Source organism: Elaeis guineensis, chromosome 1 (assembly GCF_000442705.2).
Source record: "Elaeis guineensis isolate ETL-2024a chromosome 1, EG11, whole genome shotgun sequence".
NCBI classification, from domain to species: Eukaryota; Viridiplantae; Streptophyta; class Magnoliopsida; order Arecales; family Arecaceae; genus Elaeis; species Elaeis guineensis.
Genome location: NC_025993.2, coordinates 7594313 through 7666401, shown reverse-complemented (window position 1 = coordinate 7666401; position 72089 = coordinate 7594313). Strand labels below are relative to the sequence as shown.

Genomic DNA, 72089 nt, shown 5'->3' with positions numbered 1-72089 from the left:
TCTGGCAAGTCACGACAATGGCCGCTACCCCACTCCACTCTCTGTAACAGATTCCATGCGGTCCCACTACTCTCTGGTAAGTCACGACAACAGACACCACTCCACTCTCCATAACAAACTCCATGTGGCCCTGAACGGCCCCCTGACGTCACTCCACTCTCCGAAACAAACTCCGTGTGGCCCCAAATGGCCCACTACCAGGTGGTTACAGACGTCGCTGTCAATCAGTTACGCTCTCCGTCTATAAAAAGGGACCCCCAGATACGTTCTTCTCTAAGCTAAAAACTCTATCTCGAAACTCTACTAAAATTTCATTTGAGTACTCTATTTCTGTTGAGGCAGAGTACTGACTTGAGTGTCGAAGGATCTTGTCGGAGCACCCCCAACTCTGATTTAGACTTCTCTTGCAGGTCCCAACGACGGACGCGATCTTCTCAACTCCAGCTTCTCCGACGTCGACAGAATTCTGCACCAACAGGTTTGAAAAATTTTATCAAGTGTGTCAAAAATTGAAGTTTCAGTAAGTTGGAGAAGTTTTTGAAGGCTTTTTAGAGTGTCCAATTTGATTTGAATCCACTTGAGAGCGTTTAGAAGTATTTTGGTAAGTTTCGGACCTTAAATGCATGAAAAATTAGGTTGGAACAAAATGGGACCATCCATCTTGGTCATCTCCTTTCGTTGGGTAGCCGGCATGCTTCATTTTGGCTCATGGCATGTAGTGGAACGATCCATCTGGGATGACCCATGTGATTGGAACAACCTACCTGGGACGATTCCTGAGACCCTGAGACCAAAATAGAAAGCTGAACTTTCTGTCGATCTATTGAGATGCCCCATGGGGCATCCCACTGGTCTATTGGGATGCCCCATGGGACGTCCCAATGCCAGTGGGACGCCCCATGGGATGTTCCATTCTGGGCGAGCTGCATAACGGCTAGTTTTTAATTTATTTTTTGTGCATTTAATACACATTAAACACTCTCCAATAGCTCAAAACCAACTCTAAGATATTCTCAAAGGTAGATAGTGATTATAAAAGCTCTCTTGAAGAGGGAAATCAAAAGTTTTGCTAGCATTCAAAGCTCACATTCATGAAAAGCTCATTCAGCCCTAAAAGAGAGAAAAGAAGTATTCAATCACTTCACCAATCACTCTCCAACAGCAATTAAATGTCGAATTCATTGAGGATGTTCAGCAAAAGCTTCTTTCCCTGGAGTATTATATTTATTTTACATTCATTGTATCTATTTAAGGAGATTGTGTGCTGAATTTTTTGTACTCTATTTTTCTAAAATTATATTTGGATTTTTGAGTTTTTGGAGGTTCTAAAACTTGTTTGGGTTGATCCGAAACCTGAATCGGATTGTTGAGGGTTGGCTTATATCTAAAAAATAAATATTTTTGTTTGGATAGCAAGGGTCGGAGTGTCCAACGTGTTGTAACTTTGAATCTGTTTAGTGGATTGAATTTTCAAGTAGGAACTTAGGAAGTGGATGTAAGTGCAAGGTTGGCACCGAATCATTATAAATTCTTATATTTACTGTGCTTATTTCTCTTTACTTATTCTTTATGTCATTTACTTGCATTCTTTCTTTTGTGTTTGAATTTATTTTTATTGAATATCAATCCACTTCACTCGATCTCTTTAGCACATTGTTTTAGTGTACTAATCTTTTAAAATTTCAAAAAGGCCCAATTCATCCTCCTCTTGGATTTCATTTTTGGGCAACAAGTGATATCAGAGTCCGATATTCTAGTTCTTGCTTGATTTAACTATCAAGAGCTAAAGATCTATAGCAGCCCAATTTGGCACATCTCTAACCGAGGGACAATCCACAAACCGATCTTCACTTTTTAATGGATCAAACTACACCTATTGGAAAGCTCAGATGAGAATTTTCATACAAATACTTGACTATAACATGTAGAGTGTCATAGTAAATAGACCACACACATCCACTAAATTAATTGATGGCGTGTCTCTCCCTAAGTTGGAAGGTGAATGGGATGAAATTGATAAGAAAATAGCTCAGCTCAATGCTAAAGCCATGAATGTTTTATATTATACTTTGGATGCTAATAAATTTAATAACATTTTCACATGTAATTCAGCTAAAAAAATTTGGGATAGGTTAGAAGTCACACACGATGGCACAAACCAAGTAAAAGAATCTAAGATCAATATGCTTGTGCACAATTACGAACTATTTAAAATGAAACATGAAGAATCAATAACTCAAATGTTCACTCATTTCACTGACATCATAAATGGTTTAAAAAATTTTGGCAAAGTTATTCTAATAGTGATCTTGTGAGAAAAGTGCTCATGTCCTTACTAAGATTATGGGAGGCAAAAGTCACTGCAATCTAAGAGGCCAAGGATTTGAATACTCTACCATTAGAAGAGCTGTTTGGATCTCTCATGACTCACGAACTGACCATGAAGTAACACGCTGAAGAGAAAATCAGAAGAAAGAGGATCATAGCCCTCAAGTCAATAGTTCAGAAAGAAGAAGACACAGAAAAATCAGACAATAGCCAAGAAGATGAGAACTTGGCCCTGATCACCAGAAAGTTTAGATGCTTCATGAGAAGAAAAAGACAAGGGATAAGGAAAAGACCACTAGTCAAAGGTGAGCCGAGCAAAGAAAAGGAATAGCCCATCATTTGCTATGAATACAAAAAGTCGGGCCATGTCAGATCAGAATGCCCCCAGCTCAAGAAAGGCCAAAAGAAGTTCAAGAAGAAAAAGGTCATGATGGCTATATGGAGTGACAGTGATGACTTCATTACTGACGAAGAATCTCATGAAGAAGCCAACCTGTGCCTTATGGCATATGAAACTGAGGTATCATCCGAAACTCAACCTGAATTTACTTATGATGAACTATTAGAAGCTTTTCATAAACTTTTAAATGACCTAAAAAAATTAGGTACTAAAAATAAAAATCTAAAATCAAGAAATCATGTATTAACTAAGGAAAATGAAAAAATTGATAAAAAAAATAAAGAATTAGAACTAAAGAATCAGTCTCTAATAAAAGAAAAGGATAAACTTTCTAGTCAAAATGAAACTCTTGTAAAAGAAAATCAAAATCTAAAGGAAGAGGTAACCAAGTTGAAACCTATAGTTGATAGATTTACATTAAGTTCAAATAAACTTCAAATGATTATTGATAGTCAAAAAGCTGTATATGATAAAGTCGGACTTGACTATAATACTCTAAAAAAATAAAAATTTTTAAAAAATATTTTTGTCAATGCATCAAAATTGTCAAATATCTCTTATTTTAAATGTGACAAGGTAAGGCATAAAGCTTATACATGTTTATCAAATAAATTTGATGATAGAAATGTTAAAAAAATATGAGTTCCAAAAGGAACCATTATGACTAACCCCAAAGGATCCAAGTTAGCTTGAGTACCTAAGGTTAAAATTTGATTTCATATGTATAGGTATGTCTTGCATCCTAAGCAACAAAACAAAAGTAGTATCTTGATAGTGGATGCTCAAGACACATGACTGGTGATGAATCTTAATTCATCACATTGGAAGTTAAAAATGGAGGGATAGTCACCTTTGGAGATAATGACAAAGGAAAGATCATCAGTATTGGTAATATTGGTATCACTCCCCCCACTTACATTGAAAATATTTTATTTGTAGATAATCTTAAGTATAATATTTTAAGTATTAGTCAATTATATGATAAAGGTTATAAAGTAGTTTTTGAATCATCTATGTGCATTATAACTAGTCCTTTTGATAATAGCACTAGATTCATTGGGCATAGACGTGGCAATATTTACATGATTGATTTGGATAATCTTTTTATGCAAAATATGCAATGTCTTACGATTATGAATGCAAAAATCAATGAGACTAGTTGGCTTTGGCACCGTAGGCTTGCACATATTAGTATGCACTTACTTTCTAAAATCATTAAAAAGGATTTAGTTGTTGGTTTGCCAAAAATTAATTTTGATAAAGACAAAATTTGTAATGCATGTCAATTAGGTAAACAAACAAGAGTTTTCTTTAAATTTATAAATATTGTTTCAACTTCTAAACCGTTAGAACTCTTGCATATGAATTTATTTGGTCCTACAAGGACAACTAGTCTAGGAGAAAACAGATATGGTTTTATAATCATTGATGATTTTTTGTGTTTTACTTGAGTTTTATTTTTAGCTTCCAAGGATGAAGCATTTTCAGTATTTTTCAAGTTTTATCGAAAGGTTTTAAATAAAAAAAGTTTGTCAATTATTTCTATTCGAAGTGACCATAGCACTGAATTTGAAAATAAAGATTTTGAAAAATTTTATGACGAAAAAGATATAGATCATAATTTTTCAGCACCTAGAATACCTCAATAAAATGAAGTTGTTGAAAGAAAAAATAGAACCCTAGAAAAGATGGTCCGTACCATGCTATGTGAAAGCAAGCTCCCAAAGTACCTTTAGGCAGAAGCAATTAACACAGCATGTTATATTTTAAATCATGCTTTAATAAGACCGATTTTAAAGAAAACACCTTATGATTATGGAAGGGTAGAAAACTTAATATAGATTACTTTCATATTTTTGGTTGCCGATATTTTGTTTTGAATAATGGCAAAGATAGCTTAGGTAAATTTGATACTAAATTTGATGAAACTATCTTTCTTGGCTACTCCACTTCTAACAAAGTCTTTAGAGTATTTAATAAAAGAACACTAGTAATAGAAGAGTCAATTCATGTTGTCTTTGATGAAACTAATAATCTTCCATCAAGAAAGAGAGAGGGTGCTGATGATGCAGGTATCATAGAAGATGGAATGAAAGATCTCATCCTCAATGATTTAAATGAACAAAATAAAGATCAGATGGATGAAAAATAATAGGATGAAAGAATCAATGATCAGAATATTCAAAAACAACCTCCAGACATAGGTAATCTCTCAAAAGAATGGAGGTATGTCCATAATCACCCTGAAGAATTAATAATTGATGATCCGGTACAAGGAGTAAGAACTAGATCCTCACTCAGAGATGTTTGCAATTATGTAGCTTTTATTTCACATCTAGAACCTAAAATAATAGATGAAGCTGAAAAAGATCATAATTGGATAATGGCCATGCAAGAAGAGTTAAATCAATTTAAAAAAAAATAATGTATGGACACTAGTTGCTTGACCTAAAAATTATCCTATAATAGAAACTAAATAAGTATATAGAAATAAATTAGATGAAGATGAAAATGTAATAAGAAATAAAGTAAGATAATTGCTAAAGGATATAATCAACAAGAAGGAATTGATTTTGATGAAATATTTGCTCTTGTTGCAAAATTAGAAACCATAAGAATGCTACTTGCTTTTGCTTGCTTTATAAATTTTAAATTATTTCAAATAGATGTCAAGAGTGGATATATTGTTGAAGAAGTATATGTAGAACAATCTTCTGATTTTGAAAATCATAAACTTTCAGATCATGTATTTAGGTTAAACAAAGCTTTATATGGATTAAAACTAGCTCCTAAAGCTTGGTATGAAAGATTAAGTAAGTTTTTATTATTTTTAAGAGAAAAGATTGATACTACTTTTTTTATAAAAAGAAAGAACAAAAAAATTTTTGTTATACAAATATATGTCGATGACATTATATTTAGGTCTACTAATAAAGATCTGTGCCAAGAGTTTGTCAAGCTCATGCAGGGAGAGTTCGAGATGAGCATGATAGGAGAACTCAATTTCTTCCTCAGACTCCAGATTAAATAAATGAACGAAGGGATCTCCATCATCCAAAATAAGTACACAAGAGAATTATTAAAAAAATTTAGAATGGAGAGCTCAAAAATTGTAAGTACACATATGACCCCTTCCTATAAATTAGAAAAAGATGTGCATGATAAAAATATTAATTCAAAGCTCTATAGAGACATGATAGGCTCTTTATTATATCTAACTGCTAGTAGATCTGATATAATGTTCAGTGTATGCATGTGTGCTAGATATCAATCAAATCCTAAGAAATCTCACTTAAATACTGTTAAAAAGATCTTTAGATACTTAAAAGGAACACAAAATCTAGGTCTTTGATTTTCAAAATAATCTTCTATGGACTTAATAGGTTACTCAGATGCAGACTTTGCTGGATGCAAACTTGATAGAAAAAGTACTAGTAGAACTTGTCAATTTCTAAGAGTAAACTTAATCTCCTGATTTAGTAAGAAATAAAATTCAATAGCTTTGTCTACGGTCGAGGCCGAATACATTGCAACTGAAAGTTGCTATGCTCAAATCCTATGGATTAAGCAACAGCTCATAGATTTTGATATTGAACTTAAAAACATCTCCATAAAATATAATAATACTAGTACCATCAATTTGATCAAAAATTTAATTCAACACTCTAGGTCAAAATATATTGAAATTAGATATTATTTCATAAGAGAACATATTCAAAATAATGATATAATACTTGAATATATAAACACTAAAAATTAATTAGCTGATATTTTTACCAAAGTAATTAATGAAAGTAAATTTTATGAAATTAGAAGAGAATCGGGCATCTTAGACCCTTCTGCTTGAATTTCAATCATAATTTTACTTTCAAAATTTATTTAAATTTTTTTGACTTCATTATCTTAATTTTGGAAGTCATCTATCATTTTTTGAGAATTTTTTAAGATAATTAAAAATCATCAATACTATTCAGATACCTTCTCTAATTTTTTTCATTAAAATATTCGATCAAAAATTATATCAAAATTTATCTAGACTCCCAATGACCCTCTCAACTCGATATGATCAATTTTAATTTTTTTAGTTTGAATTTTTTTTAAAATAATTTTTTCATCACCTGATGCAATCTTGGATGGGGCATCCCATTCATGCGGGTAGGCTCTCTTTAAGTGACCCGACTCAAACCCAATTCGATTAAAAAGGGATTCCGAGATGTCTCAAATCCAAAGACTCTTCTTCTCCCTCTCGTCCCAACTTAGGAACCTAATCCTAGATCTCTCAAAAATCTCAAAATCTCTCAAAATCGAGATCTACTCTCTCCAAATTTACTGCTCTCACGGCTCATTTTTTTGATTTTCCCAAATTCCAAGCCCTAACCCTCAAATCCATGAGAAACTTTTCAAACATCGTCTTCTCCACTTAGTTTCACTTCAATCTGCATCCTTCTTCACCCTCTTGACCATTATCCACCCTCTTCTTGGGACATGGCCTCCAAAATGAGAATGCCACAGAGAAGAAAGTCGGTAAGATCCATGAAAGCAGAAGAAAGGAGGAAGAAGGCAGCACGTGAGCCGACCCAAGCATCCCTTCCAGTAACTCCAAGTAAGATTTCATTATCTGCAAGGAAGGTTGCTTTGGGTAGAAATGTAAACTTCAAATTTTTGAAACATGATGGTTTTTCAATTGGAGATAAACTAGTAAAGCAAGGGTGAAAATCTTTTCTAAGTTTGTCTAAACCAGTTTATATTGATTTGGTGAAAGAGTTCTACTCAAATTTGATTTTCACTGAGGATGTTTTGAGGTCTACTGTAAAGGGAGTCCAAATTATCTTAAATGCACCTAGACTAAGTAGACTGCTTCAGATACTTTGTGAGGGTAGTTGTTTAGATGAATTGCCTAAGAAGGAGATTGGACTTAGGACCATACTAGGGAGAGATGATGTGGAAGAGCTCTTGAAGATTGAGGCCAAAGATCTTAGTGTGAAGATGAGGCTGGTCCACCACATGGTGTCTAAAATTTTTTTTCCCAAAGGAGGAAGATATGATCTGATGATGGGGAGAGACATTTGTCTGATGCACTATGTAGTTTCAGAAACTCCCCTGAACCTTCCCTTCCTGATGATAAATGCCATGAGAGAAGCCTTGAATAGGTCCAAGACTCTCTTTCCCTATGGTATGGCCCTTATTGTTATTTTTAGAGAGTCAGGAGTCAGTTTTGAGGGAGAGATTGTTTGTAGACTGTCATATACTGACACCTACAACAACCACTCTCTTAGGCGCATGGATTTTGTGAGAATTGATGGCCGGTGGGCCAATGGTCGACCTACAGCAGTTGAGGAGGAGGATGATGAGGAGGAGGAGCATGCTGAGGGGGAGGGTCCATCTTCTCTTGTGCCCAGACCGAATCCAGTTGTTCACTATATTTTAGAGTCTGAGGCAGAATCCTCAATTAGAGTACCCCCATTGAGCTGTACCATGTCTATTTTTAGCTTGGGAGATGTTGATATGGGACAGCTAGCTGAAAGAGTGGTAGAGATTTTATCTGTTCAGCTGCAGCAATTTCAGGATCAGCTTCTTCAGCAGTCTCATCAGTTCCAGCAGTAGGCATAGCAGCAGCCACAGCAGTTTCATCCAGCTCCACCGAGTGCCTTTTCTGATCCTTCCTTGGACTCTTCTATTATGCCACACATTTTCTCTTTGATGGAGCTCTTGTCTGACTTGAGTACTAGACTGGAGGGTATGGAGATCTCCCTTCTCAGATTCAGTGGCAGAATTTTTGATATAGAGAGGGAGATTAGACGGATTGTAGTCTTTCTCTGCTAGAGTGGGCACATCGACTTCTTCTACACCGCAGATGGATGACTTGGCTCGAGAGATAGAAAGATTCCACAGTCAGCTTCGTTCCTCTCTTGAGCTGCTTCGGACAGACATCAGAGACTTCAGAAACTTCGTATCTGCTGATCTAAATAGGCTCTGACTTACCGTGAGGGATATCCTGTCCCAATTAGATGGTATTAGGACTCAACTTCAGTCTAGGTCCTCTACATCTATTGAGCCTGCGTTCATATAGCCCATTACTTTTCGTCCTCCTGCTTCTTATCTCAGACCAGACCCTTCGGTCAAGGATGTGACTGATCCTATGTTATCTATCTTGATTCCATGCTCGATGTTTAGTTTCTCTGACTTTATCATTTGTATTAGATTACTTAGTTATATTTTGTAGATTAGATGTATGAGAGCTTTATGCTCATTATGACTTTTGTAACCTCTCTTTTGGTGTAAATGAATGAGGTTGTTTCCATTTGACTCATTTCTCTTTGGATAAATGAATGTTTATTATCATGTTTTTTTGGATGAAGGAATGTCTATTATCATTTTTTTTTTGATGGATGAATGGATACTCTATTTTCTTGATACTTGACCTAACACCATGAAAATCTTATTTTTTTTGATGATATCAAAAAGGAAGAGAAATAATGGTAAATGATGAAAGTGGTGTATTTGTTATAAAAAGGGGAAGAAATAATGGTAAATAAAAAATAATAATGGTAAAGAGGGAGAAATAATGGTAAATGATGAAAATGGTGTAGTTGTTAAAATCTTTTGCTCTTTTCAAATTTTTTTTTAAAAACAAGTTTTTTACTCTGATGCAGTACTCTATACTGATTCATCCATTTTTTAAACTCTGATACATTATTTTTTATCTTTATTTTGATAATATTTAAAAAATTACTTTGATCAATCTATTTTTTTCTTAAATGCTCTACTAATTTTATTTTTGCACTGATACCAAATTGATTCAATACATCCATTTTTGATTTTTGCTCAATTTATCTCATTCTTGCCTTAATATCAAAATAAGAAAAAGAGAAAGAAATATTTTCTTTCATATCTATTACTTCGATACTAGAATCAAAGAAGAAAAGAATAAAATTTTTTTATGAATTATCTTTGCTTCAATAAGAAAATTTTTTAAATAGAACACTCTTTATATAAGAAAGGGGGAGATTTATTTTCAAATGATCAAAATAATCTAATTCATACAAGAAAGGAGAGGATTTTGATCGAATAAGAATAATTCTTAGAAATTCTCTAATTTCTTCACAAATGATTTCAGCTAAATGAATTAAATCATTAAAGTTTGCTGAAAATATATATATCATGATCTTCTATGTTGAATCTTTGGCATAACTCTTCTAGTGCTTCACAAACTCAAATTCTTTGAGCTTGAAAGATATTTTTTATATATACTCAAATATTTTGTCATCATCAAAAAGGGAGAGATTGTTGCTCCAAGAATTGATTTTGATGGTCACAAACCATTTAAGGAGACTACTAATGTATTTTCTATCTTTGAAAATTATTTTTGTGATGTTTCAAGTAATCTAAGAGATTGAGTTTGAAAAACTTTATCAAGTGTGCTAAAAGTTGAAGTTTCAGTAAGTTGGAGAAGTTTTTGAAGGCTTTTGAGAGTGTCCAAATTGATTTGAATCCACTTGAGAGCGTTTAAAAGTATTCTGATAAGTTTTGGACCTTAAATGCATAAAAAATTAGATTGAAATAAAATAGGACGACACATCTGGGTCATCCCCTTTCATTGGGTAGTCGGCACGCTTTATTTTGACTCATGACATGCAGTGGGACGACCCATCTGAGACTCTCATATGATCGGGATGATCCATCTGAGACGACCCCTGAGACTCTGAGACCAAAACAGAAAGCTGAACTTTCTGTCTGACCTATTGGGATGCCCCAGGGACGTCCCATGACAGTGGGACGCCCTATGGGATGTTTCATTCTGGTCGAGCTACGTAACGACTAGTTTTCAATCCATTTTTGATGCATTTAATACGCATTAAATGCTCTCCAATGGCTCAAAACGAACTCTAAGACATTCTCAATGGTAGATAGTGATTATAAAAGCTCTCTTGAAGAGGAAAATCAAAAGTTTTGCTAGTATTCAAAGCTCGCATCCGTGAAAAGCTCATTCAGCCCTAAAAGAGAGAAAAGAAGCATTCAATCACTTCACCAACCACTCTCCAGCAGCAATCAAGTGTGAAATTCATTGAGGGTATTCAGCAAAAGCTTCTTTCCCTTGAGTATTGTATTTATTGTATCTATTTAAGGAGATTGTGTACTGAATTTTTTATATTCTGTTTTTCTAAAATTGTATTTGAATTTTTGAGTTTTGGAAGGTTCCAAAACTTGTTTGGGTTGATCCGAATTCTAAATCGGATTGTTGAGGATTGACTTATACTCAAAAAATAAGTGTTCTTGCTTGGATAGCAAGGGTCGGAGTGTCCGACGTGTTGTAATTTTGAATTCATGTAGTTGATTAAATTTTTAAGTAAAAATTTGAGGAGTGGATGTAGGTGCAAGGTTGGCACTGAACCACTATAAATTCTTATGTTTGCTGTGCTTACTTCTTTTTACTTATTCTTTGTGCCATTTACTTGCATTCTTTCTTTTGTGTTTGAATTTATTTTTATTGAATATTAACCCACTTCACTCGATCTTTTTAGCATATTGTTTTAGTGCACTAATTTTTTAAAATTTCAAAAAGGCCCAATTCACCCCCCCTTGGGCTCCATTTCTGGGCAACAGTAATAACAACCCGCCAACTCTTTGTTCCCAAATGACAAAGCGACAGATATCTTCTCCCTACGATAGACAACATAATTCTAAAAAATTTGATATATAAGTGAATCTTATGCCTGTAGCAAGTGAAGGTTCCCACTGGATAGGAAATACTTCATTATCCCCGAAAACTAGAAATCATAATGTGCGACATGGTGGGTAGGGAGAACTTTGTGCATAAGACCTTTGAAAAGAAATTCACTAATAAAAACGAGCACCCAAAGAACAAAGTCTGCTGTAATAAGCTCCAGCAAGCAGTTAGAAGGGCCATAATACCGTTCCATTAGTCTAAAAACCATGATTGAGTAGGAAGTATTATAAACCTCCATAAAGATGCATGAAAACATTGATTCAGAACCATAAGCCCCTAGTAATATCCAGAACTGTGTACAGATCCATACAAATGGATGCATATGCTGCTGAAATGTGCTGAAGATAGAAACTGTGTTGGTGATAAAAAAAAATAGATGTGAATGCATTAGTGAAAGCAATAACATATATAGGCACATGTACAGTAAAAGTCGTGAAGCTATAGGAAAGTTCATAGCAAAGATTGCTGAACCTGTATGGGTGACATTAAGAGGCAGATAAGCCAAGTGAGATATAAGGGAGAACCAAAAGAAATAATCAGGCCATCCAACAACTAAAGTCAACTACGCAGAAAATATTGGTATCAGGTCCATATTTAGAGGCATGCTTAATGTATTGAACTCAGCCTGGGAGAAGCTATCAGTAGGGGTGAAACGAATGCACCCTTCTAAATAGACCCCACATGTATGACAAACTAAAGAAGGAAGAATAAAAGCATCGCTAACAGAGATGAGCCCCATGACATCATTGTTCAATGAATAGACAGCAGTAGAAGCAAGGGACAATCCTGTTAATTGTAGCAGGAGGCTCACATGCATAATCCTTAGGACATCGGAGAGGAGAAGATGCACAAGTCTCATGCACCACAAGATGAGTAGATAAGTGCATACTTGAGTAGTCAGCACGCGCAAAGGGGATTTGATGAGGCAATAGGACAAACAGAGAAGATACCTCGATGGAAGTGAACTGCCAAGCATGAGGACAGGATCCTTACAGTAAGCCATGTCTTGAAAAAGATAAGTGGCAAGTATCAGTAGCCAAAAGATGGGCTAGATCGGACGGTAAAAAATTGAAGCTATTAAGAAAGAAATCTCCTGCCAATGCATGAACTGCCAACCAGTCAGCAACCTGATTCGTTTCTCAAAAAATATGTGAGATTGTGACATTTGAGAAGGAAGAGAGCCACAATTTGATGTCTTGAAGTCAAGGTGAACCGCGCAACTTTATATTGGCCATATGGTTGATTCAGGAGATGACAACCAAAGAATCATCCTGCAACTAAACAGCATGAGGCTGAAAAGAAGAGAAAAGAATATACAATTTAAGCCATGCCCCAATGAGCTCTATTTAAGGTACTGAGAAAATAGATAAAGATTTGCCACCAGCATACAAAAGAGTCCCTTCATAGATTTGGATAATAAAGGCTGCAACTGTTTTAGAGCCGTGAACTGCCCCAACAAAATTAACTACCACTACCCCAAAGGGTGGAAGTAACCATGAAATAAGGTGGGTGGTCAAAGACTGCTGCAAAAGCAGCAAAGGTTTACCCCAGTACTTTGATTGGGTAAGGGTAGTCGAAGAAAGAGTAGGGAAGAATTGGTCCTAGGAGAAAACTGTGCATTGGCGCAGCAAGCAATTCGCGGTTGGCTGAGAGTTTTGAAAGACTCGGCTATTGCGAGCATCCCAGATGAGATGAGCCATGTAAGCAGTGATAACTCTAGCTATCATCTCTATCTTGGCATTTTTTAGAAAAGTATGCAGGTTCTCTAGAGAAGATGGCTTAAAGGTAGTAAGAGAATGAGCCAAAGTTAACCAGCAATCTTGGGCAAATATGCAAGTAACAATAGCATACTTAGAATCCTCTAGATCATTAGAGCATAAATCACAAGTAGCAAGAGAGTCCGAAATAATGCCTCTTGATATAAGGAGATGCTTAGAAGGTAAGCTCCACCAAGCAAGCTTCCAACAAAAGGATTTAACATGCATAGGGACAGCCAACTACCAAATCCACTTAAATGAGTGAACTTGCGAGGCATAATGATGAGGATAGAGGGCCAAAGAAATATCTTTAGAAGAAATACATGATGAATGGGATGGTGCCCAGCAAACCTGATCAGCCCAATCTCCTTTTGGAAGGGGCAAAGATAGTATAAGGGCTAGCATATCGGCACTAAAGAAATCTGAAAGAGCATTGGCATCCCAATTGCGGTCAGGAGTGATAAAACGAGCCATAGTATGGTGCTGAAGATCCATGCAAGCATCTGAATAGGAAGGCCAGTGAGATAAAGGGATAGAGGAGAGTCGAGGGTCGGTCCAAACATTAATAGATTGTCCGTTAGAAACTTGCCACACGAATTGATATTGAATCTTCTATCCAAGAAGATAAATCTTGCGCCAGATAGGAGAGCAGTAAGTCGGCTTTCGATAGCCAATCCAAGAAGCTGAAAATCGATACTTAGAAGAAACAAAAGAAGCCCATAACGTGTGAGGGTGGAGGACTAGATTAGCCGCAAATTTGGCTAAAAGAATTTACTGAGTACTCTTAAGGGAGCACAAGCCTAGTCCACCCATCGCTTTAGGTTTGCATATAGTGTCCTAAGCAACTGGATAAAACCTGCATTGCCTATGAGGGTGCCCCCATAAGAAAGCTTTAAACTCATATTCAATAGAATCAAGGATTTTAATTGGGATAGGGATTGCAGACATAGCATAAATAGGAATTGAAGACATAACATAATGAAGAAGGGTGAGCCGACCTACAAAAGAGAGGGCTTTTCATTTCCAACTAGCTAGCCTTGCTGGGATTTTATCAATAAGAAAAGAGAAGTCGACAATATGCAGATGCGAGGCTGATATGAGAACTTCTAAATAAATCCAAATCCCATTTTTATGAGGCATACACAAAATGCATGAGATAATCCGCCTGACCTCAAGGGGTGTAGAGGGGCTACAAGTGAAGTAGGACTTAGAAATATTAACTTGCTGCCCAGAAGCACGACAATAGGCTTCCAAAACTAGTTTTAGACAAAGAGCATCACGAGCGGAAGCACGGACGAAAAGAATACAATCATCTATAAATAAAATATGAGAAATAATAGGACCTTGCATGCGAGGTTGATAAGCCCGAAGAAGACCCATATGAACAGCCCCTCGTTGAGAAAGTGTTAACATTTTAGAGCACAGGATGAAAAAAAGTGGGGAGAACGGGCATCCTTGACAAAGTCCACAAAGAGTAGGAAATTAAGGAGTCATTTGGCCATTGATTAACAAAGAAAAGTTGGGATGCTTAATACAAGTTAGGACCCATTGAATGAATTGACGGGCAAAGCAAAATTGATGCAGAACACGCTCCAAATTGGCCCATTGTACTCGATCAAAAGTCTTCTTTATGTCTGCTTCGATTATCACAAAGCTACGAGCTGGAGAGGTGCGATGAAGAGAGGGCATAAGTTCTTGAACAAGGAGAATGCCCATATAACACATTTGAAAGGACTAATTTTTGTCTCTTATATTATATTCCTGGGAAGGCTAACTCTAGCGGGTATCAAACCTCTGACCTCTGGCTAGTGCTCAAATCAAGCTTTATTTTGTCAAGCCACACACTTATCAAACCAAGGGTTTGATTGATGCATGGCTTTTATCTCAACCCTCCTAATTAACATCTTGCATCAAAATAACTTCTCAAGACACAAGCAAATATATAGTCAAGTTTGCCGATTGCAAATACATTGAGGCACTGAACAGAATAATACAAGCATATAATTATGTCCGGAATATAGATTAAATTACTAAATATCAACCAAATTTTTTAAACTTGCTAATATGCCCTCTATTATTTATGTAATTTGTCTAATAAGCATATTACTCAATCGAACCACTAAACTCGGATTGAGTCGCTTAAGAAGCAGGTTGAAAATAAAATTAAAATAGTAAAAATTAGCCCCTTTTTAATTTTTAAATAACAATAATTTGATACAAATAAGTGGGAATATTAAGTCAAAATTTTTGTTAATAAACAGCGTGGTAACAGACCAAGCGGATATTTTATAAGCTGTTCTCCATGTGAAGGTCTGAAGAAGAGTGGATAAAAATTGTCGGATAAACTAAATTATCTTTCGAGCTCTATTATTACGTATTCTTTATTGATTCTTATATCTTCTCTCTGAGTGCGAGACCACGCCAAGTTGACATCGAGCCCATGGACCAACCACTCCTCCACGCCCTTCTCCTCCTCGCCGCGCTGCCCCTCCTACCGGCTGCCGGCGCCCTCGCCCCCCCCGGCGTCTGCGTCGTCGGCAGCGGCATCGGTGGCGCCTCGGTCGCGTATTTCCTCAAACAGTATACATGCGTCGAAAAAGGCGGCCTTTGCCTCGACGACATTAGGATCTTCGAGCGGCGGGGCCGGGTAGGGGGACGTATGGCCACGGTCACCATCGGCGGGGATACTTTCGAGGCCGGCGCCTCCATAATCCACCCCAAGAACCTCCACGCCCGCCGCTTCGCCTCCCTCCTCGGCCTCAACCAGAAGACCAAGGCCTCCAAGCTCGATCCCAAAGCCAACGCCTCCTCCTCCTCCTCTTCGCCCGATTCCTCTTGGTTTGGCGTGTGGGACGGCGAGCACTTCGTGTTCAAGACCCTCCCGCCTCCCTCCAGCTCCAGCTCGACAATCTACCGCAAGATCCACGAGCTTCTCAACTCGCTCCTCCTCTTCCGCCGCTATGGCTTCTCTCTCCTCCGGATGGAACGCTTCGTCAAGGTTTTCTTGGTTACCCCCTCTTCTTTTTTTTTCAAAGCTGAAATCTTTGAATCTTCTGATCATTGGTGAGCTGGGTTTATGGTGGATCAGACAACGGTGGAAAGGTTCTTGCTTTACTACCAAGGCTTCGAGTCTCGTCCTGTTTTCGAGACGGTGGAAGACATGCTCAAGTGGTCGAATTTGTATGGGCTTACTCGCCGGACTTTACAGGTGGAATTGGCTGATGCCGGGCTATCTCCCCTGCTGATATCAGAACTTGTGACGGTATGCTTCATTTGAGTTGATTCTTCTTTCTAGATCGAATACCTCAGAATTATGTTATATAGATGCTAATTTATTAAGAGTTTATGGATTTTGAGATTTTTTTCCTTCATCGACATGTGTCATTGAGGTTCAATGTTTGTCCTTATAGAGGTTAGATAACCAATTGGAAATACCGCACGTAGAAATTATCACATGAGAAATTAAGTAAGCCAAACCTTTTTTTTTTATATATACTATTAACCACAATGCTTTGGTCCTGTTTATTCCTCAATCCTCCTGAACAGTTGTGTTATGAGAATATCTTCGATCTATTTATAAGCTTTGAAGCTGTGGTTGGGTGAAAATCTTTTCAGTCTTTATTCTGCTCTTTTGTAGAACATTTGTTAGATCGAAGATCTGGAGAAAGATTTATTGGTGGTTTTATTTTGGGAGATTAATCTTACAAGAACTATTCAATATGCTTGTTGAATTGGAGGCCATGGTTATGCAAAAGTCCTGATCTGTTTTGTTCTTGTAGCAAGAATTCTGTTAATTGCATATTGGAAGAAAAATGCAGTTTTTAATTAGGGTATGTTTACAAGGAAATCTGTGGAAATGGAAAAAGAAAATTATTTTATGAAAAGAAAAGGCTTCATACACACACATAGAGCTGGATTTCACTACACTCGAGTGGATTTCTACTCAAATCCGGTTAGGTCTGCATTGGACGATGGGGATTCTACATCAATAATTCAAGCCAATGGATGTGATATATCACTTATAAATTACTGACATACCAAAATTGTGTGATTTGGAAACCCTTAACTTATGTATCAAGTGGTCAAAAAATTGGACTGTTTAAATTTTATATATATATATATATATATATATATATATATATATATATATTGATCACTTGATGCAGAGGCTAAAGGCCACTATATCACATAATTTTTGGTGTATACATAATTTAGATAAAATAGATCACAACCATAGTTCAGATCACCAACATGGGAATTCCATCATCCCATGTAAACCTGACTAGATTTGAGTGGAGATTCACTTGAGTGTAGCCAAATCTAGCACCATATGTATGTGTTGTGTTTATGTATGTATATGTGTACACACACACATGTATACATACATATATATGCACACATATGCACACACACACATACATATAAAATGCACACACACATATACCTATACATATACATATGTATATATGTATGTATGTTTATACACATATGCACATGTATATGGTAAGCTTTCCAAATTTGCCTAATTTTCTATTAAAACAAGAATGAAAAATCAGATTTTCCAAGCGAACCAAGTTTTCCCAATAATTTTACTTGCAACCAAACATATCCTAATTTCTTTTTTCTTATGTCAATGCTAAATGATTGTGGCATCTCTTTTCTTCAGGTAATAACAAGAATTAACTATGGTCAGAATGTGAGCATCAGTGGATTAGCTGGGGCTGTTTCCTTAGCTGGTTCTGATTCAGGATTGTGGTCAGTTGATGGCGGCAATTGGCAACTTGCTGCAGGGCTGGTTAAATATACCAATGCCACATTGTATCTACATGAAGAGATAGATTCAGTCTCCTATTCTGGAAGCTATTATGTTCTCAATTCTACAAAGGGAAATTCTTACAATTGCGAGGCCACAGTTATTGCTACACCACTTGATGAACTGAACATCACCTTTGACCCTCCAGTTTTGGTTCCCAATAGAAGGTTGCAACATACATTCACAACATTCGTCCGAGGCCTCTTAAACCCTGTTAGTATTCTATAAACTTGTGGTATGAGTGTCTGACAGCATAAGTTCTCTTCTGTGCTGTCTTCTCCTTGTATGCATTTTCTGATCTTTTACCAGATAGCAATTCTTTGTGATTGAATTATTATTCAATTTTTGCAATTTATACACAAGAACATCTTTTCTTATGCAGATATTTGAAACTTTTCAAGTTTTGTTCTTAACTAGTGTTAAGTAATATTTATTGGAACTGTAGAACATAAGAACATGGGTTTATGACATTTACATGCTTTCTTCTAGAACTATTTTGGAGTGAATTCTGCATCAGAAATTCCAAGCCTTGTTGGCACAGTTGAGCTTCCTGATATTCCATTCTCCAGTATTTCTGTTCTCAAGAAATACAGTGAAGAAGACATGACTTACAAAGTATTCTCTCGTGCACCACTGGAAGATGTTTTATTGGATCAAATATTCAGGTAATTTTCCCTGCATCTCTGCATATACATGCATGCGTGCATGCATGCATGGATGTGTCCCTGTGCAGAACTTTCTATAAAAACCATTCGATGATTGAGTGCTTAAACATTGCTCATCACTGGCAGTACAAGGAAGGAAGTTATCCGAATAAATTGGCCTGCTTATCCTCATTACGAAGCTCCAGAGGTTTTTGCACCAATACTTTTGGATGGGATACACTTATACTACATAAATTCCTTTGAGAGTGCTGCGAGTACTATTGAGACCAGTGCTGTTGCAGCAGAGAATGTTGCCCGGCTTATCATCTCAAGATTTTCTGGATTATCATCAACCACTCCAAGCATAAGTTCTATTTCTGATCAAGATAATCTTCATTTTGATCTATGAGGCACAGTGAAGTATTTATGCACACAAAATAGATTATTGGCACAATGGCACCATTGATTTGGAGGTGAGAGGTTTGCCATCAGTTTCTTAGATATGGTGTTTCTTTGTAAATTCATCATCTTGCTATATTTGGTACTAAACTATGCAGCTAAGAACGTTGTTTTGCTGTACCATACAGTGTATAAATGGTTGTATTAAAGTTCTACGAGCATTGGCATATGTACTGGTTTTACATAGTAACATCCTTTGTAATCTTTGCATGGATACCAAAGAGATGTTAGATTGATGCATGATGAGTCGAAACTTTTTCGTATTAGAAGGATATCTACCAAGATTTTCACATGAAAATTGTTTTTTTCAAATTCTGTAATAACCTTGATTTGATCAAAGCATCTTGCACTTGGCATGGGTGCTTGGACATGGCTGTGATTTTGTACAACCAAGTCGCCCATCCATTTTGTGGAAGGTTTCAATATTGTTTCAAACAACCAATGTATGTGACATTATTTTCCATTGTTATCTGACATCCATCTGGCACTCTGTCAAGCATCTTGTGTGATCTGCAGCATAAATACCTGTGTGTCCTACTTATGCTTGCAGGTTATTCATCCTTGATTCTTTTGATGACCCTGTCCTTACGAGGAGTGTAAATTTAACGAAGAAATTTGCTTGGCGGTCAGAATACAGTGTGCTCCTTTTGGTGCATGACAAATGTGATGATCGACCATCAGAATCGAACCAATTGTTTCCCCTGTGTTCAATTGCCTTCTTGTTCATATTTTACAGTGGTGTACGTCAAACAGATTTGTTAAGATTTGATAATTTTCATCGCTTAATGGATCCAGAGAAAGTTATATTAAGCACATACAAAACCTTTATTCAGAAACCGGATTAAGCAGGTATGGGGGGATAGTTCCTCACAATGCATTTACAAGGACCTCTGGATGATTCAAGTTCTAATGCTGCTATAAGAATTAAAAGTATCCTGTAAATATGTTGATATTCGGTGGAGAGAATTGGAAGTTCAAAGAATCTAGGGCATGTTTGGTTGGGAGTAGTTGGACTCCAGAACGAGAACAGGAATGAGCGAATTTCTATTCCAGCTATTTAGTCAGATGTTTTCATTTTCATTCTGATTCCGATCATAATCCAGATATATTGGAGGGTATGGCCATTCTAATATACATTCCAATTCATTTCCATTTTGATTTCGGCTGCGAACCAAAAGGAGTTGGCACTGAGTCATGGTCACTTGTGGGTTTTATTCCATATCCATCAAGCAGCAATGCATATCTAATTGAAGAGGCAGCATTCGACGCAGATAGATGGATGATACTCCATTGAGAATGGATGATACCCCCATTGCACTTGACTCCACCGTCAACGAGCTTATCTACTTCAATAGGCCACAACTATCTTAAAATTAAATATTTAGGATTATAGTTGTATGAAAAAATGGCTCAGGAAACTCAAGATATCTCACTCGGAATTTAGCTGAAGCTGTTGTGCTGCAACCAGCTGTGACTTCTTGAGTGAGATTAGGGTTACCATATGAGCTCGCTCTCCCTCTCTCTCTTTGAAAGCATATTGCAGCAATTCTCAATTGCAGCCTTGGCATGGTACACTTTCTAATGACATGATGATGAAACCTGGGAATCTTGAACTAGACAAACCATAATAACAATTTGAGGTCAAACACCAAGATTGAAATAACAGATTTTATACTCCAAGAAAATCAAAGTTTCTTTACTTCGCATATTTAGTGAGAAAACAAGAACTCGTTCTATTAAAAACTTGGCAAGAAGAATGCCAACCAACATTTTTCTTTATCATTAACTTACCTTTAAATTGTAAAGCATGTAAAATTTTTCCCAATGCATTGTAGGCATCAAGGCAACAATCAAAAACCCGAATGAGGCAATTTCTTTCAGAATTGGGTGGTCTGTGGGGCTTTCTTTCAAATGGGAGCACGACATATGGTAGATGATTGCTATGGCTGATAAGTGGAAGGGCTACAATGACAGCGACCGTTCCTCATCGGAGCCAAGCAGGGGGACGATGATGTGGGCTCGAATAGTGTAGGGGCTGTCATGGCAGCCTCGATGGACGGAGCACAAGATTTCGCTGGTGGAGTTGGAGAAGCATTGACGGTACTTCACGAAGGTCCTTAAGTTCTCGAAGAAGGATATGGTGGTAGTACGGAAGCAGTGGGAGGACATCTCCATTTTGGTGCATAGCATTGGCTGGCGGGTGCCATCAGAATGGGTAGCCAAGGAGTTTAAGGATCGGGGTAAGCTGGCATACGACCCGAAGGCCTTCGCCTTAGTAGAGAACCACCACCTAATTAGGTTTAAAGTGGCGGTGGACTGCAAGACGGTTCTCAATGACGGTCCATGGTTCACCATCAGACAACTACTAGTGGTAGGGCCGTGGGTGCCAGACTTTGTTCAGGGGGTAAAGCAAGTCCGGTGAGTGGTGGTATAGATTCGACTTCTCGATTTACCTATGGAGTTTTGGGATTTTGAAATGCCGAGGGAGATCGTGGCAGAGGCCAATAAATCAGTGGTGGCGGATGAGTTCACGAACCGCTATCGAAAGATTGGATTTGCATGGTTCTATGTGGAGTTTGATGTGGGGGGAGCTCTTGAAGTCGGAAGTCTTTATATGAGGATATGGGAGAATCTTCTGGCAGACTTTTATCTATGAAAACATGTCGGCCATTTGCTATCGCTATGGTCAGATGGGGCATGTTGACGAGAGATGTTCATTCCCACCAAAGAAGAAGATGGAAGGTAGTCAGCCACTATAGCTGGAGAACTTCTTGGCTTCCCTGATGGTGGTGGAGGGGGAAGTGACGATGAGCAATGAGCCAACTACTGTCACCCGACCATGGATGGATCCATGGATGACGACTTCCTAGATTCGTCTACTGTGGCCGGTTAGGGCTCTGATAAAGCCCAAGAGAGTGGGAGACTCTAACCCCGACTCTTCGGCCCCTAGCTCCTCCCCATCTCGTGCTAGTTCTCCTCGGCAAACGAAGAGTTCACCAAGGTCGCCATTGAACATTGATGGTTGGCAAAAACCAAGATTGCTCGATGAAAGTCACCAATGAAAGCTAGGGCTGACTGGATGCTGACTGAGGCGAGGCAGGCGAGTTTGGATTCGAGTTCAATATGCTGATGAAGTTGGGCCCAGTGAAGGGAAGCGTGATGATTTTGTGCATGTATTTTTAAAATTTTGCAGCGGAACATATATAGATTAAATAATTTAATCTACAATGCATACATATATCAAATCTAAAACTACCATACAGGAGCCATGACATGAACTAATATACATATATGTAAATCTAAAATCTAAAATTCAGTAAGTATAGATCATATCTCTATATAATTAGATCATATATAAATTATATTTAGATCATATCTAAATATGAATTAATTTCAAAACTTCATACCTGAGTGTGGGTAGCATATCACTGCATATGAAATTCATGGTAATTGATTTTTCATGATACTCGACAGCTGCACATATGTCCGACCTCTATAGGTATCCACACAAAGTCCATGTATTAATCGATGTGAAAGAAAAATAGATAGTTTAAAGCATATATTTTTAAAATTTTACAGTGAAAAATAAAAGATTAAACACTTTAATCTTCTAAACATGCCTTAGATCAGATCTAAACTATCAATTAAGGATCTATGACATGAAAAATTTATATATGAAATATGATATAAAATAAAAAACTACATCGATCACATCAATGCCCTGAATGTGATCTAACCTTTAGATCACATCGGTTGAGTTCAGAACTCATCACCTTTTCATGGGTCGATGATATCTATTGCTGGTAGGCATGGTATGAAGCTCTCGCTGATGTCGAACAGCCGTATAGGTCGTCCAGCCTCTACAGATCATCCACTCGAAGTCCTGATCGGATCTTCCTTCGCGAGAGTGCTAACTAGCATCGAAGGCTCTAGATGGCTGATCAAAGCTCCTTTCTTCGGATCTCCCGGACTCCTCTGGATCAGAAGATGAAGCTTTACAAGGAGATGGTGGTATGAAAGATTGAACAATTCTTACTCTTGTATTTTTCTTCTCACAAAATCTAGAGTTGAAATTCTCAACCCTACACCTCATGCCCGAGAGGAAGAATACTTCCTCTGTTTCTCACACACGGAAGCCCAACCCACTCTCAACTTTTCACCACCCAACTCTTAGATTTTTCACACCAAAAATCACTTCTAATCTCGCACAAAACTAATCCCTTCTTAAGGGTGGCGTCCTATGGAAGATAAGGACAAGAAAAAGATAGTTTCAGTTCAATTTCAAACGTTGGTTGATCCTTATCATCAATTTAAATTAAATTTGAATTAAATTTTGAACCAAACTTTATCCTTATCTTATGAACTCAGAGAGAGATTGACCAACATCAGATTGGTGTAAAAAATCTCATGCAAAAATACGTTATGCATGAAGAAAAGTGATGGCATGAAGAGAAGAGTCCAACTCAATTTGGACTCTAGATTTTCATTCAAATTCAAACCCATTTGAACTTAAATTTAAACCAACCAATTTCTAATTTAAAAAAAATCAGATATAGATATGGAAAAGCTTCTGTCCATGAGAAAAATTCACGTAAAAAATTTTTCTCGCATGAAGAATAAGAGGGCACAAATAAAGGAGGCGCAAGAGATTTGAATTCAAATTATTTTCTCATCTAATTAGATTCTTAACACAACCAAATTAGGTTAGATCCAATTGGACCACTAAATCTAATTTAATTAGATAGCAAATAGTCTCGATTAAATTTTAATCAAATCAGAAATTAATCGAGCTCCAGTCCTGATCAAATCAGGAATCGAACACCCTTAGTGATTAGGTCATCTCATAACCTAATCGGATCAAACCAAATTGAATCCAATTCAATTAGATTTGATCCAAACCTCAACTCAATCAAATTAAGCTAATTAGTAATCTAATTACTAATCAATCCTCCTACAATTCATCAATAATTAGTGAATTGATTTATTGCAACTTTTGAACAGGGTTAATCATTCATCGAATTGACTGTTTTACTTTAGAATGATTCTTAATTGTTGATCAGCTATATGATCAGTCAAAAAAAATTTTTAAGTGTGACCCCATATGTTCGAACCTAAGCCAGTAGTATAGGAACAATCTTTCTATACCAATCAAAGTGACCATCTAGCAATGATATCCGATATCCGGATAGGTCGAAAAATTGCGAAGCATCATTCAAGAACCTATTGGCATATGGTTACCGTATAATTCATCTCTTTGACCCAAATGCTCAAGGTGATCTAGGGTTTAACTGTTAGCCCTGATATGGACATCCACATTGTATTTCAATTTTCAAAATCTATCACATGGATTACCTCGATCGAAGTTTTACTGAATTGAAACACACTGATATATTAACTCCTACTTATTCGGGGAGATCAATTCCATCTTGACTCACACACTGATTTCTCAAGTATTTAACTGTGTCCAAAAATCTTTCATCACTGAATTAAAAATTCAGGTAGTCCGGCATCAAAGCACAGTGAGTTGCTTGCAAGTCACTGTGGTAATCTTAAGTCGGAGGGACACTTATACCCATATCCTTCGCGAGCTACTCTTAACAACAGAGTGCTTAGTAGTTGGTTACGTTCAGTAAGATGTACTCTTACATCTCACTTATATGCGACGCCAGTGTCTCCATATTTTTTGGTTAAGAGGACAACCAATGTACATGGCACACAATGATCTATACTTAATATAGCTATCGTTCTAATAATAGTATATCATTTGGTCATGAACTTAAAGTCGAAGGACTAAATGATATATCCTCATATATCGAATCAAATAGTCCTAAGGACTTCGTCACATAACAGGAGTTCAAAATAAGATGTACACAGTGATGAGAAAATTAAATAATATTTATTAATTCAATAATTTATATACAATTATAATAATAAGTTCAACCGTCAACAGACTGATGATTGACTTTGGGACATAATTTCCAACAACTCTCACTTGGAGTAAAGCCAATCAGTACAGTATCGTATATCCATTTTTGATTTATAATCTTCGAACTCCTTGACATCGAGGACTTTAGTAAATGGGTCGGCCAGATTTTTTTTTTTATTGATCTTCTGAAGCTCGACGTCACCTCGATCCACGATCTTCCGGACCAGATGGTAGTGGCGTAGATTGTGCTTGATCCGCTGATGTGACTTCAATTTCTTCGCTTGAGCAATGGCGCCAGTGCCGTTGCAGTACAACAAGATGGGGCCATCAAGAGAGGGTGCCACTCCAAGCTCGTTGATGAATTTTCATAATCACAGTTTTCTTCACAGCATCGGATGTCGTGATATATTCTGCCTCGCAAATAGAGTCGGCAACAGTGTGCTGCTTGAAACTCTTCCAGTAGATTGCTCCACTGTTCAGGGTATAAATATATCCCGATAGGATATAAATATATCCCGACATGCTCTTGTTGTTGTCATAATCTGACTGAAAATTAGAATCTATAAACCCCACAAGTTTTAAGTTGGATTCTCCATAGATAAGCTACTGATCCTTAGTATTTCTCAAATACTTAAAGATGGTTTTTACGACATTCCAGTAATTCTCATCTGGATCGGACTGGTATCTGCTCACTACCCCTAGTGAGTATGCCACATCTGATCGCATACATGTCATGACATACATGATAGATCCTACTATCGAAGCATATAAAATTCTACTCATACACTCTCTCTCTTGAGGAGTAATCAAACAATCACTCTTCGAGAGAGAAATTTCTTGGCCTAGAGCTATCAATGGATTGGGTCCAGACCCGAGACCCACGAGTATTTACCCGACGGATCCAAATCTGGTATTAGTATTGGACCTGTTTACCTGCATCCAGATCTGGATCCAATAAACCATCATGTAAATGGATAGAATTTAGATATTTACTACCCAGACCCGATAGATCCGGGATCCAAATAATATATATATATATATATATATATATATTATAATAGTATGTTGTTATTATAAATGTATGTTGTTATATTTTTGGATGCTTTAATTGAAGTTTTACTTGTTGAATTTAAATAACTTTTATATTTTTATTTATATGATTATATGATTGTATAATTTTTAAGTATTTTTTTAGGTTATTGTATAATTTTTAGGTTTTTTTTTTTAGACTTTAAATATGAGTTTCGGGTCTCGAAATCGAATCCGAATATCCGGGACCCATTAAGGTTCGGATCTGGTACTTTAAGGCTAAACCCGTCGGGTATTCAGGTCTAGGTCCGGTACCAATAACTAAGATCAGTTTGGGTCTGGATATCTAGGTTCTGACTCGAATCCGATCCGTTGACAGGTCTACCTTGGCCTATCGAAAGATAGCCTTTCTTGAAATTTTTCATACTGAACCTTTTCAGCACAATATCAATGTACGTCGACTGGGATAATCCAAGCAACTTTTTAGATCTATCTCTATAAATCTTCATCTCAAGGATGAAGGATGCTTCTCTCAAGTCTTTTATGGAGAACTATGATGACAACCAAACTTTTATTCTCTATAATGTACGGATGTTATTCTTGATTAAGAAAATATCATCTACATACAAAATAAGAAATACTATCATCGAGTTATTAACCCATTTGTATACGTAGAGTTTCTCTCTATTCTTAATGAAGTCGTACGTTCTGATCACTTTATCAAAACGCATGTTCTAACTTTGAAATAGATGCTTAAGTTCATAAATAGATGCGTTCTTAGCTTTATTCTTGTTTATCTGCTATCACACATGTTCTTCCTAGAGCTCTGGTGGCAAGACTGGAGCAGCTCTTCTGGAGTTTCCTATGGGGGTCTCACCCGGGAGGAAAGGGAGGCATCCACTTGCTTGCTTGGAATGTGGTTTGCCAGCCTTTGAGGGGGGGTGGTCTGGGTATTCAGTCTTTAGCTACGAGAAGGGAGGTCCTGATTGCGAGGCATGTTGCTCGACTTTGCTTAGTCAGACTCTCTATGGAGCTCGATCATGATGATAAGATATGGTTCATGCCCTATCAGTGGTGAGGTCTATCCCAAGCATAGTGCATCTTTTTTATGAAGAGAGATATGTGCCCGCGCGCTCGACATTTTTCTCAAATGAGATGGCTGGTGGGGAATGGGCACTCTGTGGGCATCCTACATGATTTGTGGATTGGCGACCTGCCCTTCAGCTGGTGGCCGACCTTCATTAGTGCTGAGGTGACGAACTCCATGAGAGTTGCGGATCTCCTTCAAACTGATGGTGGAGGATGGGATTTGGCAGTGCTGTCCTATCTATTTGGAGAAAAGTTAGGGGAGTGGGTGTCATCCCTTATGGCTCCTATCTTCAATAGTTCGAATGCCAAGATTTGGAGACACTCCTGCACTTTGAGGGTTGTGATGGCCGCCCTCTACCAACTCTATTGAAGTGAGTCCTTTAGACACAGGGATGTTAGATGGGTTTGGAGGATTGTGGTGCACCCGAAGATGAGCCTTTTTCCTCTGAAAAGTGGCATGGGGCCGGCTCCCAACTAGATCCCTTCTACATGCTCGAGGTATGGGCATTCAGTTGGTGTGCCCTTGTTGCGACACTAAGGAGGAGACCATGGAGCATATTCTTTTCCGATGTTCGAGGCTGATTGCTGTCTGGTCCTTGGTGGGAATGCACATGCAGTTCACTTAGGCGGAGAACCCCATCCAGACTTTTCTAGAGTTCCTACAGCGTAGCACTGGAGGTGATGCTCCTAGGGCAGCAGGCATCCATGTGGCTCATATGGCTCTTCATATTTGGTTGGCTAGGAATAGCTTAGTGTTTGATTCTAGTCGGTCTACAGTGAGACTTAATTTTGAGAGAATCTTGATCACGATAGAAGAGATTATCGATGTGACGTCTAGGCCTTCGAAGAGCTGGAGCTCCCTCCCTGCTTATGCAATGACTCGTCGCATGTTTATCTTCTGAGATTCTCTTTTAGTATACCTAAAGGTCAACTTTGATGGGAGTATTAGAGGCAGGCATGGCGAAGCTGATTTATGATCCATGAGTCTGACTCCAAATTTATGACGACTGGGAGGAGTCACTTATGAGAGCCTACGGCTCTTACTGCGAAGCTTCATGCAGTCTGAATGGAGATTATGTTTGCCAGACAGAAATTGGGAGTGAGTCAACTTGTTGTGGAGAATGACTCTACCATCATGATATCCTAACTTCAATGCTGTATCCATGATGGTGCTACTAACTCCTTTTTACATGACATCTCAATTTTACTGAAAAGATGCACTGCACTCGTTACCAGACATGTCTTCCGTAAAACAAACACTACAACTGACTTGGTAGCAACTTTTGTAGCGAAGTATACTAGAGAAGCACTTTAGATTGAAGTAGGGGCCATTACTGGATAATTGTGGAATATTTTATTTTTTTATTTCCTTAATTATATTCATACAAAACTAGTGTAAATGAACTACTTTAGTAACACAAAAAAAAAAAAGAGAAAAACAAACTCGGAAGAGGCAAGACAAGCAAATTTTGATGTCAAGATGTCTAGCCAAAATTAGCATGTATTCCATGATTCCCTTAGGCAATCAAATACTGAACGAGTTAAATAAAAGTAAATGAAGCAGAACTCCCCCAGCCCCACCTGTTTTGCTTTCCCTGGGTGGGGGAATGATTTGGCGGTCAGGGGTTCAGCAGCATAACCACTGCTTAAGCAACAACAGCAGCAGAAGGTTACTTGCAGGCTCATCCCTTACCCAGCACAGCACACTAAACATCACTTCGTCATCTGTGACATGGCTAATCCGAAGGTCATCTGTTACCACGGAATGGATTCTAGGACTACGGTTCGAAGAACCACAGCAGCAGCATAACAAAGGAAAATGATTTGATAGGTAGCAACAAATGATCTTGCATTCTAGTTTGACGCAAAATAGAGACAACCATATATTTCTCATAGATATATTGGAAAGAGAATCAGCATTATACTAAATGGTTGCTCACAAAAGAATTGACTGGAAGGGCATATGAAGACCATCTTCCGGTTTGATGATCATGAGTAAGAAACAGAAGAAAACAACTAAACTCATCATTAACATGTAATTTTGTAATGCTACAATGAACCAGAATCAGCTTGCCTGGTCAGAATCTGGAACTCCAGGTAGCGGAATGCTTGGTTTAGGCTGCTGACTAACATTTGGGTCATCTATAGGCTTTTCAGATTTGTGCCTTTCTTTGGTATGCTGAGAAGGAACCTTAAGTGGATGAACATGGATTTCCCCCAAGTCTGATTCTAACTTCCTCTTCTTCTTTTTCACATCGACAGCAGCTTTGTTGCCATCGTCAGGGATTACACTCATGCCACCTCCTTTAGCCTTGTCAGGATTTTTCAGTACATGTTGCTGTCCGTAATCACTTGAAAGTGGAGTAGGATCAGTTCTGCCTAATGAGGCAGGCAATTGATTGGATGCTAACTTGTCCAGAGAAACAAGAAATGGACCAGTAGGATCAGTAACAGGTCTCTCTTGTCCAGCTCGTGCTTGAGCAGCTGGCCCGGGGTTAGTCTCCTCTACCCTAACTGCTGCAGCCAATTTTCTCCTCTTGATCCTCTCCTCGTCACGAACCTGAAGTTACATCAAAAAGAACACTTGAAAATGGCATTTCATGCACAACAATGTGCAAACTGTGACGTAAATCACCTCACTTACAGAACATTTAAAAAAGGATACAAATGAGAAGTTTTGATCAAATAACATTCTCTCATCCATATTATGCAACTTTCAGTAATTTAGTGCCTTGTTGCTAATCTGAACAATCAGAATAGCAGGATGTTATAGGAGATGGCAACAATCTCTTTCCAGCTTGGGAAGGATTTACAGTAGATAGATTACACAGTTCTTTATATTAACTACTCAACTTGCCTATAATTTACATTATTTTTTCACTAGTGTAAAATGCTCTAGGAAGTTACTCTAAAAAAAAACTAAATCAGAGAACAAGTTTCAGAAATATTTTGAGGTCCATCCACTATCCCCACCACCAAATAACTAGGGAAAAAGCTTTATCTGCTCAGAGATACTTCAGTGGTCATGTACCAGAGGTTAAAGATAAATACCTTCCACTTTCCTATGCACAAAGTTGGGAAAATTATCAAATCCACGGTTGTCTAGCTTATTTCTAGAAATATATTAAAAAATCAAACTAACTGTAGGGTAGATGCGATAGGAATTGGATAACACATGGAGTTAACTATATGTAAATGGCTTCAACTGTATTAGTCAGGCTAGCAAATTGATTTTTTCCATGATTTTTTCCATGACAAAAGCTGGTTACTTCGCATCCTTTCTACACTTAATTTTCTGTTTTCAAGAAATAGCGTGGAGGCACCACCACTAAGGTTCAAATCCACGACATCTCACAAGTTGAGATGGGTGCCAATTAGCTAATATAAGGCTGATCCCTCTCTCTCTGTGTGCTCGTGTGCGTGTTGGGGGCAGGTCATGAGGGGGGAGGGTGAGGAAAACCCACGCAAGTTTATATAAAACAACAAATTATGATAGTCGGTGGTGTCTTTTTACCCACAAAAGCAAGCAAAACGAATGATTGTGCTCCTTGTAGGACATGAGACCAACAAATGTTAGTAAGATGGGTGCCAATTAGCTAATATAAGGCTGATCCCTCTCTCTCTGTGTGCTCATGCGTGCGTGTTGGGGGCAGGTCATGAGGGGGGAGAGAGAGGAAAACCAATGCAAGTTTAAATAAAACAACAAATTATGATAATTGTTGGTGTCTTTTTACCCACAAAAGCAAGCAAAACGAATGATTGTGCTCCTTGTAGGACATGCGACCAACAAATGTTAGCAAGGGGATTCACAGAAATCATAAGAAAGGATGCCATAGAAAGAGCACAAAGAGAAGTAACATAAAAATTACCTTTAAACTGTACCCTCAAATTATCAACAAAATATTAACAGATTGTTAGAGCGCATGTAGTCATCAAATTACATCACTCATGCACCTAGGTGAGACACACCAACCTGCTTTGATTAGCTTGTCCTCACTTGTATATTGTGGAATTTGTCAAACTCAAGTTGGCCCAAAAGCTCACTATTAAAAAAATAATTTAAAAAAAAAAAAAAAAGAGTCAAGATTGCACCCTTTTAGAAACTTCTACTTTAACCTCTTGTATTTATTTGCATAGTTTTGTTGATTTTTTTCTTATTTATATGTAGTGCTTCTAACATATAATGTTTCCTTCAAAACGAGCCCCTCAACCATTGCCAACAGTAGACTCAAGAGAAAACCTTTAACCAAGATTGTGAATGACCCATATGCCCTGTCTGTGTCTTCCAATCAGATGGCTGGTCGATGGTCAGATGGGAGAGTCCAGATCAGAGCAAGAGAAAAAAAATAGGAATAGCACACCAGTGTTGGTAACATAAAACCTAAGATTAGGACAGGGCAGCCGGATGGTGCCTTTGACAATATATAGATCACTCTCTTGCACAGGACGTGGTGTTTCTTCTCCATGCCATAAATTTTCTCTTTTGAAATTCATTTATGCAATTATCTGAAGCAGGTTAAATAGAAATAATACTATGCATTCAGAGTGCGATGTCTGGCACATGTATACTCAGATTTGGTGGTCTGAATGTATGAAAGCTCCAATTCATTCCCTATGCAGTGAGAAGAGGAGTAAACTAACAGAGATCATAAATCTGCGACAAAAGATTTATCCTCATATGCAGGAGCTACATGACATTAGTGAATATCCAGTGAAGTCAGCAACAGAAGTCCAATAAACATGGATCAAAGGACATTTGCATATCAGATTTGCAGATTAGTCAAGTTTCTTTTTCCCCTCTCACTATACATGCATTCATTACCCATAGGGGTTAATTGAATTTAATGAAACAGTCCTTTTAAGTAATGATAATAGACATATTGTTGTAGGTCAGAATGTAAAGCTTTGGAAGCAATCCTGTAGAATAAATTAAGGCCAATATGGCAAAATCTACACTTTAATCCTTTAAAAGATGAACAAAAGAAAGGCACCAGCAAATTGCATTAAAATCTTCCAATCTCCATAAAAACACTCAAGAATACACAGCAAGTCATCAAAAAAGAACAATGGTGCCCAAACATTTACACTTGAATTTTGTCTCGATACTTCTTTTTGATGTTGGTATCTCTTAGAGAATGTTTTCACTTGGCTTTGTTTACACCAAAATTTTACTATCAAAAAAATATAAAATCACTCTCATTCACCAATGCCTCTCTCCATTATGACATATATGAGATCAGTCACCCTTTTGGTCTTATGCCTACGGGTAGCAACCAGTTGGACCACAAGAAGATCAAATAGTAAGGCCTAACTAGCCCGAATCACCTTATCTGGCCCACCAATACATCACATTTCTCTGACCTAAAGCAGCTCGCAGGTCAAAACAAGCTGAAACTAACCCATCCTAGGAAGGGATGAACCGGGAAGAGAACAAACAAGAGGTGGCTAGAGAGATGGTTGAGAAGCTGGTGATGAGCAATGGGTGGTGTTGAGGTCACCAGGATTGGTGTAGATCATGCAAGAAGGGTGAGATCGAAAGAGAAAGGAACAACAGAAGAAACTGGATCGGCAGAAGGCTCAAAAGGACCACAGACAGTGTAATCCACCACATAGGCTGCCTCATGTTTTCCTCTGTACACAATGATGGGATACCCTTGGAGATGTCTGCTGCAAGGGGCTGCAAAAGCTGACCCAACCAGGAGAGTGACCTAACCTTGCTTGGGTCGCATTCAGGTCAAGTTTTTTTTTAAGTTTGTGTCAGGTATGAGTCAGATTTTTTTGACTTGCACCTTAAATTGGTCAGGTATGGGTCAGATCTTTGACCCAAATTGGGTCGTGACGGTACAGTTTCATTTGGGTTAAGATAATTCAGGTTGGGTTGAGTCGTGACCTTGGGTAAAGATCCTATCATTGATCTTGTTCTAATACTAGTTTGATTCAGTTTGGAAATGAGCCATTAAAAGCTATTAGGAGTTTGACAGACAGGTTAGGTTGGGTAAACCAAGAACATCAAGCCTTGCAGGTTAGACCATATACAAGTCAAATGGGCCAAATAGGGTCATAAGGGTCAACTTGAGTTTGTCAAACAGGTTACGTTGGGTTGACCAAGATCATCGAGCCTTGCAGGTTCGACTATATACACGTCAAATGGGTGAAATAGGGTCATAAGAGTCAACTTATCGGTGGGTATGGCTCGAACTGTCTCTAGGTTGGGTCAAGTACTGGATCAAGATTTCATGTGTTTTCCTAGCTTGACCTGAGCCAAACCTGACCAAGCCAACCATTTGCCACAACTACCACCGCCATGTAGGCAATAACCCTCTTTACGAGTGCAGGAAGGAGGCGGCCACCTGTTGCATCATGATGACTGTCATTGAGATGCAATGAATATGACGGTCAAGAACTCTTTTTCCAACCCCACTTGTGTCAGATGAAGTGGAAGGGGTGACCAACTGTGGTGGCCAACTGTCAGTGATATGCATAGTGGGTGTTGTCATTTACTGCCATTAGAGGGACAGAGGACGCATAAGAGGTTACTTGAAGGACACCAAGGAAATGGGAGAGGAAGGAAGGTATTGGATTGACATTAGGATTAGGGAGAATAATGATAAGAGAGAAAGGAGAAGAAATAGGAGATTGGAGTGGGAGGGTTCGAGGTAGGTTATAGATATGTTTCTGACAGAAAGTATAAACATACTACATTTTAACAAATAAATATAAGGGTCTCATATGTGATAAAAGATGAATTAGATGGTTCTAAATCAAAGGGTCAAAATCCTCTAAAAGAAAACCTACTTGAGCCGACCCACCAGTAAATTAGGACTACTGAACCCTTAACTCATCCTGTGAATCCAATAGGTCAAGTTAGGCAAGTTGAGTTGGATTGTAGTTGGGGTTGTTTTCCACCCTACAAAATCCAATACACTTACGATGGAATCATGTAATATATTTAGCACTTTTATCTTTCTGCAGAGACACCAACATATGATCTGAGCACTAACACATTATAGAAACAAGCAGGAAACCAAGAATCAAGGCTCCCTAGGACACAATATTTCATCAACAAAGTATAGGGTCGAAAATTATTAAATTTAACTATACTACTCATTTTCTTCTTACCAGACATTGACGTTATAATACCTCAGAAGTTCCTCGTCTATGTTATTTCCACACATGGTCATGACTATGTCGTGAGTTAATTAATGGGTAGACTCAACTGCCTTTATATATGCATGAATTTCTACGTGACACTAGTTCTCATCCTCAGCCATATTGTGCTATATTCGCTTGCAAACAAAATGCGAAAAGTTAATATATGAAACTGATAAAAATACAATATTTCTTTCTTGATGTGACTTGAAATATGGAAAAACTAGCATGACCTCATTGCCTTATTCCGGTTGAAATAGTCACCAGAATGGAGCAAAAGGTTTTGAATTTAAGAGAAACATCTTCCCTACATTTTTGATATTTATACATTTCCCCATTTGATTGCCAATCCTTAAGAAGAGGAATTTTTTGAGTTTCTCTTCTCTTCCCTAGTAATCAAAACTATAATATTGCTAACCACTCAAAGTTGACTTTATCTCAAGCAAAGAAAGGTTCAGTTTTTCTGCTTTACCATGTAATTTATCAATCAACTATTTTCAACAATGATTTCCTATTAAAATATTTGCATGCATAGCCTTTATAAAAACAAACAACAACTTTCTCCGGCATAAACACAAAATATTTCCAATTATAAATGAGGACTTCAATCTATAATGCAATTGAAGTAGAAGCTTTATGCTATTTACACTAGATAAATTATAAAACTACGACATATATGATTTCAATGTGATAATATATAAGTACTCAACAAGTAAAAATATTAATATTTAAAACAAATGACAAGTATAGTCAAGATGATAGAGATCTGTAACAATTCATTTATGCATCACTAGCATTACATGTCCGGAAGAACTTGTATGAAAAGTAATGAATAATAAGAGGTCAGATGCATGGAACGAGAGAGAATTGTGCACACGTAAGATAAAAAAATAGGGAAATGAAGACCTTATTCTGCCTGTAAAATGCCCTCTTTCGCTCCTTCGATCTGTATATAGAATCTTTGATTCCAACATTGTCCATGTAACCATGTGGCCACAACTCTGCAAGCTGGAATCCAGGAAAAAGCATGAGTCAGAACATATAACATAAGTCAAATCAAAAGACTGCTTCCTCAAGAGATATAAATGAGGCAAAATGCAACATTTTCATTAGAAGAAACTTCTTCCACAGATCAAACATTAAAGTAAAGACAGGCAAGAAAGGTCAAGCAATCATCAAATAACAACAAACAATCAAGAAGTGACAAGTAGGCCAGCAACCACCAATGAATTCTTTAAAATAATGAAAAAAAGGGGGATGCAATCATAACCAAAATAAAGAAAGAAATTTAACGCTTGAAGTAAACAAATTTAATCAGCTAATAATCAAAATTATCCATACAGAAATGTCAAAATAAAACAAAAACAGAATGTATAAAAGCTAAAAGAAGTATTTCAATAAGAACAATTGGGTCTAAATTTAAGCATTTGAATGATCAATGACTACAACATGGTTGAAACTCAGAACAACAGAATTTCTACAAGAAAATGTTTAAAATATAAAAATAGGATCAGGCCTACCTCAACATATAGCTTCCTGCTTTGAGGGCCCTTATCTTCATCCATCCCCTGAAATGGTAGTTCAGAGAGTGATGAGATGGTCTCAAATCAATTTTTTTGGGAGATCAGAATTGAAACAAAATGATGAGAATGAATAACTGAGGGAATATGAGTTACTTTAAACTGACCAACAAGAGGCAGGGATTTTTTTTTTTTTTTTTGAACTAAGATAATACAGTAAACCATAGGAAGAGAACCATCCATAGCACACATTCTGACCACTTAACCCATAACCTAAGAAAGGTTACAGCATGCAGCATATTATCATTTCTCACAAACAATCTCTTCTTGAATCCACCTCACTCTGACTCCCTTCTTTTCAAGATAAACTCCACAACCAAAAAAGAAAAAAAAAATCAAGGATAATATTGTACCTCAACATATAAATCATAGAGATCACAGATCTTGTCTTCCAGTGCAGCATCCATGCTATATTTTCCTTTTAGAGCTCTTCTTTCATCATTATTGATAGCCTCCTGGAAATCATCAGCTGAACCGTCCTGTGACTCAGCCACCTATCGAAGAAAGAAGCACTTAGATATAGATGGGTAATAAATGAAATAAAGTAGTTCATGTTGAATTCAACTTCTTAAACATAGAACTTAAATGTTGAATTCAACTTTTGAGATGCATTTATCATACAACAGTAATTTTAGTACAAAACTAACAGAAATTTTTGTTTTGTTTCATGACTTCACAAGATACTTCTATTTTAATATTATCTAGGAGCTTACCCGAGAGTTCAGGTTCGAGACACGTGATCTGATCATTTCATGGACTTCTTTTTTAATTTGCTGGAATCTATCAGCTTTCTGTTGTTTTGCTGAAAGACCTAATTCAACCATCTCCTTCATGTTTCTCTGTGACGCAATTTAGTAGGTTAGTATTTAGAAAATTTTATATTGAACCAGGATAGAGTATCCCAGTGCAAATACAAAAAAAGCATATATCTAATAATATAACCAAAAAAGACTTGTTGAAAGATATACTGCATTCAAACTTGTTATTTGGAGAAAGTGTAAAGGCACAGGAAAACAGATCTGCATGCCCCCGCTGAAATGATGTCATTTTTGTAACGCATGCACAGGCAAAGAGATAATTTTCAAAATTACTTTTTAAGTGAAAAAATTGAAATTGATATCATAATTCACTGACTACAGTTGGCATTAGCTTTTCTAAATATTACATAAATCACTGACTACAGTGGAAATTAGCTTCTACAACTATTACCTTCAATGTCTTCCGCTGCACCAAGTGACCAAGAATACCCATAAGACGATCAATTAACTCATCTTCTGAGACCTTACCTTGGCTTGCCTGCAATAACATTGAACAGTTCATTACGAAAGTCAAAGACATCTAGAAAGTAAAGATATATAATTTGTGCAAATAACAGAAACAAAACAATGATAAGAGCACAGCAAGAAGAAATCCACACATTCTACTCTGAACTAATGAGGTGGAGCCTATTTTTGGTATTAGGATGTGGAGAGGCCATGAGAGAATTTTTAGAGGTAGTATACCTAAACAGCTAGGGCATAAAAGTCAACTCCCCAAGGATCTAGGTGCCAGACAACATATGAAATATCACTACCAACCCACATAGGTATTGATTATATTGCTGATTGATGCAGTTTTGCATTAAGTCATACTGTGTATATTGTTGAACCTGCCGAATTGACAAACTGCATTTACGTGAACCCAGTTACCAATATACCTCTGTCAGATTTCCTTTATTTTGTTCAAGCTTCTTGTCATTGTTTTTGTTGATAAAAATTCAATATAATGATAGATCATACCTATTTGCTGGTTAATTTTCTTTGGTAAACATAATATTTTTATGACCCATTTATCAGCAATTGATATTTGCTTTTGATATGAACGAAGATGACAAGTTTTCTTAGATGAGTCAAATTGATATTTGACCACCAAAGCAGGGTCCAACTTCCTCTGATAAAGAATCAGACATATTCTATACGCACCTACCTTGAGCTGTCATATCATATCATAACATGCTGGTTACATATCTTTTGTTAGTGAATTGTATCCTTCAATTACGCCTTGTGCAAAGTGCCAACACATCATGTAGTAGTGCAAAATTCAGTGCTCATCATTGACTGTCATTGGACAATACATGATTCTTCAATCATAGCAAATCCCACAGAATGTCTCGATGCAAATAATTATTGTGTATAATATCACACCAGGAACAGGCAACCATATATCGATAGGATATCATCAACACAATACATGGATGTTGCAACCGACATTGTTACAATTAGCAAGCCAAATCACAAGTGCTGAACTACATTATCTAGCCCAATCTACCATCATAACAAGTTCAGCATTACTTAAGCTGACTCTCCTTTCACCCCCATTAGTTGCGAATCTAATATATATATATATATACACACATAGAGAGAGAGAGAGAGAGAGAGAGAGAGAGCCAGACTAAAATAAGGTCAATTAGATTTGGACTCAGATATGGTCCCAGATTAAACTCTATAATGGAGGTCCTATATCGATGATCCAAGCCGTTGGATGTGATCTACTATCTCAAAATTGCTTGCACACAAAAAAATCATATGATTTGAAAACCCCTAGCCTATTCATCAAATAGTTAAAAATTAAACAGCCTAAATAAAATTAAGTTAAATATATTTTTTAATCACTTGATGCATGAGTTAGAGGTCTTCAAATTATATGATTTTTTGTGTGCAAACAGTTTTGACGTAGTAGCTCACAGCCGACAGCTTGGATCATCGATATAAGATCTCCATTGTCCAATTTTGATTTGACCATATCTGAGCCCAAATCTGATTGACTTTACCCAAGTTTGCCCATATATATATATAAATATATATATATATATATATATATATATATATATATATATATATATAATGGAAGTTCTGCTTCAACAGAGCTCTCTGTTCGCCACCTACACAGATATTAGGGCTCACTGTTCACTATGTGTTCAAATATTATTTACTTTCATTATCGAGAGACAAGCTCTTAAATATTCTAAGAAAAACATGAGTTTTCTCTTTCCTCATATGACATAGAATACATGAAAAAAAAAAAAAATAATAATGTATATTTAAACTAATGTAAAAAATGAATTTTGAAAAAAATGTTTAACCAAAAAATTGCGCAAATGGAAATAATATTTGTTATTGATCTCAAAATCAACTATTATAATGTGTTATAAGAGAATCATTTATCAAAAATAAGAAATTTATTCTTCCATAGAGAAGGTATTAAGATCTTATAAATTAATTATGAGCAAAGAATTTTTGATGAATATGATTAGTTCTCATCAAGAGTAGTGTAAATGTTTCACCATATGGAACCCCATATTAATAATGTTATTAATAAAGCTCTTTATTTTAGATACTAAGTACAACTTTTATTTAGTATGGTTGCCTATGAAAATATAGCAATATAATATCATTAATAAGAACTTTGTTATCCCATTAAACTGTATTAAAGAAAGAAATTTTCATTAGTATTACTAAATTAATACATAAATTAAAGACGCTATTAATAGCAATATTGTTTAATGTATGATGATATTAAATAAAAAAAATACTTTTTGTTAGTATGGCATCTTACCCATATCCTGTGTGGGTCATCAAGCTACACTAATAACTTATTAATTTCTAATATATTTCTATGATCATGATATTACATAAAAGCAAAAGCACAACCACTAAGAACCCTGCTATATTGCATTTAAATATCTCCTAGATGCAACACTTTTCTATTTCACATTGCAAGTAGGTTGGATCATGATCTTATTATATTACATTATCGATATACATGCAGATACTATTAAAATTTTGTGTAGTTATAATATATCATAATGTTAATAAAAAAATTATTTTAGAAAATAATTACTTCTTCGATCTATTATATTTTATTCTATTTCTATAATCCATTCTATTGTATCTATTCTATATTGTGTTTCAAGAACAGTTGGAAAAGGGAGAAAAAACTGCATCCTGCGCATTGTGCAGGTTATATGCTAGTTTCTAGCTAGAGTTGACTCACTATACTCGTTGTAAAGCAGCTGCAGAGAAGAAGATGCAACAAACAGACTATATGACCACATCAATTTTGGGATCAACCATTGAGTGCCCCACCCCACCCCTTCTTCCTTTTTTTACTCCTCACTCAAAAAAAAAAAAAAAAGCACTTATAAAAAACACCAGAGACGGGGCGGGGAATCTACTTTTGCAGACAATATCAACATGTCATCCCCCAGCTTAAAACTTTCTGTGGTAGTTGGCACTAAGAATAGTCACTGTTTTTAAGACCCAGCAGAGTCTACATCAGAAGCCATATACGTTCCTAAAACAGAAGCCACCTAGCATTAGTGCCTACTGGAAGCTTCAAATATGCAAGATGAAAAATGATAGTGAAAGCATTCCAGCTCATCACTAGAAATTATTCATGCAGATATGTGATATGATGGAAATGCAGAGGGTATAAATCATGAAAGGATTTAATTTGACCTCTAAGTTAGATAACGGAATTAAAAATGTAAAAGATCATGAGGGTATGAGGATCAAGTATTCATTGGGTAGAACACTACTAAAAGCATTAGCTGGAGACAAAGAATGAGATAACTCAAAAATTACCGACAATCTTGCAACTTTAGCAAGCTTCTGTTTTACTTCCTGAGGAAGCCTCCTTTTAACTCCTTGAGATGAAGGATCCATTTCCTGAACATAAATACTTGGTGGTCTGGCTGCAACAAAAATTCAGAACAACGACAATCAGAACTGAGTTGCTTCCACTGGTACTCCATAAGGCTAAACCTCAACAAAAAGTACTCCAGTTTTGAATTGTCAAATGGCTTACACTCTGCAACTATCTTTTCTAGGTCCCGAATGGCTCGTTCAAGTGTTGTGCCTTTCGGTCTAACAGTGGAGCCTTCCTTCACCCTTGTGAATGTTGGTTGCTGCAAGACATAAAAAACCAGCCAAAAGATGGATTATGCTGCGTATGAAAGAAGAGTGATGTGCTCAGCAAGTGATATAGCACCCAGTCCAACTGTAGTACCAGGTATTGAACAAGATGGCATTTATAATCTATCATGTTGCGCCAAACCTCAAAGCAACCAGGATAAAAGAGTTTTTTTTTCTGTTTTTAACAATATTGTCATAAGTAGTGTCACATGAGATCTAAGCTGCCAGTAGCACAGGTAAGTAGCAAAGTGCTAGAAACAGCAAATAGGTGCACAACATCTCTCAGTTGCCGAGTTCCACCAGATCACCATCCACTGGGATTATCATTTAACTGCGAAAGGGCTCCTTTCAAGTTTAAAAGCATAAACCATTGTTGATAGATACTCCATCCTCCAATAAGAGAAACAAGGAGGTAATAATTGAAATGCAACAGACCTTCATTAGATGAAAAAACAATTTACCTTATAGCTAGTATTAACAAGAGCATATCACCTTATATGCAATAGATAGATAAAGAATAGCAATAAATACAATTTAGTCGATGAATATGGAAAAAAAGGAATCAAGGAAATATGGAAGTAAAGAGGTCCAAACAAAATCTCTTAGACTAAGGAACATCATGATTAGCTTGTAAAAATATAAAATTTATAATTCTTAGGGATCAATCTTAGAATATAATCATAGTACGCACAGAGAAAACACATGGCTGGAAAAGTTCAGGATCAGTATTTCTTTGATCTAGTCTATTAGATCAAGTAGAAAGAGGTTGCAGTGTTGTTTGGGCATTACATGCTAGCAAGACTTTTTGTGGACTTCCACAAGATGAGTCAGACTGCTCAAATATCAAATGGATCAGACCATCAGGCAGATAAGGCAGTTCAGTCACATAAGAAGAATTTTGCATAAATCGAAATGTTGCGATCAATGTACAATCTCCAATGACACTGCTATAAATGAAATAATAGGAAGTTTTGGGGTTTCACCAGTCTACCCCGAGAAAAGTAGGATGAAGGAGAATCCCCTCGTGTCGCACTTTTGCAGATCATGAGAAATCACATTAGGTTTGACTTTTTTTTATATGTGTCTGGCATATCACAAACCTACCAGGCCAAAGAGAAGGGAGTAAAATATCAAATTAAAAAAATGAACCTCCACAAATCCAAGCACTTTTCTTTACCATGATTTCATATAACCAACTGAAGCAACTAGAGAGATATGTCTTCTTGTTTTTAATGATGACAAAGTACACTGTGAAAAGTTTAATGAGAACCATTTATTCTGAAGATGCCAGGATGTATTCTTATAAAGCTGATAAGAACGGAAGATTTGAAAATTCAAGCATAGAAACAAACTAGCAGTCCACTTCTCCGATCTGTAGCTAAACAGAGGCACTGATACCCATCCTCGAGGGTATCTGATGAAAGCAGTCCTGCCATGCAGTTACATCACTCCACCAAAATACTACTTTCAAAATAATAAAATCAGAGGAAATTCTAATATAAATAAGAACAGAAACATACCAAACTAATCAACCGATTCAGCAGCATTTAGTAGTTCTAATGGGATTTAATGCCTTGTTATATCAAATGTTTCCCGAGTTACAAATTCTTATAGATGGTACCTCCATTTAGCCACATCAGAGAAATTAATAGAGAGGTCTAAGCTGAAAATAAAGCTCATAAACATTTGTGCTGAAGAGCTGCAAGCCATTTATATAACTTAAAAGCACACAGTACAGCTTCAACAAGACTATGAAAAGTTTTAAATATTCATAACAAGTAAAAATGTTTAAAAAGAAATTGAGGAACAAAGTAGAAATCAAGCAGAGAAAACAGAAAAAGAATCACTTTGCAGAAAAAAATAAATGTTGTGCATTCTAAAAATTTTAACTATGACAAGCGCTTACTGCTGGCATAGGATAGACACTCCCAGAAGAATTCATGTCAGGAAATTCGCCAGTTCCATATTTCTCCTTGCGCCGTAGTTTAGCTGATACTTCTTCATTCTCACCATTCGGCAATCTCCTGGATTGAAATTCAACTTGAGAAGAAACACCCTTGTCCTGAGATGTCTGATACATGGGATCAAAAGAGTTGCCTGTTCCTCTTGATTTATGAGTGAGGTCCTTGGATGGCATCACAGCTTTGTGTTTATCAAAATCTTTTGATTCCAACGGTAGTGATGAGATATCCTTATTTAGTAGTTTCACAGGAGGATTTTCCGAATTGATGGTGAGATCAGCAAACCTTTTTTTGTAGGCCCCTGTAGGGGCATTTAGTTTATCGTCTATAAGTTTGTTTTCCTCATAATAATTTTCGACATATGGAAGAGCCAGAACTTTAGCAGAGCTTGATAGTTTCTTTCCTGCCAATGGTGCACTCCTTGCAGCAGCCTTGATTCGCATATTACCCATGTTTATGGATTCATTGGGAACATGATCATGATCCTCCCCATGAACCTTTGTTGAATCTTTTCTTCTCCTTTTCTTTGGCGCCACATTAGGTGATGCCATAGGCTCACTGATACAAAAAAGAAAAATGTATTAAGATGTTTTGCTCATGATCATTTATCAAACTAATATCAATGAAAGGCCTGCATTGTCTTCTATTGTCACTTGAGAAATTGTACATGGCCAAAATTAGTTAGTTCTCGTGAATTTCATATGACTGGAAAAAATCACAAAGATTACATTTATAGGAAACTATAAATGTTGACACAATATTGAAATTTTTTAATCAAGACATCAATACAAAAGTTTTAATTAAACCTCTGGATATAATTATGTGATGACAATTTAATGTAAAAGGAATGCAGCTAAAGGCTGCTGATGTTAGTAATAAATCAAATGCCCTCATTGGAAAGAAAGATGGTCCATTCTATTTTGAAGGAAATCTGTCAAGTTTACAGCATTGATCTTTCTAAGGAGTTCTCTGAGCATGTGTTGCGCAAGCTAATATCCAGGATATTAGTAGTAATTGTCTCCTGATGTCAGCAAGTGCATCCTAGGTGCCACTAAAGGTTTTCACCTTGGCTGAGATCTCAGTTTGTATCAGTACTGGGCACTCACCAATACAATATGCACGACATACGAGTCCTATTATCCCAGCAGATATAAACCAAGATATCCAAGACATTGGCTGGCATGACATCAACAGATCAGCTAATATTTTCCAATGACTTTTTTACTTCTTTAAATGATTTTTATCAACAAATCTCCAAATTAATGCTTCAAAATAGTTTCTAATCTAGTTTTATTATATTGGCCAAGATTCAGATATCTTGATTCCAACATACTGGTCAAAATCTCACAAAATCTTGGTCTTCAATGTTTTCCCACCTTCAGTCTCAGATGAAATAAACTGAGATCTTAGTCCATCTTTATCTCAATTGCTAACTGAGATGACCTATATCTTAGCTTCTTCAAATCTTGGTGTCACTAAAGCAGAATTACTATAAGCAAGGACAGACAAGGTGACTGGGTAATTGATGTACTCTACAGCATTCACAAAACAGTGCACCTTTCAGTTCGTCTGCTGATGCTACTGGGTTGTCACCGGGGTATCTGGGGGACCGCCTAGTAGACAGGCCACAAGATGCTAGGAAGACCCTTGCCTGGACCATCATGCAGCCACACACTGATAAACTCAGGCATGCATGCATGCAATCCATACATAAATACATATAGACATAAATATATACATATAATAGATAGGTAAATAGACAGATAGACAAACAGATATATAGAGAAATGCATATGAAATTATCAGAGTAGGTAGTATAAATAAATATGCATACATATAACATAAGTAAACACATGGAAGAAGATTATAGCCATGAAGCACTTGAAACAGATGTGCAGCAAGTCCAAATTTGCCTAAAAACTTCCAATACTAAGTAACAAGTGCAGTCATAAGTAAACAAACTGCCTCCTTCAAGAATGCATGCTGAAAACTATGTTACTTTTAAAAACAACAAATCAAGTAATAAAAGTGCAGATAAGTTGGCCCTCTGGGTGAATGCTGAGAAATTTACCAACCTTAACTGGGAAGAAGCAGGAGATACAAAAAAGAGTATGCAGCAGGATGATGTCTTACAAGAATTCAAAGAAGAAAAAATCATGTATCTCAATGAAAAATAACTATTTAACATCTGTTCCATCTGTTACAGAGAAACGTAACCTTCTTTCCCCAACCACATTCCACAAACAAACAATAAAAATAAAACAGTGCAACCATATAAAGAGCATAAATTTGATGGTTTTTATATTTCTAACAAACCAGATAAGATGATTCTACCATGGAGGACATCAAGCTAGGGAAAACAATAGCGATAATATCTTTGCTTGATTTGTGCAAAAAACAAAGGATTTGGATAAAGAGGTGAAGAAAACTGCTACAAATATCCATAGACAGATCAGACTGATATGACATCAATCATAAACAGGCAGATTTGTCAAGATTTAGTATAGAAAATTCACCAAATTTCATTAGATTCTATCTAGAATCTGATTGAAGGCTTGCAATTTATTTTCTTTTAGAGGGGCCTAGAATCCATTTCTCACTTAAGAAGTTTTAATCTAACTATTCTAAGATAACATGAGAATTATTATAACCATTATGGCTGGGAGCATACTTGTAATCATCTGAGTGAAATAAAGCAGCCAGACTCAGAAAGCAAACAAGCAAGCTGGCAGGAGTCTTAATTGGATCAAGAGTCATCAACAGGCATACTTTCAAGAACCTCCATAGGCTACTTTTGGAGATCTTTATGGGCAATTTCCTAGTCAAAAACAAACCTCAGAACCGGTTGTCCTAAGGGTATGTAAGGTTGTTCTGACTTCTGAAAACTATGGAAAGGAAAAAGGGAAAGGAAAACATTTTCCAAGAAAAAGGAAAACAAGTATCCAAATTTGTAAAATCCATTTATGCATTAGTTTAGTTTTTGTACCATCCGAACAGTTAGAAAACTCAATTTTTTCTAAATCTTTAGTTCCCCAAAGCCTTTTCCAAATCTAGCCTTTTTCCAAATCTTACAAGCTTTCTAATACATTCTCATATTGGGTTTTGTGACTGTTATGTATCTTCCTTTTTTCAAATAAAAAAAATCAAAACAGTGTTAAAGTTCAAATTTTCCTTAGCTGAAATGGTCAATTGTCCCTTCTTGGATGGTCAGAAGTAAACAAGCTTGTTACATGTGTGCCACTTTTCTCATACAGACCTTGACTTCCTGCAAAATGATGCCCTCCTTTTGACATCCACTGCCACAATACCACCTTGATTTAAGGGGTGCAGCTTCAAAGCTTTGCATCTAAAGACAGTTCTTTTATACATTTACCAACAAAAGAATTTTGACATCCAAGACTTATAATATTGGGATTGTAGAAAGTCTATCCAAGTCTATTCTAAATTGTACACAAAGAATGTCCTCCAATCAAACACAAATTTCATTTAAATCAGCACCAATATCAGTAAACTTTGAAGCTAGTTCTAAGCAAATAAGGTTAAGCAAGTGGTGGATTATTTCTTTCCATGAAAAGATGAGCAATTTGATACATGATTGGGCAATGTTACTCAAGAGTCAAGACAAAAGATATGGGTGTAGTGTCAGCAGTCCAGGCATCCCAAAAAAAATAATAATTATAATCTTACATGAGAAACTTTAAGGTTGCGTTTGGTGCATTGCCAGATAGTGGTAATGCAGATTACTTGGTAATCTGGATTACCTGAAAACTGGATAGATTGTCAATAATGCTGATTACTATGTTTGATACATGCAGATAATGTTGCAATAAAATTACTGAAAATCTTGATTGACATGTTTGATATGATAATCAGATTACTGGTAATGTAACATCAAATTTTCAAAATATCCTTAAATCAAATTTATTAAAAATCACACTCGCACAAAATTTTTATTTTTTTCAGAATAAAAGAACAAAAATATATTATATATTAGAATATATAATATATATTATATTATATAATATATATTATATAATATATAATATTATATATTATATATTATATATATAATAATATTATACATATTATATATATCATATATTATATTATAATAATATATAATATGTTCTACTATCTTCTTCTTTCCCGATCAAACCCAAACCCCATGAACCACCACCACCGCCACCAATCCCCATCTTCCCTTCACTGCCGATGAGCACCAACTAACTTCAACCATCGACGGCCGGCCAGAGATCACCGTCCTAGCCATTGGTGAACCAGCGATGAGTCGGTGATGGAGAGGTGCTCCTCACAATCAAGCGGAGATGGAGAGGCCCAAATCGATGCTCCTCCCACCAAATCATGACCGACGGCCGTTGGGAAAAATCAGATCGGTCGGCCATCACCTTCTCCAATGCCTCCAACTCTTTTATACCTCCGATTAGGAAGGGAGAATCGTCGGTTTGCCAGATCCGACGGTTCCAACTTCATGCCTTCCATCCCCAAAGAAAAACCCCCCGACCGTGCTCCCTTGGCCACCGCCCCCTGCCCCCTGGCCGCCCGTCGCGCTGCCACCCCTCTCCGGCCCCTCGACCGCCCGCGCTGTCCTAGCCACTACCATTGGAGGATGAGTTGGGGAGGTTGGGGAGGAGACACGGGTTTCCCGACGGGTGGCGCCACGCAGGGAGAGACAGAGGGGAGGAGGGCAGTTTTGTCCCAAAAATTTATTGCAAGATTATCTCATGGAAGGTAATCTGGATAGCCACCCCTCTCTTAGGTAATCCAGATTACCTCATGGAAGGTAATCTGGATAGCCACCCCTCTCTTAGGTAATCCAGATTACCTCATGGAAGGTAATCTGGATTACCTGGTAATCCAGATTACCAATCTAAAAGACATACCAAACATGATAATCTGGTGGAGCCCTTTTAAATTACCAGAAACCTGGATAGATTGCCAGCTACCAAATGCAACCTAAGAAATTTGACATAGAGGCACAAGTTTGTTTTAGATGTGTACAAATATGTAAGACTATATGTGTATAACAAATATTAAATATGATCAATAAGGTAATCTGGATTACTTGATAATCCAGATTACCAATCTAAAAGACATACCAAACATGATAATCTGGTGGAGCCCTTTTAAATTACCAGCAATCTGGATAGATTGCCAGCTACCAAACGCAACCTAAGAAATTTGACATAGAGGCACAAGTTTGTTTTAGATGTGTACAAATATGTAAGACTACATGTGTATAACAAATATTAAATATGATCAATGGCTTAATAATTTTATAAAACATGCAAAAATTTCACCAAATGTGATGTTATATTTGATGACTTTTATGTAGAAGTGCCAAAAGGTAAATATGTAGTTATGGTGGCATCATGATACTTGAGATAAAGTTCAAGTCTAATATGTCAAGAAACCAAAAATTTGACATATTCAAATAAGAATTAGAATTGCAGTTTTCAAGTATAGGAGAATACCTACATTACAAGGCCATTCTACCGGTAGATCAAGATTTTTTTTAAAAAAAAAATAACAAGACATAGATGCAAGCATAACTGCAAGTACTCAAGAGAGAACTTACACATGCTCTAACTTTCCTTTATTGACAAAATATCCATCATGTTTGGTTCTCAATTTGTCAACTTGAAAATACTCATCCTGCAAGAATACCATATATGACATAAGACGGAAGGGAAATCAGCCAACAAAAATAATCCAATCAAATTTACAAGTGATAAGTGTTGAGATAAGCATAACCATGGCTGACAAATCTTGTAAAGAAAATTATATAAACTAGTCAAAATTGGTTGCTATCGTCATCTTATTTCTTTGAAATAATGACTGATACGTTTTATTTTGAAACCAAGCATCTCATAACGGAAGAAAACACAAATTTGAAGGAAAAAACTTCTGTTATATCTTTCACTTTGTATAAATTTATGTGTTGAGACACAAACTAAGTACATTATGTAATGGCAGGTTTCAGTTGCTCTTAAACAACATATGCTTTTAGGTTCCATGTTGCAGAGTAGCATGTCCAATCATGTTGTAAACCTTTTGCATCCGCTGCAATGTTATAAAGCATAACACCCAATCTTGGTCGATACCATAGAACTACACCAGCTCCAGATTCAGTTCGCCTTTTAATTGCTAAACACATCATAAAAGATGGCTCAAGAGTTTATCAGAATAATGGAGACTTTTGACAACCTTATTACCATGGAAGCAATAGCGGAGAATCAGACTAGAAGCATCATAAAAAACATACATACATGAATAATGGAGACTTTTGACAACCTTATTACCATGGAAGCAGTAGCGGAGAATCAGACTAGAACCATCATAAAAACCACACACACATACATACATACCATCATAAAAAAACATACATACAGAAGCAATAGCGGAAAATCAGACTAGAACCATCATAAAAACATACTATACATATGAATGTATACACACGCACACGCGCACACACACAGATACATAGACATACACACACATATGTATACACACACACACATGTAAATACATATATATATACATTATATATATACACATGCGCGCGTATGCGTATATATGTATGTATGTATTTATCTACAATAATGACCAATGAGAAGTTTAATATTCTTTCGTGGAAAGAATAATGCAAGCATATCAAGCAATAAACCTATTGAATCCTAGAGTTTCCAACTTCTCCATGATCTGGAGTTCAAATCTCAATGAAAACAATATTTATGATTTTGCTGCATGCCCTGGTGCAGTTTTATGTACGTTCCAATAAACAACCGCTAAATATTATTATGTTTCCTCAGCAATAAAGAGAAAATAAATAAATCTTTGTCCAAAGTATCTAAGATAAAAAGATACAAATATCCTCTAATCAATTGAAAGGTGACTCTTCCTCAGCATTCTTTAAAAACACCAGTTGTGATTACTAAATTTGTTTTACTGAAATATGGACATTAACAATGAGCAGAGAGATATATATGGAAATCACTTAACTGGAAGTCATGGCTATGATACCATGGTGAAGTAATAGACTAATAGCAAATTTGTGATAGTCAATTATGAAGTCCATGTTTAAAAGAATATTATGTCAGCATAAAGCTTCGAGAATGCTCCTTGACATCACAAGAATAATTCTATGACAAACAGAAAAGGCATATAAACTAACCAACTCGGTATCATCAATGAAAGAATCCTCAGTGTCATATTGATCATCATCCGGAGTATCATCAAGATCCTCCTCATCACTGCTTTGTTTTCCCTGAAACCAAGAACTTCACGAGTTAATAAAGTTATCGTCCACTCAATCACATCCCAACAACATATCATATTGAAGGATCATCACATTAAGCTAATGAATTTCTAATGCTACAAGGATACTTCTTTCCTATCACTCTCGATGCATTACCAAAAATTAACTATATGACACACTTCATACCATGTACAGGCGTTCAATCTTCTCAATAACAGCACTAAAACGATTTGGGGCTGGTACTGCATCCTTTAGCTCATTTTCCACAGGCTGAACACAAAGAACAAGCCACAGTTAAAATAATTGTTAAATTTGCTATTCAAATCAATCTACCAAACACGAACTTATAGTTACAGAACAGAAACTGAATAAACGATGTCCTGCATACAAACAGAAGGACTTAAGCTACAAACAGCAATGATCATTTACATGCAAACAGACAAGTATGCAATTGCAAGATATAATACAAATTCAATGGACCAGAATGAACTGCTTATGGTTATGATGAGCATATCTTTCTTAAGGTCAGTAAAACTCTGTGCTCGGATTTATAATTAGCTCCCATGACCCATCTATTTGAATTTTTTTTTGGTGAATTCTCCTTCACAGATTGTTCCTATCAAAGGCTAAAAACTCATTGAAAACAAGTTGTTTCAATTTTTTTGCTCACAAACTATTGGATTTGAATATGTATTTATCAAAGGCTCAAATTCTCCTTCACAAATTGTTTCTATCTACTTAAGTTTTAAAAATATATATAATGATCAATGTTGAGTATTAGTTTTGATTTTAGTTAGTGATATATTTACACAATGTCACAGAGCAACTAAGAGAAAATTGCATAAAGGCTATTGACTGCAACTTAGTACAAAAGAACTCGTTGAAACATTTCCTCTAAAGAACATGTTAAATTCCCTCCCTCGAGTCAAAGTCTGGCTCCACCTTTGACTACTCCACAGGTTAGGATCAATAGTATGTCCTCTTCAAAAAGATATAGAATATTAAAGATATTTGCATTCCAATTATCCGCTCCATCATAAGTTCATAACCGATCTCACCTCATTCTTCCAAGAGACACTGACAATAGCACTACTGAGTTCAGAAGCAGATAATGGTGTCAGTAGCTCAATAGAAGGGCAACATAACTCAATCAAAGAAACAAGATAACTAAGAAGTTCAGCGACAAGCACGCTGTAAGCATCCTAAAGCTCATCTATGATTTATCAAAAAGGTACTCGAATCCAAAACAACAGAACAGAGAAAACAATCATTGCATCATATGACCCTAGAAAAAGCAAAAGCACCATGAATCTCGAACAATATCAAAACCAAAAGGGCAAAGGGAACAAAATTGAAGCCAGTAAAACCCCACCTCAGCAGCCACGCCAGCGTGGGGACCAAGGGCAGGGTCGGCCCCAGAAGGAGGGAAAGAATCACCGCCACCGCCCTTGCCGGATTCCCTGAGAAGCCTCTTCCAGGAGACGATGGTGGTCTCGCCGGGCCGAAGCTCCACCGTGAACCGCTGCCGCTGGCCAGTCGCCTCCGGGCCCGGTGGTGGCGGCGCCTCCTTTGGGGGATTAGAGGAGGAGGAGACCGGGGGCGGCGGGGCGGAGGGGACGGGGGAGGACGAGGAGGAAGCCCTAGCGGCGACGGTCGCGGTCCCGCCCTTGTCCTCGTCCATGGTCGCGGCAAGGGGGGTGGGTAGGGGGAGGGTTGGATTCTAGGGCATCCAAGATCGGGGGAGCTCTTCCTCTATATATAGAGAGGAGGGGTTCATCAAGGATTTGGGGGATCGGTAGCGGTGGTGGCCGGGGGAGACCATTCGACGGGGAGGGAGTGAAGGAACCCTCCTCACTCTCTCTCTCTATCCCCCCTCTCGCTCGAGCGCTCGGATGCGGAAACAGAGACGCACCCCTCGCGCGGGATTGTCCTGATGCCCGGACCTACCGTACATCAACAACCCGTCATTTGTTTTCTATTTTTACAGTTTTATTTTTTCGGTAGAATATTTTTACAGTCTTATTATAGTCTGACCCCTGACCTTTTCCCAACATTCACACTGCCCGCCTTTAGGTTACCAAAACTTTCAGTTTCACGTAAGAGTTGCAATTGGGCCGAATGAGATAGGATCAATACAGATTAAATCAAAAAATTATTAATTTAAATTTAATTTTTTTTATTATATAAATTAAAATTTTAAATTTAAATTTAATTTATTTATTAAATAAATAAGTCAATCCAACCTATCTAACTTATTTGTTAAACTAATCAAATTAGATTTAACGGATTGAGCGAGTTAAACGGATTAAACAGCTCAAATTAAATAGATCAAAAATATATTAGATAAATTTTAAATATTTTTTAAATAAATTAAATAAGATAAATAGGTTGTATGGTTAAATTTAATCTAAATATTAAATAAATTAAATAGATTAAATATTTAAAATTTAAATTCAATCTAAATATCAAATAAATAAAATAGAACAATTTATTTATAATTTAAATTTATTTAATATAAATTTAAATTTATTTATAATAGATCGAATATAAATTAGATTGATGAATTAAATTATATCCTGTCAGCCCTAATTGCACCTCCAATTCAAATTTTCTTAGAGCTGTCTCCTTGGCATCTTTGTTTCTTAACTCCATGTTCTTTTTGTTTCTTTCTAAAAGTTAATTGCCTTGTTTACTCATGTCAGGTGTTATGCTGATTAGACAACAAAAAGAGGTGATAACAATTAGTGACTTCAGGAGAATGGGAAATGGAAGGATGTTCAACATTTGGAAAAAATTATAGCATGCACTGTATACACCATATAGCCATGTCCAACACCAATCAGTGAGGTGTATTAAGGTGGACCGATTACAAAGATAAGGGCACGACGAAAGGAACCCATGCCAATGCATCCTGATGATAAACTGTGCACGGCTGATGTGGTGCAAACAATGTAGGCAGTAATTTCTCCAACATTTGGGATTTTAAGAAGGTGTTACACAAGATCTAGAATATGAGGAGGCAATAGTTTCTCTCCAATACTTATCCACAAGGTGGGAGCTTGGGCAGGAGATCATGATTCCAAGTTCCGATCCCAACTTTTTATTAAAAAAATTTGAATTGAAGTCAGTTAGACCTACCAACTCCCATTCAAAACAGCCCAATTTGAGCCGATCCTCACAGCTTGATTATGACATTCTGACATATGATTACAGTGGCAATGAAGCTCTCAGCAATTTTTCATCTCTTTCGTGCATTTTATCTTCACCTCTCAATTGGAAGTGGAAATAGTTCAAGTTTTTTAAGCTTGGAAGCACTGAGATATCATTATGTAGGGAAGAAAGGAGGTATCTGAGAGACGGAGTAGAAGCAGCAGAGATAGAGAGAAGAGAGAAATTAGCAGGAAATATTGGCCTGAGACTGCCCATAGAATTCAGCGCAACAGCAAAATATGAAGGATGTTGTAATCCATTTGAATCCAAAAGGGAAAACGGATAAAAATGGGAAAGAAAAGAGATGCTGAACTTTATTCCGGATGGCCAGTAAATTAAGAACTCGGAATCAACTAATACAAAAGAGAAGACTTCTTGTCGTGCAAAGAATTTGTCCTTTTCAGGCAACTTGAGCACCTTCATGTCATCTCAGTCAACAATCATATTTTTCAGATCAGGTTAAAATTCAACAGTCCATGAACTAAAACCAACAGGATACATTGAAGCAAGAATCCGTTTCTCCTGACTAGGAGTACAGACATCAAATTGAGAGCAAAGGAGATTGAGCGAGAAAAATGAGTACCGAAAATCATATGGATTATAGGAAAGATAATGGCATCAACTTATTCTCCCCATCTTTGACACTCCATGTCTTCCTGCTATCATACTTCTATCTAACATAGCAAGTGACATGCAAGATTAAGAAACAAGTAGTCTGGAAAATTTACCAGGAGTCCAAGGTTGTTCTTTGATTTAGTTCATGTTTATTGGAAATGCATTGCTACTAAAAAATTCTTTCTCCAGTTGCGAATACTAAGAATGCAAAAGAACTCAACATGCAGAGGAAGCCTGGAATAAAGAAAACTGGTTTCCAGTTCTCAGGGCTCGAAAGATCCATATGGTACTCTGCGCTGCCTCAAGAACCTTTCCTGTGAACCCAACACCAACAATACCAGCTAATGTCCCACATGTATTGGAAAATCCCATCACAATTCCTGCATAACTTGGAGCAACATCCAAATGATTCACAGCAAAACCAGCTCTTCCTAGTGCCAGGAAACCAAGAGAAATTGAAGAACAGAATACAGTTCCTGCGGAAGTTCTGAGTAATGGGAGGGCCATTAAAGCAAATGAAGCAACTATGAAACCAACAGTATTCAACAATTTTCTGGTCTTAGTCACAGACAAGATCCTCTTGGTAATCAGATAATCTGCTATCACTCCACCAATATTGGAAAATATAAACATATTCAAATAAGGCAGCATCTTGGTTGATCCCATTTCCTGAAGACTAAGGTGAAGGCCAAGTTCAAAATATGTTGGCAACCAGTTCATCAACACGTATAACGTATAATGAAAGGTGAAGCTATTAAACAGTATAGCGCAAATTGGCAAGCTGGTGATAATTTTCTTCCATGGGATCTTAGGGACATGCAGAGAGCTCCCACCATTTTACATTTTCATTTTTTGAAGGCCCCCTGTGTCATCTTTGAACTTCATAGCTGGCAATGAGAACTCATTGAAACCAGCAGATTTTGCATCAAAATTATCAGAACGAGGTGGATCTTGTGAAAATTTGAACCAAAGAATAGACCATATGGCACCCAAAGCTGCCTCAGCCAAAAAAACCTGATTGGGGACCTTTAAATTTCACTAAATTAGGCAGAAGAAGCATGCCGCCTGCTGCGCCTAGATACATCCCTGACATTGTGAGAGATACAGAGTGGGAACGCTCAGAGGATGGTACCCATTGTGCCAGAACTGCATGAATAGAAGGAAAAATAAAGCCTTGTGCCATCCCAACAAGGAGGCGAGCTATCACCAGGACATATACGCGGTTAGGATCTAGTGGAACTAGAGCACATGTTAGAGACCATATAATAAATGACATCAGTAGAACACGTCTTCCCCCTATGCACTGTGCTATCCAACCACCAGGCACCTGTGACAAGGCATAGCCATAGTAGAATGTTGAAAGTATCAACCCCTTGCTTGACTGATTCACACCAGCAGCATCTGCAGCTGCAGTGTATGCAATTGAGAAGCCCATACGCTCAAAATAGCATACATTGGTGCAGATGAAGGTCAAGAGGACAATTACATAACGCTTTGGAAAATACATTCGTATCATGTCTCAGTGCCTTGTGCTTTATTTTTCCCAAAAAAGTGCTATATGCTTTCATCCTATGACAGCCCTGATGTGGATCATGCTCTCTGGTCTTCCATGTTTCATCACCAACTTCAAAACTTCTATAAAATAGTCTCAAAATTTCATAGTTATGATGGAGAAACTTTAAGCTAGAAATTTCCACGATTTTTTGATCATTTTCAATAATCCAACCCTCCTCAGACCCTTCAATGGCGTGAGTCTCATGCACTGGCCTCCCCCTTTTTTAAATAATCATGGAGAAAATGAAATCATAACTTTGTGTCAGAATTATTGAATAGTCATGATATCACTTGAACAGACACAAAGAGATCTTGTAGTGCAACAGTAAAAATTTTTGACTATTAGATATAACTTATAGGATATCAACACCCATCACAAAAGAATTAGCCGAAACTATAAGCAGGGATTCAGAACCTGCATAAACTTTTCCTCTGCCTGAAACTTAAATAGCTACTTGAAGACGAAAGATGCATGGTCAAAAAGAAACCGACATTCCTCTATGACATTTCCAATGAATGTTTATAACATAAGAACTAGAGTAACCAATATCAAAAATGCAGTTTAACCACATAAGAAATTTGGGACCATGATGAAGTGTATCACCAGTCATAGAACTCAAGTTCAAGCATGACTTAAGATGAAATTTTGAAACTAAACAAGGAGAATTCTCATGGTCAGTGCAAACTCTCTTAGTCTTAGGGGCCGTTTGGTTGGGGGTAATCTGGCATGAAAAAATGATTCTCATGTCAGATTACTATGTTTGGTATGAAAAAGGAAAGAAAGAGATGGTAAAATAGTTGGTGGGCCCCATGCTAATTTTTCAGAGAGAGAAGATAAAATAAATACCATATGGGGGTTGGTATTTGATAAATTTTCGAGGGGCGATAATCCATACTTGACAAAAATACCCCCAATAAAGTTGCATATGTAATTATTGAATTTATTCTGATGTCTTTCCAAATTCATTCAATAAAGCATTTTGGTAAAAAAATTAAGATGGAGATGGTATTATGTAAAGATCTATGTGATTATAGTAATTACATAAAAACTAATTGAAAATGACAATGTTATTAGTATTAAAAAATTATTTTATATTGAAGGGTATATTTATAAATTTGGCCATATTCCTATGTACATTTACCTCCAACCAAACGTAGTAATTTTTTTTCAATGTCCTTTTCCGGAGTAATTTTTGTACCAACCAAACATAATAAAAATTATTTTCCTCCGCAATCATTTTTTCAGATAAATGATTCTCAAAAATTATCAGATTGCCCTATAATTTGACATACCCCAACCAAACAGACCCTTCAAGAGAATTGTAGCCATAAGAACCACCATAAGGTAAAAAATATATGTACATCACAGTATATCTTTACTGCAAACATGCCAGCTTGATCGCAATGCCAATCAGCAGATACATTAAAAGAATGCTGAATGTTCCAATGTCACTTAAAGAATCTGAATACAAACACCATCCAAAATTGGACATAGCAATTAGCCACAGTGAAATTTATACATTCTGCCTCAACATCATCATCTATGCAGCAAGGGCATTTACAGAAGTCAGAAGTCAAGAAGGTAACTCCATCACTATAGCACATAGATCACTTTTTGCGCTATTGCCACCTTCCATCATCAAATTCTCATGAGCATCCAGTTATGGTAATTGATTCATTTTTAACATCAAAATGTCACCAGAGTGAAGGGTTCTCAACTTTCCAACAGTTGTGCTATGTTTGTCATAAAGCAGAAGATTCCTGCTATAGGAAGTTTAAGTCCATTTCTAGAGAGGCAAAAAAAGAACAGGAAGTCGATGTACTTCAGCTGCATTTCTAACATTTCTAGAGAGGCGACACCTACTTGTAGCCCAAGTAATTTTCCTAATTTGGCAACCTCTTCTTTCAGGTTCTTTTCATCCAAGGATTACTATCAATATCCCTTGATGGTGTAGAGGTCACATACACAGTTAAACTTACTTTAACGTGAAGTGCTCCAGCATCTATGCAAATTGCCAAATGCCCCTACCATTTTGGAAGCCATGACATTAAATCTTCAAAGTTCTCCCAACTCCATATTTGTTTAGTATCACTTCTCAACATCACCTATTAAGTATCTCGCACAGAATAAGTGATGTATTCTTTCGATTCCTTCTTGTTGAATAATGTTTGATGCAGCTGCAATTTTACCTGTGTTATGTGGACATAGATGTCTAGTTTCTAGAAGACACAGATGTCTACTTTCTAGAATTTTCTAGAAAATGGTAGGGAGTTGGGCTCATCCAAATTAAGTTCAGTGCACTACAACCACGTTAAAATAGAGCGTTTGTTCTTTTGCAAAATATCAGTTTTCCACAATCCTTAAGCTAATTGGGAGGTTTGAATGGAAACATGCATATTGGAAGATCTTAACAAGCAGTATCTTTTAATATTTTATCTTGCACAATATTTAAATATATTTTTTGGTTCAAGTTAGTTTATCTATGTACCCCGATATCTCTTTTTTCTCCTCTTAGCAAGTCAAACACTTGGATATGAGTCCCAATCTGATTCTTGTTCCCATTCTGTGGAACAGTGAGTGCTACATGCAGCAACTTGAAATATTTTTGGAAACCAAGTTAAAAGGAATTTCTTTATACCAATCATTCAGTCTTTAATCAAGTACATCCTTCAATCAACAAGACACCATCTTAAATCAAGATGCTTGCCAAAGGAAATAAAGCAATTTATTCTCTATTTCTGAAGTTCCTAGAACTCACAACGTCTTGATTCAAATTGCTAACCTGTCTATGTCTGGAAATGTTTTCCTTCTGACAATCTAGGGTGGAAACTCTTAGATGTCAACAAGAGAGCTTCTTCAAAAAATGACTCTTTTTATCCGGTTTTTGTAATCAGAGAACCAATTCTGCTCTTATACTTCCCAAAATCAGGTCAAGATCTAGCGACCAGCTACATCGAGATAAGTGATTGAATGTTTATAATGCAATGAATGTTGTCTTATGCAATTAAACATTAAAACCACACTCTTTGCGACTTTGCATATACTATGAATAACAAACTTGAGGAGATTGATATCAATCAAACTGGAACTTGCTCCATCAAAATTCAGACATACATGCCTTCCCCCTGTTCTTCTTAAGGAAATCAAGCATCTTCTCCTTACATCCAATGTCACATGATTCAATGCAAACTAGAAGGAGAAGATGCAGATCTCATTCAATACAAAAGCTCCAATTATTCACACTTCTTTACATTCAGTTGAGTCTCAAACTCTCTACTCTGAACAACAATTTGTTGATTCAGATAGCACTTGGATCAAACAGAAATTCTCTCTCTGCTTCCACCAGTGCATGCTTTCAGTGCTAAACTAGATGGAGATGATATGGAAATCATTCAACACCCAAATTTAATTGATTGGAACTAAATTACATTCAGACAAATCTCAAGCTTTACACTTCAAATAGCAATTCAATGATGGATAGCATTCAGATCAAACAGACATTCTCTCCTTTCTCTCAATATTTTATGTTTGCAATGTTAAATGGGAAGGAGATGCTGTAAATATCATTTCATACACAAATAGTTACTCTGACTAATTTGGATTCTGTTAATCTCAAGATCTCCACTTTGAATAATAATTCACTGATTGAAACAGCACTCAGATTGAACAAACATACTCTCCTTACTTAGATAGTGAATGCCCTTGACTAGAGACCATTCATACTCAAATTTTATTTATTCAAATTAATTTATATTTGGTTACTTTTACAACCTTCTATCGTTGTTTCTGATGGCACTCAAAAAGACATCCATTATTTACAACCAATGTTGTATGCTAACAGTGCTAAATAAAGGAACAGTAGGTGGCACTCCACGCCAAAACTCAATTTGTTTAAACTTAATCTAAGTTCAACTAACTCTCAAACTCTCTACTTTAAATAGCAATTCATTGATTCAGGCAGCAATCGGACATAACTTATATCCTAAAAACCTCAGAATAACTAATAGAGGTCTCATCCAATAACTCCCTTCTTAAATTATCACAAATACTTGGAATATCCTACAGGACTGTAACTTCAATTTACTCGAACAGAACCATAAGTCCAGATAGAGTTTAACAGTTGTTGCTCGAAACATCAATAAACAATTCATGTCTCCATACAATGCATCTAATCAAACCGATGGTACACAGTTGCTAAAAACGGAACCCTCACCCAAAATCTTCCCTTCTTTCTGATTACACGTTCAAAAAGATACAATTTTTGATACAGAACTGAGATATAGTTGCTTTAAACTATTCAGTATCCACGTTCAAAAAGAACTTATGCGGCATTAAGTTCTTCGCTGTCCGGCTTCGGAAACAAATGTTCAACAAAATGTTATCTTTCTTTCACCCCCCGCAAAAAAAAGGAGCAAGCATCCATCCTGGTCTTAGCCATTTCAAATCCACTGAGGTAACGGGAAGATATGATCAAATAAATCCAATTTAAAAATATTTATGCGATCAAGAAAAACAACATAATGACAATCAATATTATAACAGGTTTCTCGAAAAAGGAACATAAAGCAAAGAAATTTAAGCATATATCTTCGAATGGGACGATCTAATACTGGTTTCCAGAATTCTAAGAATACCCAAGTAATATAAGTGATAAACGATGGAAAAGTTCATGGAAAACCAACCTGGGAACGAGCGCCCGCCCACCCGCCCGATCGAGAAGGGGGGAGGAAAGAAGAGAAAAGGGCGGAGGCGGAACGCCGCCGTTTAACTCAAGACGATTTTCTCAGTCAGGAATTATGTCAATGGGAAAATTATTTTAAAGTCCCTAGCAAAAGTTTAATTAATTGCTAGTACTAAATTCTCAAGTTTGCCATGGTTAGCTCAATTTTTTTAGATCCCTATGCATGCCTTGAAATTAGGTATGGCAATGGATTGAGTATGGTCAGATCGGCTAACATCCATACCAGCTCCATAATTATAAACTCTATATTTATAACCATAAATAAAAACTTCATACTCAATACCTATTTTATATCCATCTTGTGTTGGGACAGGTCAAATCAGGTCAAATAGAGGTATCGGTCGGATCGGATCGAATAAATAAGAGGAATCGGATTAGATCTGATCGGGTTAAATAAGGAACTTATCATATAAATATTACATGATAATTATAATTCGGAGAAAGAATTTATATTAAGAGAGATGTTTGGTTCGTAACTAAAATCGAAATCGGAATAGATTGGAATCGGAATCAAAATGGCTAAATCCCATGAAGCATTTGATTCATGACCGAAATTGGAATCACAATGAAAATTTGAATCTTTAAGAAAAAGTAAGGATTGAGTTTTAGATAGATTAGATCATTTTTATTTCACTTCAAAATCGAAATCGAAAGGAGACTTCTCCCAACTAAATAGTTAGAATGGAAGTTATTGCAGTCAAAGATCAAAGGGTCGAATAGCTTGGATAATTGGGTTGACTCCGCACCTACATATGCGAGGTATTATCCGTTTTGGTTTTGATCATTTTTGGATTTTAGTAGATCTTGATCATTTAGAATATCATAATTTTATCTTTTAAAAAATATCTATACAAAATTAACTGCTGATGGTTCAGATAAAATCTATAGAAGTGAAATGTTGATGTCTTAGATTGACACGATCTCCATGCAATGTGTTGGATGGTGCTCGATCTCCATGCAATGGTCCCATTGTGGCAAAGCTGTGCTGGTTGGTGCTGGATATTATATTTTTTCCCATCATCAAACCACACGTTTCACCCCAATGCTAGTTGTGTAATGAATCACAATAACTTGCGATAGTTTTTTTTTTTTTTTTTGGTTGAACAATAACTTGCAATAGTTCGTTGCATATTGGTTGTATTGTTTTTTTTCCAACTGATGAGATCTTAAGCTAAATTAAATATGCAGTCTTGATCTGAAAATTTAATTTGCCTGTGGAAATGTCAATACATTTGCATGCAAGGGCAGTGAAGTAAATGATGATAGAAAGTTGGAACTTTTTTTTTTTGAGGCAAGATAGAAAGTTGGAACTCAAAATTTTTTTTTTTAAAGAAAAAAAAAAGGGAAAAAGCAGATTTTAGAAAGCAATGAACTGTATAAAACATTTTATTTAAGATATTTTATAAATTATTTAATAACAACCTTAAAATAACAATCACTCAGTTAGGCTTAACCCAAGCCATTGGTATCTATCCTCTATTTAGATGATTGTCGGTGGGAGTATCATTTGACATAGGCCTATGTGTTATGCCTCGGGCATCCATATTTGTTTACAAAATTACACAGTTTTGGGATCCTAGCACCTTAGAATGATTGGAATTTTAAGGTCAAATGTTAAATAATAGAGCATGAAGCTAAATAAATAATAGACATATAATTAAGGAAATGATAAAGTTTCTGAGGATCAGAAAATTTGAAATAACTAGATGCAAAATTGGTAGAAAGAGACAAAAATGTGGTACCCAACGTAGAAAAGTTCTTGGAGCATTCGTTTCAGACAGACAGGCCTCTCCCAACAACTATTTTTTGATGGCAACTCACAAACAGCTGGGCTATGTGTGTGGGCAAGATTTTTACCTGTCTACTTTGCTGGTCCTACTGGAATACTTATCCACAGCCACAGTGAACAGAGGTATCAGTCAATAATTACATATATGACTTGGTAAATTTGGAAAGCTAGAAATGAATAGCTTTTTCAGAATGCTACCTTTTCTGCTATCAAGTGGTAAGGCATGGTTATTTTCTGTTTGTTGATGTTATGAAGTGCTAGGTTGGCCCTTTTTCTTTTTTTTTGCTTTTTTTGAATAAGAACAGTGCATTCAAATAATTCTTATGTGAATACAATTAATTCACCTCCTGAAAGACATATCTGAGCACACACGCATGACAACCCATGAACAGTATAGATACATCCTTCAGAAAGGGATGAGTATGACCTTGCGTGAATACAGTCAAGGTTGACTAGTTTTTCAGTACTCAGTCAAGGGACTGATGTGGGTTAAATGTTCCAAGGCAAAATCAATTTAATATATATTAAACTTGTTTCATGGCATCCCCCACCCCTTCAGAGTATTTAAGATCAACATTGATGGAGCAGAATCAAGTAATAACTCCTGCTTTTATGATCAGTGATCAAGAAGGCTGGTGACTAAAATTGGAGGCAAGCTTTTGCCCTCTTCAATGCATGTCACTGAGCTGATGGGAACTTGGTGGGGTTTGCATGCAGCAACGATTTGTCTTCAAGCATTGCAAATAGGTATTGAGGGTGATTCTCTAACTATCGTTGGATGGATCACTCGACTACAAGTAGATAGAGACAGAAATCAATCTTTGTTGAAGGACATCATGGGATTGAAAGCTACTCAACAGATTTTCTGTGCTTCTCATATATTTTTGGAGGCCAATCAAGCAGCTGATTACCTAGCCTCCAAAGCATTATATTGTAGCTTATCCATTGGCTCAGATGACTGTATCCTGACGGGACTTGCCGGATCCTAACAGCTGATGGTTTTGATGTTACTCTTCAGACATTATTAATGCTTGTATGAACTGGTTGTAACTTTTTGTTTTGTTTTCAGCAACTCAATAGTTTGGACGATGTTACTCTTCAGACATTATTAATGCTTGTATGAACTGGTTGTAACTTTTTGTTTTGTTTTCAGCAACTCAATAGTTTGGACCTTAGCACTCCTCTAGCACTGTGCGTCTGCATTGTTTTCTGTAATGAGCCACAAAATTTAAATTGGCTTAGCTTCTGCATGGTCCTGGCGGACAGGTGCTCATCCATTGGTCTGAGCTTTGGAGTAGTTGGGGAGAGTTAATGGCCCATCAGAGAGACTGATGGGAGAGTGATGACCATTGGCTACACAATAGCCTATGATGAAGTGGGATATAACTCTGTTATGATTGGAAGGTATCCATGCTTTCCGTTTTGCCGATCTGAGAGAAAATTAATATGGTGTTGCATGGGCCACGTAAACTTGTGGTCCTTCTGTCCAGGTGATTGTGTCCATTCTTTTGAGCAATAATGGTCAGGCTTTGAACCCTCAAACCTCCTTCGAGGGCAAACCCTAAGAGAGGCATGCCTATCATTTATTATGATAAACAAAACCTCAGTCTCGCTTGGGATGGTTAGCTTTATGAATCCTTTTATCTTTGATTAAATTCAAATAATCTAAAAGTGTTCTAAATGAGAAACGAATTCCTCTTTTCATACATTGGGATAGGGTTGTATCTTTCACGCGACAGAATAATTTATCTTGCTTCGCATGAATCTACTGTTGGATCGCACGATGGTTGCTTCAAGATTTGCACAGATGGATGAATGGACATGTTTGGAGTGCTTTGATATCTGTACAGAGTGCAATCTAATGGGTAACATCACATAAAAAGACCAATCATTCTATCATGCGAAAGATACAGCCCAACCCTCTTTACATTACCCTCAAAATATGCCCTGTCCCATATGGCCTTCCCATATATGCTCAACCATACCAACTTGGTTGTTATCTCAAATCATTTCGCAATTTACCATCTACTCTTGCAATCATTTTAATGGAACTTCATCCAGTGTTATGAGTCATTGAAACAGCAGAGTTTTCCATCACCATAAATGCATCTTTTAAACTTAAATTTTCCCTCAGCATTCTTGACTCTATTAAGAGATCTCTTTTGGTTTGTAATATTTTTCTCCATCAATGCAACGGTAGATATAAAACATATTTTCTTTTTCAATTTCTGAAACTAATAAGAAAACAACATATGCATATTGTATTTTTTGTTACACAGCCTTCTGCACCATAATAGCCTTGCCAGAGTTTAATAGCCTGTTCTCTTGATTTAAGCCTATCGATAGCTAAGCCCCAGCCAAGAAACTCCAGACAAGAACATTTAGCATCTCAGACCGTGCTCAAGCACCTGAAGGACCCGTCCAACCTGCTAAAATTTTGAAGGAAAGCGAAACTTTAACAACGTAATAGTAGCTTTAATGAATGTCCTGCATCTAAACAAACAAGCCAGTTCAACAGTAACAAAGAACAAGCTTCAGGTACCTTTCAGCATTAACTTCTACCTCGCCTAAACAGCTAAACATAAGATTACCCAGTACAACCCAAGTGTGGTAGTTGATCTGTAAATGCCTATCAAATTCAAGTTCGAACAATCAGAAGAGACATGTTGCTGAACTTTTATTATTCATTAGAGGCAATGCTACAGCTTCAAATAAACGAAGGCTGACCCAAGTAGATGACAACTCTGATGATCTCTCTCCAACTACACAAAAAGCCATCAACTCCCTTGCGAAACAGTCAAATTGTTCTTCAAAAACAACCTCACAAAGGACTGGCATGCGAAGAGGCAGGGAGGTGGGCACTACAGACCACCTCTCTTCCCACATCACCTTAAAACAAATAGATCAAATTAAAGAGAATCAGAAAATATAAACACTATACATTAAGAAGGAAAAAGAAAAAAAAGGAAAACCGTAGACCGCGACTACAAGAAATCAGTTAGTTGAAGCTTGAGGAACGGCTCCATCTCCCTTTCAAGTAATCCTCCGTGGAAGTGTTTGTGGTTATAAAATCAACAGTTTGCTCCGTGCTGCTGATCGAGAGGGAGTCATCATCCACATCAAGAAGTGCGAGGTTAAGATGGGACTGGATAATAGATTTCATGTCTAATTCTTCATCCAACTCATCAGGTCCTTCTGAAGTGCTGATTTGGGACCTCGCCCATTTGACAACATCATCATCCCCTTGGAGTAGCTTCAGAACCTGTGATTTAAAAGATGCATGCATGTCATAAAGGTAATGTATGTTCTACCCCATACAACTCACTCTACAATAAAACCCCACAAGACTTTTTGGAGAGTATTTGATTGTTCAATTATAAGAAGCCCAAACTGGTGAAACAGAGTCATTTGTGGAAAATTTATATTTGGCTACTTTCAAGTTTTATTACAGAAAGAAACCTAGCCCCACACTGACATCCCTTCATTAGTTCTCGTAGAAATGGTTTTATGGAAATGTACTATGTTGCCCTTCCAACAACAAGCAGTCAAACACTGCCTTAAAGTAGTGCTACCTAACACCCAGAACTTATTTGAAAGATAACACAGTTCATGGGAAACGAGATTTTACAGAGGCTATTTGGGGCCGGGATTGGTGAGCCCTCCTGATGCAAAGGGAAGCGCCTAGAGTCATCCTTTCCATTTGATCGCTATCGTATTCATTTCCCAAACATGGATCCACCAGCTGTTTAATGTCACCACCTTGTAGGATTGGCTTTGCCTGCCATCACCACAAAAATTATGGCTGTTGGACTATATTCAGTACTAAAATACAGAAGAAGGTTTGATTGGCTCTGCCTGCCATCACAATAAGGAGCTACCAAAAAAAAGGGTTATATGTATCATCCTCAAGTCTCTGAATAATGCAGTGTAAATTGTTGTTTGGAATTTTACATTCTATGCTGGATGGTGGAGGCTAACTGGCCATCAAACAGGCAGTGCTTAAATCAAGATGCAATAAGTTGAGTGCAGCAAATATCAAAGAAAGCCAAAGAACTTACCCACATGACCAGGCTCTCTGCACCCTTGGGGCACCCCATGCTGATGGGCTTCCTTCCTGAAAGAAGCTCGAGAAGCACGACACCAAAAGCATAGACATCAATCTTTTCATTTACTTTCCCATACATGAAGTACTCAGGAGCCAAATACCTGCCATGAAGGGTTTCCAGCTTAGAAGGCCTTGTATTTGATACAACAGTAATATGCAAGCAATTAAAGTTTATGCATACATAGCCTATGATACAAACCCGAACGTTCCTGCAACATCATTGGAAGTTAGATTTGATGCTGATGCCGATGCCCAATTTGCAAGTCCAAAATCAGACAACTGAAGTAATGACAGCAAGAAGATTGTGACAAAGTGATACAATACAATCCAATAATTCTATTTACTAGAAAGCAATATTAAACCTGTGGCTCGAAATCCTCAGAAAGAAGGATATTTGAAGACTTTACATCCCTATGAATCACAGGTTCTGTGCCGCTACCACCATGTAAGTAATCAAGTGCCTCGGCTACACCCAAAGCGACCTTATATCTAGTGGCCCAACAAAGAATATTCTTGTTCTCCTTCTCACCTGACAATAAAACATCAGATAGCAGACAATATTCAGTGAATGAGAAGAAGAACAGAAAAAACATGCTATTCAATCTAAATGACCGCAAAATGCATACCATGAAGAACTTCTTCTAAGCTGCCCCTTGACAAGTAGTCAGAGACCAATATGAGACAGTTGTTCTCAAAGCAAAAACCAATCAGAGAAATAATGTTCTTATGATGCAAAGCCGCAACAATCTCAATCTCCGAAACAAAATCTCTCAGTGCATCTTCAGAGGGCTTCAAAATTTTCACTGCCACTTCCTTGCCATCTGAAAGACAGCCTTTATACACTCGGCTGCAGCCTCCCTTCCCAATTAATTTCTCTACATTGCAAATCCAGATGGGAATCAGACACAAATTCAACATGAATTTACAAAGGTAATATATTAAAAGGCCAAGAATGAGGAGGGAAATGGAAAGCAACCAGGCGAGAAGTTGGAGGTAATGTTTACGAGTTCCTCATGGCTGAACAATCTACAAACTGATGAATACTTCTCTTGAAGAGACTCCAACTCCTTTGGAAGGGACCCTTCTTCATCAAGGGCAGAAATGGAAGGAGTTGAATCAGTTCCAACCGGAACAATGGGACTGCTCTCTTTATCACTATTAGGGGTGACATTTGCATTCGACTTTATGGACTTGCGATAGGGATGGACTGCTGAATACCGGCTCGGAAGCCGCAATGCCCATTGAACTACAGAGATCTTAGGCCACTCATGGGAAGAAGAACTCCTTGTGCTTGAAAAAACCGGCCTTCTGAGGAGCGGCCAAGCTGATCTTGCCCCTGGCGTCTCCTTGACCACGGGAGCTACGGAGCAACTTGCAGGAGCATCAGAATTCTCCACTAGAACCAGCACTGGAGACTCATCCTCCTTCAATTCATTCAAGCTTGGAGGATCAGAAACAGAGTCACAAATTGAACAACTCTGTTTTGGAGAGGCATTCACCATTGTTGCATTCTCGTCAGTAGCAATATCACCACGATTAGACCCATCTTCCAATAAAAGTGAGGACTTGGAATCATCAGCATCCTTCCCTGCCTCACCTATACTTGGCAACAAACAATACAAATCGCCATTGCCGCCGGAGCTACCGGTGGAACCCTTGCTCGAATTCCTCCGGTGGGCTTTGTTCTTGTCTGTTATCAGTAAGGATATCTCAGGAAAAGAACGAAATCAAATCAGAACAAATTAGACTGAATGAAGGGTAAATAAAACCAAATAACCTGCTGCTTGCTTCTGGAAAACAATCTTGCCATTGTTAACGGCTAACACTAAACAATTAAAATGCAGCTTCTTTGCACAATATTTAGCAATTGAAAAGGACGACAACCTGCCAGAATATAAAACAATTACCAAAAAGAACTACATAATCTGGCAAAGAAAAAACACAACCAGAGAGCCGTTGACTCACCCAATGGTACGCGATCGTTTGGCGACCCCAAGAATGAGTTTTGACGCAGCGAATTCGTTCACCTCCCGGGCTAAAACTTTCCGGACCGAAGAACCCTTGCAAATCTTCAGCTTTAGATCGATCTGGGAATAGATTAGGGATTAAATTGGGTAAGAAACAGACAAAATCGGTGGAGGGAGAAAAGAACAGATTTTTGATGGGAGAAAAAGGGACCTGCTTGAGATTGCAGAAGCCCTCGTAGACGGCGACCATGTCGTCGAAATCTTTTGCCAGGGAGACGACGGCGGTGGGCTCGCCCTCGCCCTCGGGATTGGACGTAGAGGAGGAGCGCGAGGTGAGGACGTGGAGCGCGACGACGCGGTCGCCGGGTGCGGCCACCTTCACAAGGGCCCAGGTGAGGAGTTCCCGGCTCTGGGCGTCCATCTTGACGCCGACCAAGACCGTCTTCCCCTCCCCCACTCCCTCCTCCTCCTCCTCCTCCTCCTCCTTCTCATTCTCATCCTTCTCCTCCTCTTTCACTTCTTCTTTTCCTCCGCTATCTTTTGGCTCTCCTTCGCCTTCCTCTGATCCCATTAAAGGTGCCTCCTTTTTGTTCTTCTTCGCTTCTTCTCCCTTGGTCATCTTCATATTTGGGTGTTCTTCTCCTCTCCCTCTCCCTCTCCCTAATGCTTTGAGATCTCACTCATTGGTAATGGTGTTGGCATTTTGGTGACAGGGGGAATTAATACCATTCTTGGCTTTTAGGGTGGAAGCAAAGGTGTCCTTCACCACCTCCTCCTTGCTGCCACTGCTAACTGATCAATTTGTTTTCACCAGGCCTTTTCATTTCCCCTGGCTTTCTATTTGTTCTATATTGTTCTTGCTCCAAAAGGGTGACCATCAGGATGGGGAAAGATTTTGATTAATTTTTAATGCAATAAATTCATCACTTAAGTTTGCTATTAATTGAATAAATTAATAGGAATATCTGGTATTTTACGTAATTAGCATTGGCCGTTGTTTGTGTTCCACTTGTATCCCCTCATGGACCCTGGTCATGATGTGTTGCTTTCCTGTAAATACATCAGAGAATAGAGATGCCTGGCACCTGAATATTTCTTGTTAATATTATGGACAAAATATAAACATAAAGTGGACAAAGTAGATTGTTTGGTTGCTACAACCATTACATACATGTAGCAGTATCTATTCAGGTGTACTCTGTTCATCCTTTTAGTAATTAAATTTTGTCAGATTATAAGTTTCATATCATACATAACACCACTCAATTTTAAGGATAAGGAGTTAATATTTATCTAAAAAAGAAAAATAACTAAATAAGCTCTCAGTTTACTAATAAACTTCAAATTTTATCTTGATTACATTGTAAATTATGCTTGTAATGTAATTTCTTTGATGAAGGTGTTATCAAGAACATGTATATTTTCCTAAATTTGTACTTCAACAAATACAACTATTTAATTAACTAATTTCTAGGGATATTTTTTTATAAGCCAATTTGCTTTTTTTTGGATATGCAGCTCCTTAATTCAAAATTCAAATACTTTCAAAAAAATTACAGAAACTTTGATATTTTGAAAAGCAATTGGACATCATGGTCATAACACAAAAATCTGATGCTTTCTGGATTCCTAACAAAATTAGTTATGCACCAATTTATTTTGGAACTTTATGTTTCAGAAACTAAGATTAGTTAGGATCAGTGTGTCTCCTTGTCGGACGGAACGGAAAAAAGGCTTTGCTGCTTTCCCAAGCGATTCCGGTCAATTTTTTCCACCTCCGTGTTCAATAATTTAACTTAGAAACTTAATCACGGCTGCGGTCTAAACTCTCTCCTTTTTTTTCTTTGATGAGAAGCTGTGGTCTTAACCACGGAAGAATATTTTGTTCTTCTAGTAGATGTGGAGTAATATTTAGTCTTGGCCTTTTGGTTTGGGGGTCTTTGTATCATCCCACTAATCTTTTCTTTTAGTTTAATCATGGCTGAACGAAATAAATCAGATGGCCATCCTGAATCTAACCATGAACACGCCAACTCGTGCACTTTATGCTTTTCCAATGCTTTCATCATTCCTCCTTTGTCTGGTTTAAATATTTCTTTTCATCATTGTTCCTTCTCCTTTCTTTTTTGGCAGAAGGACTTGGTCTTTCTAATTAGTTATTAAAATACACTTAAAAGTTGGGTATCCAAAGTGAACAGAATTGTGATGGCGTCTTTGGTCTTCGAAAGAGGGGGATCAAATATTTTTGTTCCGGTTTTGGTTTGGATTCTCCTAACAATGAAGGTATTTTAAATTTTGAAATGCCAAGGCAAGAATTATACGTTGGAGATCTGGCTGCTGTGACTGGTTCTGGAGATTGGTTGGTTTTAATTAGTACCGTTCATGTAGCAATCAAGTTGGGTATATATGACCACGATGCTTTGACTTAGTACCGAAGAATTAAGATTGGTAAAATTTAAGTATATATATGTTCTGATAGTCATAGCTAGGATTCATTTTTCTTGATTGATTTGATACATATATAAGGTGTTGTTTGATTAGATAATTTTAATAAAATTGTAGTTTTTATTATCATTTCTTTTTAGAATTTTATGAAACTAGCCATCTATATATCTCATAAAATAAGACATTACATTTTATAGAAGACCCAGTGTTCTATGTGCTTCTCAGAATAGGCTTTTCCCAGTCTTAATAAACAGGAGTTAAATGGATCCTCCCACATCTTGTCTAACATCATTTTCTCTTGCCAAACAACAAATTTAGAAAGACATGTTTTACCAGAAATTATGATTTTTTTCAAAAGCAACAGGACAAGTCTTGGCTAAACAGTAAAAAATTGATCCATTGTCACTTGCGTATCACAGTAAGATTACGTTAGATCCTGCAATAATGGAAGCCTTAAATATAAAAATATTTTTTTATAATTATTTAAAAATAATATTTATAAAATTGATTGTTATTTTTTTGAAGAAATAAAATTTGAGTATGTTAACAAATTTCTATTGTAACTTAGAAAACGAAGGATTTTGAATCCAAATTACATGCTGCACATGTAAATCTTTCGACAACATATGAACTAAGATTTTTTTTTTTTCTCTATAAAACAAATAAAACAAATGGTAGCAGGAAATAGGAATTTCTTTTAAATGGTACTAATTTGACTCCATAATATATTGACTCCGTATTGATATGACGCATTGGAATTGGCAAGGGCTGACAGCTATTAGCTATAAACTATTAACTAGAATAAGGTCCTTGCAAGGTAAATAAATACCACATCAGTCCCATTTAGAGTCCCATATTTCATAATTATCTAACAAGTATAATTTCCCTACATGCAAGAAGGTTCCAACTTAATAAGTCGGAAAAGTCTGTCAAAAATCAGAAAACCCTTCTCCTCTTTCAGATGGTTGGAGAACATGTTGGTGCACGCCATGTAAAAATGAGTCATACGAGGAAATACAAACTGTTAGGTTAAGCTACCAACTCTACTACTGTAAATGATGAAATGGACTCAACATAGTGATCGGACATTCACATAATTCGATGAATATTATCTTTAAAAATCACACTCTTTTTTAAGACTCATCTTCATTATTTATCTAAATAAAATCATAGAAGTAAGAGAAACTATAGGAAATCTTTTTGATAAAGTTGAATTATCATTGCAATCCCTAGTAGAACTCTAATCCATTACTTGCTCTTTCTTACATCGCATGCCCAGACTTTTTCCTTCAGATTTTGGAAGTTGTTACTTCCACGCTATCTTAAGCATATTTTCATCCATATGCTTGCGTCGGCATTTATATTGTTCTTATAAGCTAGCTTGTATAGAAATACATGGTTATGAGCATTTGCCTAGATAGTACAATTTAACATCAGTAATTATTAAATAATATTATTAATAGTAATAATGACTAATCTTTAAAAATAATAATATCGACAAGATCAGAACAGTCAATCTTTCAGAATATACACCACATAAAAAGGAGAAAAAAGAGTTTATGTATCCCACA

The 72089-nt window shown here is 36.9% G+C and overlaps 3 protein-coding genes and 1 pseudogene across 8 annotated transcripts; 1 reads left to right on the top strand and 3 right to left on the bottom strand.

The window, feature by feature from the left end:
• The first annotated feature begins 15602 nt into the window (after window positions 1-15602).
• On the top strand, window positions 15603-19369 carry LOC105037230 (farnesylcysteine lyase). Its single transcript, XM_010912923.4, has 5 exons — window positions 15603-16211; window positions 16302-16475; window positions 17880-18239; window positions 18516-18691; window positions 18818-19369. Exons 1-5 carry the CDS (start codon window positions 15654-15656, stop codon window positions 19077-19079), a joined length of 1530 nt encoding a protein of 509 aa, XP_010911225.1. The 5' UTR covers window positions 15603-15653; the 3' UTR covers window positions 19080-19369.
• A 9703-nt stretch (window positions 19370-29072) lies between these two features.
• On the bottom strand, window positions 29073-60203 carry LOC105037249 (ubinuclein-1). 2 transcript variants are annotated; one of them, XM_073246267.1, is made up of 13 exons: window positions 60154-60203; window positions 50278-50361; window positions 50008-50100; window positions 48412-48488; window positions 42761-43373; window positions 40748-40847; window positions 40525-40634; window positions 37112-37198; window positions 36616-36741; window positions 36256-36396; window positions 35843-35890; window positions 35229-35330; window positions 29073-29733 (listed from the first exon to the last, which is right to left on the bottom strand). In XM_073246267.1, exons 2-13 carry the CDS (start codon window positions 50278-50280, stop codon window positions 29239-29241), a joined length of 1995 nt encoding a protein of 664 aa, XP_073102368.1. In that variant the 5' UTR covers window positions 50281-50361; window positions 60154-60203; the 3' UTR covers window positions 29073-29238. The 2 variants fall into 2 exon arrangements, with proteins under 2 accessions (XP_073102368.1, XP_010911241.2); XM_010912939.4 differs by lacking the exon at window positions 60154-60203 and adding an exon at window positions 51464-51949.
• Window positions 54025-55652, bottom strand: LOC105037239 (probable anion transporter 6; annotated as a pseudogene).
• A 3995-nt stretch (window positions 60204-64198) lies between the features above and the next one.
• Window positions 64199-68940, bottom strand: LOC105037258 (protein kinase STUNTED). Of its 5 annotated transcripts, none has more exons than XM_073246190.1 (12): window positions 68285-68940; window positions 68072-68193; window positions 67884-67990; window positions 67083-67796; window positions 66733-66981; window positions 66469-66635; window positions 66306-66385; window positions 66060-66207; window positions 65630-65779; window positions 64990-65263; window positions 64544-64890; window positions 64199-64430 (listed from the first exon to the last, which is right to left on the bottom strand). In XM_073246190.1, exons 1-10 carry the CDS (start codon window positions 68696-68698, stop codon window positions 65000-65002), a joined length of 2415 nt encoding a protein of 804 aa, XP_073102291.1. In that variant the 5' UTR covers window positions 68699-68940; the 3' UTR covers window positions 64199-64430; window positions 64544-64890; window positions 64990-64999. The 5 variants fall into 5 exon arrangements, with proteins under 5 accessions (XP_073102291.1, XP_073102258.1, XP_073102235.1 ...); XM_073246157.1 differs by having other exon boundaries at window positions 64544-64630; window positions 64729-65263; window positions 68285-68939; XM_073246134.1 differs by having other exon boundaries at window positions 64199-64427; window positions 64544-64630; window positions 64729-65263; window positions 68285-68939.
• Window positions 68941-72089: the final 3149 nt, after the last annotated feature.

Bases quoted from the DNA above. Each gene is read 5' to 3' on its own strand.
- LOC105037230 (XM_010912923.4), top strand. From the start codon at position 15,654: ATGGACCAACCACTCCTCCACGCCCTTCTCCTCCTCGCCGCGCTGCCC. The intron at 18,240-18,515 runs GTTAGTATTCTA...GCTTTCTTCTAG, and splicing joins TCCGAGGCCTCTTAAACCCT to AACTATTTTGGAGTGAATTC. The intron at 18,692-18,817 runs GTAATTTTCCCT...CATCACTGGCAG, and splicing joins TTATTGGATCAAATATTCAG to TACAAGGAAGGAAGTTATCC.
- LOC105037249 (XM_010912939.4), bottom strand. From the start codon at position 51,772: ATGGACGAGGACAAGGGCGGGACCGCGACCGTCGCCGCTAGGGCTTCC. The intron at 35,331-35,842 runs GTAGGCCTGATC...CCTGGATTCCAG, and splicing joins GCAGGAAGCTATATGTTGAG to CTTGCAGAGTTGTGGCCACA. The intron at 29,734-35,228 runs GTCTTCATTTCC...ATGTAACTTCAG, and splicing joins CATTTTACAGGCAGAATAAG to GTTCGTGACGAGGAGAGGAT.
- LOC105037258 (XM_073246190.1), bottom strand. From the start codon at position 68,698: ATGAAGATGACCAAGGGAGAAGAAGCGAAGAAGAACAAAAAGGAGGCA. The intron at 68,194-68,284 runs GTCCCTTTTTCT...ATCTATTCCCAG, and splicing joins GCTTCTGCAATCTCAAGCAG to ATCGATCTAAAGCTGAAGAT. The intron at 66,636-66,732 runs GTATGCATTTTG...TTTTATTGTCAG, and splicing joins CTTAGAAGAAGTTCTTCATG to GTGAGAAGGAGAACAAGAAT.